Genomic DNA, 72089 nt, shown 5'->3' with positions numbered 1-72089 from the left:
AGAAGCGATTTTTTTTGAGGGTGTATAAATATAACTTATATGGATATTTATCTATTGATGACCATAATAGGTACATAGCTCAGTGGTTAGTGTGTTGGCTTACAAAGTGCGTGGTTCGATTCTCCGTCCAGGCGAAAGGTAAAAAAACTTTAAAAATTTATAAAATCGTATAATTTCTTCTACATTGTTGGTATTACAGGAAAAGGTGCTAAGAACTAAAAAACCTCGTGGATGTGAGAAAGATGTGAGGGAAAATACAATTAGCAAGAAAACAATGTTTTTTTGAGTTTGTCTTTATGAAATTGTTCTTACATCCTGGAAAAGAATAAACGTTTATCACAAAAAGTATATACTTTTCTTCCAAATACACTTCCTTACAGCGAAAAGCAAATGAGAAACGAACTTTGTTTGTCTAAAATTTTGTTTGGGAGGAAAGAATTATTTTTTTGCGTGTACACTCAAAAAAAAGTAAATCCTCTACTTCATTAAAGCCAATTTAACTATATTTTAGTTCATGGAATTATTATGTTTGGAGAAAGTTTCCCTTATTTTAATAACTTTTTGCGTCCAGTTATTAAATGAACTTCTCACAAAATAGGCCATTATTTTTTTAAATTTGTAAATTTTATTACAAATGCGCCTATCTTGAACTACGTTTGGCGCTAAAGACATTCTTGCAATTTTGAACTCCAATTTTTTCCTTCAAACCACAAATTTTTCTTTAACAAGTGAAAAATAAATTATGTCTAATAAATTTTCTTGAATTTTAATATTTACTTATTTTTGTGATATCGGCGTGATGTCAGCGTTTATAATAATGTTTAGTTTAAATTTTCTAAAAATAATCAAAATTTTCTAAAGTGAACCAAAATGTTTCTTCCTGGTGGGTTCACTGTTTTTTCAGCATTCAATATTTATGGTTTCACTCGTAATGTGAATCGACATTCGGACTCGTCTACAAAAAGAAGGTTCCTTGTTATTGAGCTAAAAATGAGAATCGGACAGCACTCATTTACAAGAGAGAAGTTCACAAGCTGTGGTATAACAATCATAATAACATGGCTACATTAGTATCATAACGTAAATAAGTTTGACCAATTTGTAACTTCAAATAAAAAAACTGCAATATTTTCTTTTGTGCACTGAAAAAAATATTGTCGTGAGGTTAAAGATTTCATGTCTTTAAAATACGAATGCAAATTTTGCTTAGCATAGAAGACGCATTTCTCTAATATAAAGTTTTTTCCTTGTCCAAAAGTCGATAAACTTTTCAATGAAGTCGTACTGTCCTTATAATTAAGTGATTTCACTTAAAAATGGGTATCATAACATGAAAGAAAATTTGTTTGGGCTAAAGTCAACTTGACTTTAATAATTGAGAAAAATTCTTTAAATTTAATGAAATTGTCATTAAATTTGTTGTCGTTTTGCATCTTGACTATAAAGCAAAAAATCGTTAAAACATAGGACATGTTTTTCAAAACTTTATTTTAAAGACATTTTTTACTTGAAACATAGAATAATTCCTACTGAAAGTCGAGTCTTAATTTGGAAAATAAAGTTGTCGTTAACTCGTTTTTAAAGGACTTTGATAGCATGTGAAGAAAAAAAGCTGAGAAACCGAAAAATTAAAATTTGCTTCCTAGAAGCAAGTACACAAAACCCAAATTTAAAAGAGAATTGTGTCTTAAAAGTATCCTTACTTGTATTCTCCGCTTCTTTGGCTCGGAATCAATACCAAATTTTTTAAAGTAAAGACAAAATCTTTGGTACCGGGCATGCTTTTTTTTCAGTGTGCTCCCAACATGAATTAATATTTGAAGGTATTTTTCTTTCGCAGTAGTAACACTTTTCACGATATTTTTTAATGAAAATGAATTTTAGTATTTAATTTTGAAACTTGAAGTGGAAGGCACAAGCTATTTCCTGTAGAGGAGCTCCCAGCTCCGAATCTCTGGTCATCTCTCGATTACCGTTTTATCTAATCCAACAGAATGATAACTCTTATACATTGGGGAATATACTATATTGCAAACATCAAATACTTACACAATTTTTTATTAAATCAGGAAATTCATTTTCATTCACTTATAAAATAAGCAAATATTTAAAGCTCGTTTTAGTGTCTATCAAATATTGTGCCGATTTATTTCCTTTGGAAGTTTTACACCTAGCCACCTACATATAGTATGAGGCGTTATGTGTAAGTACTCATATACCATACTGTATACATTAAGCGCATTGCTAAGGAAGCAACAAAACCAGTCAACCGTGTGGTGCCGGAATGAATTGAAATCTTTCACTGTATGAATGTCAAATAGGGATGCCAGTTTGGTATTAAAGTGTTTCGAGTAGCATAAGGTGAAATATTCTTCCGCGGCCAACGAATAGAATAACTTTTATACACTCAAAAAAAAGTGAACTCTCTATTTCACTAAAGCCAATTTAACTTTATTTTAGTTCTTGGAATTATTATGTTTGGAGAAAGTTTCCTTTACTCTAATAATTTTTTGTGTACGTTAGTTAAATTAACTAAAACCGAGGAAAAAAATATACTCGAATGAAGCATAAAGATTAACTAAATTCGTGTCTTCCACAAAATAGTTCAGAATTTCTTTAAATTGGTAAATTTTACTAAAAATGCGTCCATCATGAACTTCGTATGTCACTAAAGACATTCTTGCAATTTTGAACTCCAAGTTTTTCCTTGAAACTACAAAATTTTCTTTAACAAGTGAAAAAACTTAGTTATGTCTAATAAACTTTCTTGAATTTGTCGAAAAATATTTCCTAATTTTTATGACATCGGCATGATGCCAACGTTTGTAATACTGTTTAGTTAAAATTTTCTATAAATATTAAAAATTTTCTAAAATTAACCGAAAGTTTTCTCCCTGGTGGGTTCACTGTTTTTTCAGTGTACTAATTTCTTTTTTATTTATGATTTGATTGATGATATTTCCTTATGGTAAAGCAACAATTATGTCTTGTTGTGAGTGTAAAGAATGTATAATCAATTACAACACTATGCAATTTAGCTGCAAAGAGTTAGAATAGATTTTAATGTGGCAACACGATTATCCCTTGATTTAATAGTTTTCCTCAAGCTCTTCAAAATAGTCGATCATTTAATACCATATCATGCACTTTGGCTACAATTTCTGTTGTTGTTGCTGTTTTTGGACGTCCACTACGTGGTTCACCTTCAATGCTTGTACGACCACGTTTAAATTCAGCAACCCAATTTTTATACCCTTCACCACTACTGTGGTACAGGGTATAATAAGTTTGTGCATTTGTATGTAACGCCAAGAAGGAAATGTCTGAGACCCATCGTTTAGTATACCGATCGTCTTAGAATTAAATTCTGAGTCGATTTAGCGATGGCCGTCTGTCTGTCTGTCCGTCTGTCTGTCTGTCTGTCTGTCTGTTGATGTATTTTTGTGTGCAAAGTACAGCTCGCAGTTTTAGTCCGATTGTCCTAAAATTTGGTATAGGGTCCTGCTTCGGCTCAAAGACGATCCCTATTGATTTGATCGGTTCAGATTTAGATATAGCCGCCATATATATTTTTCACCGATCTGGTCATAATTGGCGTGTATATCAAACGATCTTCCTCAAATTCCGTACATCCGAATATTTTATGAGTCTCAAAAAACTTGCAAAATATCAGCCAAATCGGTTCAGATTTAGATATAGCTCCCATATATAGCTTTCGCCCGATTACACTCATTTGCCCACAGAGGCCAATTTGTTACTCCGATTTAGTTGAAATTTTGCACAGGGAGTAGAATTAGCATTGTAGCTATGTGTGCCAAATTTGGAAGAAATCGGTTCAGATTTAGATATAGCTCCCATATATAGCTTTCTCCCGATTACACTCATTTGCCCACAGAGGCCAATTTGTTACTTCGATTTAGTTGAAATTTTGCACAGGGAGTAGAATTAGCATTGTTGCTATGCGTGCCAAATTTGGTTGAAATCGGTTCAGATTTAGATACAGCTCCCATATATATGTTTTTCTGATTTCAACAAAAATGGTCAAAATACCAATATTTTCCTTGTCAAATCGCCACTGCTTAGTCGAAAAGTTGTATAAATGACTCTTATTTTCCTAAACTTCTAATACATATATATCGAGCGATAAATCATAAATAAACTTTTGCGAAGTTTCCTTAAAATTGCTTCAGATTTAAACGTTTCCCATATTTTTTACTAACATTGTGTTCCACCCTAGTGCATTAGCCGACTTAAATTTTGAGTCTATAGATTTTGTAGAAGTCTATCAAATTCTGTCCAGATCGAGTGATACTTAAATGTATGTATTTGAGACAAACCTTTATATATAGCCCCCAACACATTTGACGGATGTGATATGGTATCGAAAATTTAGATCTACAAAGTGGTGCAGGGTATAATATAGTCGGCCCCGCCCGACTTTAGACTTTCCTTACTTGTTTACTGTTGCATATGAAGGAGCACTTTCACCTAACACATTCACCATATCATTATGAATTTCTTGTCCCGATAAACCTTAAACCTTCCATTGGAAAAAAATTGCGGATGCGTCTTTTTTGAACATCTGTTTCTATATGAAGGAGTTGCCAGATCGAAACAAAATTTAACATGTGTTCATAACAGAGATGGACGTTTCCAAAACACTTAACTTTTTTCTGTTTATACCGCGCTTTTTGTGCTTGGTTAAGATTCCGAACTGCCCTCGTATATGGGATCTATATCTAAACTGATTTTGATCGGTTAAAAAAATAAGCACAGTTCGACGCCATTTGTTGAAATCGGGCGATACAATATTTTCAATAGCGTTCGTCCTTGTGCCAAAAAAATTGCACTGAACCAAGATTCATTAAAATTGGTTAATAATTGCGACTGGAATCCTGCACCCTCAAAAAAAATCGCTTCTGTAACATATACTCCCAAACATATTTTGCTTCAAGCATATAAATTTTTGGGTATTGCCCAAACATTTATATGTTTGATTTCTTCCAATATATAATATGTTTGAAAGCATATTGGTCTAAACAATATAATATGTTTGGGTAGTCTAAGTTCCAAACATTTTGTATTTTTCCATCCAAATTCAATAATGTTGTCTTCCAAAAAACTATATGTTCTTATGTGAACATATAATATGTTTGGAAACATTTTTAACCCAAAAATATTATATGCTTAGAAGAATTTCCTCCCAAAGAAGATTGTGCTCAAATTTTTTTAATTGTATATTCCCTCACATTTTTCTCACTTCCACGAGTTTTTTAGTTTTTAGCACCTTTTTCTGTAATACAAACATTTTAGAAGAAATTATTATATTTTATAATTTTTTTTTAATTTTACCTTTTGCCGGACGGGGATTCGAACAGCCGACCACACAGTTTGTAAGCCAGCACACTAACCACTGGCCTACGTAGCTGTTATGGTCATCAAGAGATAATTATCGTTATAAGTTATATTTATATAGCATAGCTTGCGGCGCCCACGAGCCGATGCAAACATAACATTGTTTAACAACATAACATTGTTAAACATACATTTGTTGGCAGCGTGGAGCAGTGGTTGGTCGTCCGCCTTGCGTGACAGGGGACCTGGGTTCGATCCCTGCTTCGACCAACACCATTTTTTTTTTTTAAATATATTTTTTAACATACATTCCAGATACGTTCGGAAGTTCCCGAAAAGGTGTTCAGCATTACATACTATTATATTAAATTTTTACTACGAAATTGTAAAGTGTGTTTTATAAAAGACTTAAGTCAGAAAAGAAAAGTGCTTGATATAAACGAAATGGACTGAGTTCAAATCAAATATTATTTTTTTATTGCAACAATAAATATTGTGTAACAAATAAAGGTTTTTGTATACAAGTTTAAAATTTTCGAAGAAATTCAAAAACTCTTACAAAAGAAGAACGTGAAGTCGAGTACATATAAATATTTTTCCATCGAATCCTAAGGTTAACGATAACCATTCAAAAGCACATTATATTTAAATTCTAACAGTAATTTTAAAACAGCACATACATTTAGTTTGGTGTGAACAATTGTTTGCTGGCATGTATCACCATTAATTTAGAAATACAAATAAATGTGAATTTTTATTAACGAATAATTTTGTACTTAATTTAATTCTTAAGGCCGGTATAAATTGGCATTATCACGTTAAAATGACCATGTTTACCCTTTTACTTTTCTTTAATAATTTCTTTTAAAGAAAATAAACTTATTCAATTGTTGCTTTGGATCTTTCCCCACCATGTTATAATACAATTTACCGGAAAAAGTTGTAATGTTATTCGGGTTTTGCCGCTAAAATGAGAAATAATTCGAAAAAATCCGTCAACTCCTCTTGGACTACTCATTAATAAAGAGGAACTAATCTTTGTTTTTATAGATCTTACTGTTTAATTTTTCACATTTTCCCCCTGTTTTCATTTTACTGTCATAACTCTAAAAAGAGTGCATTGAAAAAATATTGTCGTGAGGCCAAGAATACAACTTTTGCTTAGCTTAGAAGACGCATTTCTCTAATATAAAGTTTTTTCCATGTTCAAAGGTCGATACTTTCAATGAAGTCGTGCTGTCATTATAATTAAGTGATTTGACTTAAAAATGGGTATCATAACATGAAAGAACAAATTTTTGGGCTAAGGTCAACTTGACTTTAAAAATTCAGAAACATTCTTTAAAGTTGATGAAACTGTCTTTAAATTTGACTACAAGGCAAAAATCATTAAAAAATAGGATATGTTTTTCAATACTTTATTTTAAAGACATTTTTTACTTGAAACATAGCATAAGTTCTACTGGAAGTCTTCTTTTTAACGGACATTTTATAGCATATGAAAAAAAGCTTAAAAATTGAAATTCGTAGATTCAAGTACACAAAACCCCATTTAAAAGAGAATTGTGTCTTAAAAGCATCCTTACTTGTATTCTGCGCTTCTTTGGTTCGGAATCAATACAAAAATTTTTAAAGTGGATACACAATCTTTGGAACCGGACATGCTTTTTGTTCAGTGTATAGTGCCCTGTCGTTAGTTTTTATGAAGATCCCTTTAATTACCTTTGTTTGAATATTTTGACTTACTCGTCCTACGTTCCGATTTGTTTTGACGAAACAAAAAAAATGTGCTCGTAATGCGAAAATGATAAACAAAACTCATGCTCTTTTTTTCATGTATATTTTATCTTGGTTCCGAATGAATTTTCTCTCCGAATACTCATTTTAATATTTTACTTAACCATATACAATTTTTGGCGAAGTCTTATATCACAACATATATATGTTTACTCACAATATGTAAATTTATACTTGTTTATATTCACACATAGTATTTTTCCTATATTTACTGAAATTTTCTTTGTGTGTTTATGGGCTATTTCTAAATTAATATATGTTTGCATCCAAGCATATTTACAAACATATTATGCTAGTTTATGAACATTATATGTTTGCACTCAAAAATATTGTGTTTAAAAATTTGAGTTCCAAACATATAATGTTTATACCCAAACATATGAAAAACAGTCTTTTTCGTCCGTGTGTGATTAACGAATACATGGGCAGACAGGTGGAAGGGATAGATCGACTCAGGAGGTGATTCTGAGTCGGTCAGTATATATTTTAAAATCGATAATTCTGGTAGGCACATGTTTTTGCAGATCGAAGTTATTGTACCCTAACCACTACGTGGTTTAAGGTGCATTTATTGTTTTAGAAGCGGAAATTTTGAATATGCAAATAGTTACTGGTTGGCGCTCGATTACTTTTCGGCTATGACATACTCAGAACGCATAATACAAACATGTACTACACTGTTAGAAAAATATGTTTTTCATATGTTCCGATATAAACAAAATGTGTTTCGGGCACGATTTTAAACCACAATATATTTAAGTGCGAACATGTAATGTTCCTAAACTAAAACTAAATGTTTGGGACATCTATGTTAATATGTTAGAATATATTATGTTTGGGGCATGAATGTTTCATAAAAATAATATGTGTGAATGTAAACATATATAAATTAACAAATTTCGAGTAAACATATATATGTTGTGATATTTTATTCAGAGAGCGACAAAAAGAGAGTATAGAGAAAGAAATAGAGATGGAAACCGGGAGGGTTGACGAAAGATATCAACATAACAAAGCGAGAGAATGAAAAAAGAACAATTTCTGTGAAACCGCTTGTATGTTGTTTCGGAAAACTGTTTTATGATAAGGCTAAAAATTTGATATGCTTAAGTCTAAATATTATTTAATTTGAATAAAGAGAATAGACATTCGGAACCAAGAGAATAGACATTTGAAAAACAAACTGCATATGTTTTCGCCTTGAGAGCAGCATTTTATGCATGTGTGAACATGTGTTTTGTTTATTATTTTGGCATTATGGGCACAATTTTTCGTTAAAATAAATCAGGGGTCTTCATAAAAATAACGAAAGGGCACTATACTCTTTTTAGAGTTGGGACAGTAAAATGAAATAAGGAGGAAATAGTGAAAAATTACACAGTAAAATGTAAAAAAACAAACTTTAGTTGCTCTTTATTAAAAAGTAGTCCACGAGGAGTTGACGGACACCATCAAATATAAAAGCGGGCATTAAGTTCGAGTTTTACAGCTAAAACAATTTAAAAAGTTTGTTTTCTTTAAAACGAATTATTAAAGAAAAATAAAAGGAATTTTAGAGCGATGGTGTTAAATGCTAGTAAAAAACTGTTCACTCGTAAATAAATTTATGTTTATATTAAATTAAAAAAAAAAAAAAAAAAAAAAAATGTTCGGTCGGAACAGGGATTGAACCCACGACCCTTTGTATGCAAGGCAGACATGCTAACCACTGCTCCACGTGGCAAACAAATGTATGTTTCTGTTAAATAATGTTATGTTTGCATGGGCTCGTGGGCGCTGTAAACTATGCTATATAAATGTAACTTAAAACGATAATTATCTACTGGTGACTATAACAGCTACGTAGCCCAGTGGATAGTGTGTTGGCTTACAAACTGTATGGTCCTCGGTTCGATTCTCCGTGCAGGCGAAAGGTAAAATTTAAAAAATTTATAAAAGTGAATAATTTTTTCAACATTATTTGTATTACAGAAAAAGGTGTCAATAACTAAAAAATTTCGTGGAAGTGAAAATTACGAGTATGTTAGGGAATGAGCACAATCGTGTTTGGGAAAAATTCTTCCAAGCATATAATATTTTTGGCTCAAAATGCTTCCAAACATATAATATGTTCACATAAAACAAACATATTAATGTTTCGGCAGTATGCAATAATATATGTGCTTCCTGCAAAATATGTTTGGAACATATGTTAAAGAAGCGATTTTTTTTTTGAGGGTGTAGTTATAATAGAATTGTACAGTACAAAAATACACATACAGACATAACTATCTGATAAATAATTAAACAAATTTTTAAATAAAAATGTTACTGAATTTGTAGCTATTTTATAATATATTTTAAATTCCCGATTTTTGACGATTTTGAAAATTAATGTGGCGATTATGACGAATTTTTTTTTTGGAAAAAAGTGACGATTTTTTGGCTGAATCTTTAAAATGTGTCACATATGAAATTTTAATCAAATTAAGGCAAATTAATTAAACATAAGTACACCCTCAGAAAAAATTGCTTCTCTAACATATGTTCCAAACATATTTTGCAGGAAGCACATATATTATTGGATACTTCCGAAACATTAATATGTTTGTCTTATGTGAACATATTATATGTTTGGAAGCATTTTGAGCCCAAAAATATTATATGCTTGGAAGAATTTTCCCCAAAGAAGATTGTGCTCATTCCCTCACATAATTTTCACTTCCACCAATTTTTTTATTTCTTGGCACTTTTTTTCTGTAATACAAATAATGTTGAAGAAATTATTCAATTTTTTTAAATATTTTTTTTTAAATTTTACCTTTCGCCTGGACTGAGAATCGAACCGGGAACCATGCAATTTGTAAGCCAACACACTACCACTGGGCTACGTAGCTGTTATAGTTACTAATAGACAATTATCGTTATAAGTTACATTTATATAGCATAGTTTGCAGCGCCCACGAGCCGATGCAAACAAAACATTATTCAACGGAAACATATATTTGTTGGCCACGGGGAGCAGTGGTTAGCATGCCCGCCTTGCATGCAAAGGGTCCTGGGTTCAATCCCTACTCCGACCGAACACCATTTTTTTTTTTTAATTTTTGTATTTATATTTTTATATTATTAAATTAAATTTTTACAACGAAACTTCGAAATGTGTGTTATTAAAGATTTACAGTCAGAAAAGAACAGTGCTTGATATAAACGAAATGGACTGAGCTTTTGGATAAAATATTATTTTTTTATTGCAAAAATAAAAATTTTGTAACAAAAAACTGTTTTTGGTATAAAAGCTTGAAATTTTGGAACGAATTCAAAAACTCTAGCAAAAGAAGAACGTGGAGTCGAGTATAAACATACATAAACAATTTTATAATATATACATAAATTTAGTTAGGCGTGAACAGTTTTTTACTAGCATTTAACATCATTTTAATTGCATTTAAAACTTATCGTGTTTTGTACTTAATTTCATTTTTACCCTTATGTTAAAGCCGGTACTAAGTTGGCATTATTGTTCTAAAATGACCCTGTTTTGCCTTTTACATTTCTTTAATAATTCATTTTAAAGAAAATAAACTTTTTCAAACTCGAACTTAATGCCCGCTTCCGAATGTCTATTCTCTTTACATGAGTATTCAAATTAAATAATATTTAGACTTAAGCATATCAAATTTTTGGCCTTATTATAAAACAGTTTTCCGAAACAACATACAAGCAGTTTCACAGAAATTGCTCTCTTTTGATTCTCTCGCTGTGTTATGTTGATATCTTTCGTTAACCCTCCCGGTTTCCATCTCTGTCGCTCTCTGAATAAAATATCACAACATATATATGTTTACTGGAAATTTGTAAATTTATATATGTTTACATTTACACATTATATATTCTAACATATTAACATATGTGTCCCAAACAATTAGTGTTAGTTTAGGAACATTACATGTTTGCACTTAAATATATTGTGTTTAAAAATTGTGCCCGAAACACATTTAGTTTATATCGGAACATATGAAAAACATATTTTTCTAACAGTGTAATTATTTTCAGTTGTTTCCTGTTTTGAATTGGAGTTAAAATTTGTTAAAATGTCTCTAGTACCATACAAGACACGCACGCAGACAGGGAATATGATCCACCCAAACATATTTCAAGAGCAAGATGTTATTTTTGAACGGTGAACATGGAACATTTTTGTCACAAATGTTATTTTCTCGGTTGCCGAAATCAGATACATAATTTTCGAGAAAAATGCTAATCTAGAGCATGTAATAGTCACAAAAACCATGTATTTTGTCTGATGATGTTATAAACGCCAAGAATTTGCAACAATCTCCACGTTTTAAGTCAAATGTTTACCAATGCTAGTAAAAGGTTTCAATTTCGAACATGCCCATTTTAGATTTTTTTCATTTCAGCATACAACCATATGTTGACTAAACTAAATACAAAAATAGTTTAACCAACTTTGGTTTTAAAAAAGATATTAATTTTTGTATAATATTAATTAAAAATGAACGGAATAAAAAATTAAACTAAATTATGGTTCTAATTTTTGCTGATGATGCGATTCAAACCGCCTTGAAATAGACCGTAGTCAAAATGACGAAGGATGACGTTAGTGTACAAAAAATAAGGATGACTTTCCAGGGTTAAAGATTATTACTTTAAATCTAAAAATTTTTTCTTTACTTTAAGGAACTTTTGTCTCACTTAGAGACATGGAGATTTGCACACTGTTAGAAAAATATGTTTTTAATATGTTCCGATATAAACAAAATGTGTTTCGGGCACAATTTTAAAACACAACATATTTAAGTGCAAACATGTAATGTTCCTAAACGAACACTAAATGTTTGGGACATCTATGTTAATATGTTAGAATATATTATGTTTGTGGCATGAATGTTTCATAAAAATCATATGTGTGAATGCAAACATATATAAATTTACAAACTTCGACTAAACATACATATGTTGTGATATTTTATTCAAAACGACAGAGAGAGTATAGAGAAAGAAATAGAGATGGAAACCGGGAGAGTTCACGAAAGATATCAACATAACACAGCGAAAGAATCAAAAGAGAACAATTTCTGTGAAATCGCTTTTATGTTGTTTCGGAAAACTGTTTTATGATAAGGCGAATAATTGGATATGCTTAAGTCTAAATATTATTTAATTTGAATATTAGAATGAGAATTCGGAGTAACGAGAATAGACATTTGAAAAACAAACAGCATATGTTTTCGCCTTGAGAGCAGCATTTTATGTATGTGTGGACATGTGTTTTGTTTATCATTTTGGCATTATGGGTACAATTTTTTTCTTGGTTCGTTAAAAGAAATCAGGGGTCTTCATAAAAATAACGAAAGGGCACTATACTTTTTTTAGAATTGGGAAAGTAAAATTAAATAAAGAGAAATAGTGAAAAATTACACAGTAAAATGTATAAAAACAAAGTTTAGTTCCTCTTTATTAATAAGTAGTCCACGAGGAGTTGACGGACACCTTCAAATATAAAAGCGGGCATTAAGTTCGAGTTTTGCAGCTAAAACAATTCAAAAAGTTTATTTTATTTAAAATGAATTATTAAAGAAAAATAAAAGGCATTTTAGAGCGATGGTGTTAAATGCTAGTAAAAAACTGTTCACGCCTAAATAAATTTATGTTATTATTATAAAATGTTTTATGTATGTTTATACTCGACTCCACGTTCTTCTTTTGTTAGAGTTTTTGAATTCCTTCCAAATTTTAAAGTTTTGTACCAAAAACAGTTTTTTGTTACAAAATTGTTATTTTTGCAATAAAAAAAATAATATTTTATCCAAAAATCATATAAAATTTCGTTTATATCAGGCACTGTTACTGACTATAAATCTTTAATAACCCACATTTCGAAGTTTCATTATAAAAATTTGATATAGTATAAATATAAATGTGTAAGTTAAAAAAAAGTGTTCGATCGGAGCAGGGATTGAACCCACGACCCTTTGCATGCAAGGCAGACATGCTAACCACTGCTCCACGTGGCAAACAAATGTATGTTTCTGTTAAATAATGTTATGTTTGCATGGGCTCGTGGGCGCTGCAAACTATGCTATATAAATGTAACTTATAACGATAATTATCTACTGGTGACTATAACAGCTACGTAGTCCAGCGGATAGTGTGTTGGCTTACAAACTGTATGGTCCTCGGTTCGATTCTCCGTGCAGGCGAAAGGTAAAATTTAAAAAATTTATAAAAGTGAATAATTTCTTCCCAAGAACTAAAATATTTCGTGAAAGTGAAAATTACGAGTATGTTAGGCAATGAGTACAATCGTCTTTGGGAAAAATTCTTCCAAGCATATAATATTTTTGCTCAAAATGCTTCCAAACATATAATATGTTCACATAAAACAAACATATTAATGGTTCGGCAGTATCCAATAATATATGTGCTTCCTGCAAAATATGTTTGGAACATATGTTAAAGAAGCGATTTTTTTTGAGGGTGCAATGTTTCATGTTAGGTTAATATTTTTTCCAGTGTACTCCGAAAATATTTCTTCCCTTGAGTATACTGGATGTTTGAGTTTTTTGTTTTAATGTACATTCCTGTAGTATTGGTACTTGCGTACCTAAAGTTTTACTATTCCTATTTGTTTGAGAGAAGTAGTGATACGCGAAGTAGCAACAGCACGCGATCAAGTAGCCCATAAATTGCATGAACCTACACTGATGCAAGACTAATTAAAAATGTAGGCTCATTTACCTTGCACTTGAAGGAAGACGAGAAATGTTGGACGCTAAATCAACATGCAATTACCAGCACCTCTCCAAGGCACGATGGGCGATTAAACTCCATTATGGATGAGCTTCAAAACGAAACCAAAATAAAATTAATTGTTCTACTATTATGTTGAAATTGAGAGTGAAGTACACACACATGTATTTCTTTGGGATAAACACCATTGGAAGTAGGAAAGTAAACGATTAATCGAGTATTTTTCTTTCAATGGAATACTGCAAGATGTTATAAATATTGAAGTAGCTTGCACTGCAGTTGTAGTTCAATCTAAACGCCATTTCATTTCGAAGCAATACTAAGGATTACGGGCATACGGGATACGCACTCAATTTAAAACGCCAGCATTGTAATATCGTTCAAACAAGGATATCATGGCACTACTGGTGAGAAAAAAGATGGACTGAATTACAAATATACACGTCCCAGAATGTCCACCACAGTTTGAAACCGTTAATGTTACATAAAAGTACAATTTGTTTTAAATGTCTTAAAACACATTTAAAAAGTATACTGTGTGTGCGAAATAAACTAAACAAAACCGAAACCAAAAAAAAAAAAAACATTAAAGCTGTAAAAAACATTTCTAATATAGTTTTGTATTTATTACATTAGGATTTCAAGATATGTTGGGAAATTCAAAGTAGAGGCAGTTTTATCTTCGATAAAGACAATTTTTTGGATACTAAACTATTAAATCTTTGGTCATGCCAAATCTTTAATTTGTGTCCTTTTGGCTCTGAGTGTTTCAAAGCTTCTTTAAGTGGTGAATGATGAGTGTATGGTTACAGGTAGATACGAAAAAAATTTGAAAAATTTGCTATATTCTAAAAGTGTGTTTCTTAAGTTTTGAAACGGTTGAATACTTTTTAGTACGAGAGAACTACAATATTTTTCTGTGCTAAGTCTTAATCGTATATATGGTAAACGTTCTCTAATAAAGGAATTACCCTCTCATAAGACATTTTACTAAATTTTGAGGAAAACTGTTTTTAGTTACACTCTTAGAAAAATATGTTTTTCATATGTTCCGCTATAAACAAAATGTGTTTTGGGCACAATTTTAAAACACAATATATTTAAGTGCAAACATGTAATGTTCCTAAACTAACACTAAATGTTTGGGACATCTATGTTAATATGTTAGAATATATTATGTTTGGGGCATGAATGTTTCAAAAAATTATATGTGTGAATACAAACATATATAAATTTACAAATTTCAACTAAACATACATATGTTGTGATATTTTATTCAAAGCGACAGAGAGAGTATAGAGAGAAATAGAGATGGAAACCGGGAGAGTTGACGAAAGATATCAATATAACACAGCAAAAGAGTCAAAAGAGAACAATTTCTGTGAAACCGCTTGTATGTTGTTTCGGAAAACTGTTTTATGATAAGGCCAAAAATTTGATATGTTTAAGTCTAAATATTATTTAATTTGAATAAAGAGAATATACATTCTGAACCAAGAGAATAGACATTTGAAAAACAAACAGCTTATGTTTTCGCCTTGAGAGCAGCATTTTATGTATGTGTGGACATGTGTTTTGTTTATCATTTTGGCATTATTTTTTTCTTGGTTCGTTAATAGAAATCAGGGGTCTTCATAAAAATAACGAAAGGGCACTATACTCTTTTTAGAGTTGGGACGGTAAAATGAAATAAGGAGGAAATAGTGAAAAATTACACAGTAAAATGTAAAAAAACAAAGTTTAGTTTCTCTTTATTAAAAAGTAGTCCACGAGGAGTTGACGGACACCATCAAATATAAAAGCGGGCATTAAGTTCGACTTTTACAGCTAAAACAATTTAAAAAGTTTATTTTCTTTAAAATGAATTATTAAAGAAAAATAAAAGGAATTTTAGAGCGATGGTGTTAAATGCTAGTAAAAACCTGTTCACTCCTAAATACATTTATGTTTATATTATAAAATTATGTATGTATGTTTATACTCGACTCCACGTTCTTCTTTTGTTAGTTTTTGAATTCCTTCCAAATTTTAAAGTTTTGTACAAAAACAGTTTTTTATTACAAGATTGTTATTTTTGCAATAAAAAATAATATTTTATCCAAAAATCATTCAATTTCGTTTATATCAAGCACTGTTACTGACTATAAATCTTTAATAACGCACATTTCGATGTTTCATTTAAAAAAATTAATATAGTATAAATATAAATGTGTAAATTAAAAAAAAAAAAAAAAAAAAAAACAAAAAAAAAAATGTTCGGTCGGAGCAGGGATTGAACCCACGACCCTTTGCATGCAAGGCAGACATGCTAACCACTGCTCCACGTGGCAAACAAATGTATGTTTCTGTTAAATAATGTTATGTTTGCATGGGCTCGTGGGCGCTGCAAACTATGCTATATAAATGTAACTTAAAACGATAATTATCTACTGGTGACTATAACAGCTACGTAGCCCAGTGGATAGTGTGTTGGCTTACAAACTGTATGGTCCTCGGTTCGATTCTCCGTGCAGGCGAAAGGTAAAATTTTAAAAATTTATAAAAGTGAATAATTTCTTCAACATTATTTGTATTACAGAGAAAGGTGCCAATAATTAAAAAAAATCGTGGAAGTGAAAATTACGAGTATGTTAGGGAATGAGCACAATCGTGTTTGGGAAAAATTCTTCCAAGCATATAATATTTTTGGCTCAAAATGCTTCCAAACATATAATATGTTCACATAAAACGAACATATTAATGTTTCGGCAGTATGCAATAATATATGTGCTTCCTGCAAAATATGTTTGGAACATATGTTAAAGAAGCGATTTTTTTTGAGGGTGTAGGTTTTTGTTTATTATTATAAATACTTTATTAACCGTAAATAAAAAATTCTTTATTCTTACTCTCCGAGAAGTAAATTTTACTAAATCAAGTAAATTTTATTATTTTAAACAAAAATTTTACTTAATGGAAAACACTTTTTTGCTTTTTTCTCAGTGTGGGCGAATCCCGCATTATTTTGCTTTTTGACAACCATACTCAACCATTTTTACTTTTCATTAAAAAAAAAACGAAAAACTATAAAAGGGAGAATGTCTTTCAAGTGATATAGGCGTATACGCTTATGCCCCTATAGGGGATAGATCAACTTTTTTGTAAAAAAAAAAACAAATAGAGTGACTTCTTGTAGAGTATCGAAATTTCAATATTTTGTTCAATGTGTGGGAGCGAAAGTTCTGCGGATTCAAGTGCAACGACTGTCAGTGTTTCGATTCTATTGTCCGAAAGAAAAAATCTTTCAACAAAGCCCTTCTTCGAAGGCTAACGCCTTCGTGGTCGCAAGTTACAAGTTTTCAAAGTGCCATCAAAATTGTCAAAAGGCATAGTTTGAAAATTGTACAGTTTTTACAAATTCTATAAAAATAACGCTATTTTCTTAAAATCAGCAAAATCTCATTTTTTCAATAGAAAGTTAATAACAATTTTAAACAAGTTCGCAAACAGAAATTCAGATGAAATTCGAAAATCCAAATTGTGGAGATTTGTTTACTTTTATTAAATAATACTTTATTATTTTGTATATTGTAAATTCATACTCCCCGGACGAAATCTGTGTTAGTAAAATTTTATAATTTATTCTAGTTTAACTCACTCACATGTGAGTCACGCTAATAGCAACGGCGTGAGTATCCTTGAGCGCGATTTACAAGCCAATTATCGTGCGTGAGCGTGAGTCACGAAAAAAATATCGTCGTGAGTTTTCGGAAAAATACGCTCACGAACATAAAATGCTTACGAGTTGAATTCATGTACAATTTTTTAATAACGCTCTCGATGTCCCTTAGTTAAATTACTCACAAAATTATTCGTGAGTCACGATATTTTTGCGCGTGGGTGGTAGATCAATATCAACACCCACAAAAAAGTGACCCCTTCCTAAAGTTAAAATTAACTAAAAAGTAGATTAAATTAAGTTGAAGAAGATTAAAAGTTGAACTTCGTATAGCGCCAAAGACATTCTTATTTGTTCTAACGTGTGATTGTCGTAGAAATTAGGAATATTGCATTCTATAGAATAGTTAACATTTTCCTATATACACTGTTAGAAAAATATGTTTTTCACAATTTTAAAACACAATATATTTAAGTGCATACATGTAATGTTCCTAAACTAGCACTAAATGTTTGGGACATCTATGTTAATATGTTAGAATATATTGTGTTTGGGGCATGAATGTTTCATAAAAATCATATGTGTGAATGCAAACATATATAAATTTACAAATTTCGACTAAGCATACATATGTTGTGATATTTTATTCAAAGCGACAGAGAGAGTATAGAGAAAGAAATAGAGATGGAAACCGGGAGAGTTGACGAAAGATATCAACACAACACAGCGAAAAAATCAAAAGAGAAAATTTTCTGTGAAACCGCTTGTGTGTTGTTTCGGAAAACTGTTTTATGATAAGGCCAAAATTTGATTGTTATTTTTGCAATAAAAAATAATATTTTATACAAAAATCAGTCAATTTCGTTTATATCAAGCACTGTTACTGACTATAAATCTTTAATAACTCACATTTCGAAGTTTCATTATAAAAATTTAATATAGTATAAATATAAATGTGTAAATTACAAAAAAAAAATTGTTCGGTCGGAACAGGGATTGAACCCACGACCCTTTGCATGCAAGGCAGACATGCTAACCACTGCTCCACGTGGCAAACAAATGTATGTTTCTGTTAAATAATGTTATGTTTGCATGGGCTCGTGGGCGCTGCAAACTATGCTATATAAATGTAACTTATAACGATAATTGTCTACTGGTGACTATAACAGCTATGTAGCCCAGTGGATAGTGTGTTGGCTTGCAAACTGTATGGTCCTCGGTTCGATTCTCCGTGCAGGCGAAATGTAAAATTTAAAACAAGTATATACGGCCGTAAGTTCGGCCAGGCCGAAGCTTATGTACCCTCCATCATGGATTGCGTAGAAACTTCATCTAAACACTGCCATCCACAATCGAATTACTTAAGTTGCGGTAACGCTTGCCGATGGCAAGGTATCTTAAAACCTCCTAACACCATCTTCGAAATTGTATGTAAGTCCATACGTGGTATATATTAAATCAAAAAAGATCGATCCAATACGTATATAATTCAGTTTGACAAAGTAGACATAAAATTTTGACAAAATTTTCTACAGAAATAAAATTTTAACAAAATTTTCTATAGAAATAAAAATTTTGGCAAAATTTTCTATAGAAATAAACTTTTGACAAAATTTTCTATAGAAATAAAATCTTGGTAGATTATTTTTGGCTCGAGTGGCAACCATGATTATGAACCGATAAGGACCAATTTTTGTGTGATTGGGGATCAAAATACAGACCCCACTTTGTTCAAATTTTGCAAAAAATAAATTGTAAGGCCCTATCTCGCAAATATTAGATATATTCGCACATATACAAAATCTTTTTATGGTGGTTTATAAGTTCTATCCAGCAAATCATGAAAATCGGTGCATAATTGCGCGTTTGCCAAGTAAAACTAAATTTCATACATCCGAGTTGTCCAACTTCCAACGTCTATAGGCCAGCCCGTGAATCCACTAGGGACCTACAAACCTAAATATAGAGAAAACCATCTCAGCTTTGGCACAAAGAAAAAATTATGATGATATCGTAATCCATTAAAAAGTTACAGAATTATTTCCAAAAAAAAACGATTTGGAACTACTTTAGTTTGTAAAATTTGAAAACAAATAATTATTTTTGTCATGACATATCTACAACTTTTACTCGAAAGAATTTGTCGAGTAACTTGTAGTAAAAAAATTTTAAAAGAGACATGCATTTTGACATTGTTCTCTTAAAATTGTTTACTACTTTTACTATTTTTTGGGGTTGAGGAACGGTTTCTAGTAAAAACTAGTAAAAGTAGTAACTAGTAGTACGTAAAGGAACACAACTAAAATTTGAACAAAATTTTCTATAGAAATAAAATTTGACAAAATTTTTTATAGAAATAAAATGTTGACAATGATGAAAATTTTATTATGAAGCGAATAAAATTTTAACAAAATTTTCTCTAGAAATAAAATTTTGACAAAATTTTCTATAGAAATAAAATTTTGACAAAATTTTCTATAGAAATAAAATTTTGGTAGATTATTTCTGGCTCTAGTGGCAACCATGATTATGAACCGATATGGACCAATTTTTGTGTGATTGGACCAATTTTGGTATGGTTGTTAGCGACCATGCCTAATTTGAACCGGATCGGATGAATTTTGCTCCTCCAAGAGGCTCCGGAGGTCAAATCTGGAGAATGTTTTATATGGGGGCTATATATAATTATGGACCGATATGAACCAATTCTGGCACTGTTGTTAAAGATCATATACTAACACCATGTTCCAAATTACAACCGGATTGGATGAAATTTGCTTCTCTTGGAGACTTCGCAAACCAAATCTGGAGATCGGTTTATATGGGGTCTATATATAATTATGGACCGATGTGGACCAATTTTTGCATGGTTGTAAGAGACCATATACCAACACCATGTACCAAATTTCAGCCGGATCGGATGAAATTTGCTTCTCTTTTAGGCTCCGCAAGCCAAATCTGGGGATCGGTTTATATGGGGGCTATATGTAATTATGGACCGATGTGGACCAATTTTTGCATGGTCGTTAGAGACTATATACCAACACCATGTACCAAATTTCAGCCGGATCGGATGAAATTTGCTTCTCTTTTAGGCTCCGCAAGCCAAATCTGGGGATCGGTTTATATGGGGGCTATATATAATTATGGACCTATGTGGACCGATTTTTGCATGGTTGTTAGAGACCATATACCAACACCATATACCAAATTTCAGCCGGATCGGATGAAATATGCTTCTGTTAGAGGCTCCACAAGCCAAATCTGGGGGTCCCTTTATATGGGGGCTATACGTAAAAGTGGACCGATATGGCCCATTTTCAATACCATCCGACCTACATCGATAACAACTACTTGTGCCAAGTTTCAAGTCGATAGCTTGTTTCGTTCGGAAGTTAGCGTGATTTCAACAGACGGACGGACGGACGGACGGACGGACATGCTTAGATCGACTCAGAATTTCACCACGACCCAGAATATATATACTTTATGGGGTCTTAGAGCAATATTTCGATGTGTTACAAACGGAATGGCAAAGTTAATATACCCCCATCCTATGATGGAGGGTATAAAAAAAATATTTGTATTACAGAAAAAGATGCCAAGAACTAAAATATTTCGTGGAAGTGAAAATTACGAGTATGTTAGGCAATAGGCACAATCGTCTTTGGGAAAAATTCTTCCAAGCATATAATATTTTTGGGATCAAAATGCTTCCAAACATATAATATATTCAAATAAAACAAACATATTTATGTTTCGGCAATATCCAATAATATATGTGCTTCCTGCAAAATATGTTTGGAACATATGTTAAAGAAGCGATTTTTTTTTTTTGAGAATATTACTACAGAATAAAAAAATTAACTGAATTGAATTCATATACATATTGAACTTTTTCATTCATATGGACAAATGTTACATATTTGTGGTAACCCTTTTACTTCAAAATTAGAATTGCTTTCTTACATTTTAAATACAGCATATTTAGATTTTCTTCAATAAAAGACATGTTTTATTAATATGTGCATTAAATATATTTATTACGAATCAACAGCACACAGAAAAAAAATTCCGTAGTTAAACTAACGCTAATTTTAACTTATTTTTATTGGAAAAAAATTATTTATTGGTAGTTATGTTTTATTATTTCTTGCGAAATTTTCCACAGCCAAATGAAAATTTCCTCTTCTTAAGCATGTCTCAAACATTTTATGAACTAAACGTGGGTATAAAGTTCAATGACCGTACACATAAGTTCAATATGAACTAATGCAAAAGAAAATTTTCGTACGACTCCCAAAAATAGCAAGAATGAACTACCGTATGGTTAAAATGACCATGATTTGGCGCCAATGATTTTCTTCTTTATTTTTAGTTATTTTTTTCTTATATGAGAGGGTGTAATTTCGGGAATTGTAGTTAAAAAGTACAACAGGGCGTTAAATTTTCCTGGTTTTAACAACGTTTTGTGAAAATCTTAAAATGTGGAGTATAATTTAGTTCAATTTTCGTAGGAGGTAGTTCATTCTTCCTATAAAACAGTTTACTTTTTTCTGTGCATTGACTGGTCTTCAAATATTAGGTTATTAATACACTATTTCTAATTTACATGTAATGATATCTCTTCTCAACTAAAATTAATTTTTGGAACTTCTACCATCCAGTTTTAATAAGTTATTGCTTGCTATTTCACTAAAGCCATTTTAACTTTATTTTAGACCATGGAATTTTGATGTTTGGAGAAAGTTTCTTTACGCTAATCATTTTTTGTGTACATTAGTTAAATGAAATAAAAAACGGTAAAAAATTATACACAAATGAAGCATAAAGATATACTAAATTCGTATTTCTCACAAACTAGTTCATTATTTTTTTTAATTTGTAAATTTTACTACAAATGCGCCCACCTTGAACTTAGTATGATACTAAAGACATGCTCACAATTTTGAATTCCAATTATTTCCTTCAAACTACAAAATTTTCTTTAACAAGTGAAAAAAAATTAATTATGTCTAATAAATTTTCTTGAATCTGAATATTTACTTATTTTTGAGATATAGGCGTGATGTCAGCGTTTATAATACTGTTTAGTTAGAATTTTCTAAAAATAATCTAAGTTTTCTAAAATTAACCAAAATGTTTCTTCTTGGTGGGTTCACTGTTTTTTCAGTGCACATTGTACATTGTTTTGTTATTGATTTTCACAAATTTTAAAAAACAAAAAACGAAAAAATACTCACTAATTTAAATCAATAAATATTTCATATATTTTATTTGTATTTTTCCAAACAGTACCGACTATTATAGTATTTTTTAGAAATCGCTAGATTTTGTGACGCGATTCCATGAAAAAACATATCGGACATAACGATTACATGGATGACAGATATCGATTACAGATAGATAAAAGAAATATAGGGAAATTTCCTATATCCGAACAAGTGTTTCCTTAAAATTATTGTTGTTTTTCATCTCAGCTTAAAACCATGCATTAACTAAACTACAAGTGTAGCTTTACCAACAGAGGAAAAGTATGCTTGTCAAATTTATTTGGGTAAAGCCCTATAGACTGCAAGATGGTTGGATTTACATCTGTTTCGGAATTACCACATTCCTCATCCGCACCCTCTACTAGCAGCAAAACTATCAACAATTATCAGAATAAATTCGGATAATTCACTCAACCCAAAGTGAACTACACTTGAACCTTTCGAAAAAAGGTTTGATAGTCGGCTACTGCCTAAACAAATTTGAAAGCATATCTCTTTTCCTTAAAATTTTAAAGTATTGAATAAATCCTAGTACGAGTGAACTAAAATATTTTTCTATGCAAAGTCTTATTCATATATATGATAAGCTTTCTATAAAGAAGGAAGTTAGATTTATTATTTTATAAGAAATTTTACCAAATTTGAGGAATCTCGGTTGTAGTTCGGTTTTTGATCATTTCCGTGAACAAAAATTTTTTGTTCAGTTGTAAATTCTTATACCCCGAGAAGAAATCAGGGTTAGTAAAATTCCATACCTTATTCTAGTTAATGAACTATTGCTAACTGCTTTCTTTTTATGATTTTTTTTACTGAAACAAGCAAATTTTTTTACTTTAAGGTGGGTATTAAGTTCGAGTTTAGCCGCTAAAATCATTTTTCATTTTTCACGATTACTTTTCTTAATAATCCATTTTAAGGAATACCAACTTTGTTAACATTTGCTTTGGGCTCTTCCCCATCAAGTTATAATAACATTTGCAACAAATATGTATAATTGTATGCCTTTTTTACTGATTTAGTTTTCACTTTAGCGGCTAAACTCGAACTTAGTACTCACCTTTACACAGAAATATAACATAATGGAAATAAAATGGCTAAACTAAATTGATGAAAATTTTTTCCTTTAGTTTCGAAGGAACTTTTTTGTAGGTGTAGATGAATCATATTCATCTCTTCTATATTTGTAGGATATATTGTCCAAATGAGTCATGAACACTGATGAGGTGGTAGCATTTAGGCCCGAATCCACTGAAATAATTTCAACATTGAAGAAAAATGTTTAGCCAAGTTGTGTAAAATTATAAACTGGCGCTTGAGCCCCCAAAATAATAATAATCCTAATCGTAGGAAGGCCTCCGTGGTGCAATGGTTAGCATGCCCGCCTTGCATACACAAGGTCGTGGGTTCGATTCCTGGTTCGACTGAACACCAAAAAGTTTTTCAACGGTGAATTATCCCACCTCAGTAATGCTGGTGACATTTCTGAGGGTTTCAAAGCTTCTCTAAGTGGTTTCAGTGCAATTTGGAATGCCGTTCGGACTCGGCTATAAAAAGGAGGTCCCTTGTCATTGAACTTATCATGGAATCGGGCAGCACTCAGTGATAAGAGAGAAGTTCACCAATGTAGTATCACAATGGACTGAATAGTCTAAGTGAGCCTGATACATCGGGCTGCGACCTAACCTAACCTAAGCTAAGGCCTCCGGGGAGGGGGCTTCGACCCACAAATTTTAGCCCCCCCAGAAATTGAAAACCTATTTTCGATTTTCCATTTTTATAAAAATTAAACAAGTATATACAACCGCAAAAAGTTCCGCTAAAGACTTTCATGCACAATCGAATTACTTGGGTTGTGGTAGCAGTTGCCCAAGGCAATGTTTGAAATCTAATATTTATGAAATAAAGCTGTGGTTTAACAACTAAAGCTCCTTTATTATTTTGTTTAGTCTGGTTTAGTCAATTTAAGTAAAACAAGTAAGGAAAGTCTAAAGTCGGGCGGGGCCGACTATATTATACCCTGCACCACTTTGTAGATCTAAATTTTCGATACCATATCACATCCGTCAAATGTGTTCGGTGCTATATATAAAGGTTTGTCCCAAATACATACATTTAAATATCACTCGATTTTCACAGAATTTGATAGACTTTTACAAAATCTATAGACTCAAAATTTAAGTTGGCTAATGCACTAGGGTGGAATACAATTTTAGTAAAAAAATATGGGAAACATTTAAATCTGAAGCAATTTTAAGGAAACTTCGCAAAAGTTTATTTATGATTTATCGCTCGATATATATGTATTAGAAGTTTAAGAAATTAGAGTCATTTTTACAACTTTTCGACTAAGCAGTGGCGATTTAACAAGGAAAATGTTGGTATTTTGACCATTTTTGTCGAAATCAGAAAAACATATATATGGGAGCTATATCTAAATCTTAACCGATTTCAATCAAATTTGGCACACATGACTATATTACTAATTGTACTCCTAGTGCAAAATTTCAACCAAATTGGGCCAAAACTCTGGCTTCTGGGGCCATATAAGTCCATATCGGGCGAAAAATATATATGGAAGCTATATCTAAATCTGAACCGATTTCAAATTTGGCACACATGACTGTACTACCAATTGTACTCCTTGTGCAAAATTTCAAGCTAATCGGGATAAAACTCTGGCTTCTGGGTCCATATAAGTGCATAGCGGGCGAAAGATATATATGGGAGCTATATCTAAATCTGAATCGATTTCAACCAAATTTGGAACGCATTGCTACAATGCTAAATCTACTCCCTGTGCAAATTTCAACCAAATTGGGCCAAAACTCTGGCTTGTAGGACCATATTAGTCCATATCGGGCGAAAGATATATATGGGAGCTATATCTAAATCTGAACCGATTTCAATCAAATTTTGCACACTTGACTATACGACTAAGTGTTATGTTTGTACAAAATTTCAAGCAAATCGGTATAAAACTCTGGCTGCTGGGTCCATATTAGTGCATATCGGGCGAAAGATATATATGGTAGCTATATCTAAATCTGAACCGATTTCTTCCAAATTCAATAGGGTTCTATTCTGACCCAAATTAGGAACATGTGCCAAATTTGAAGGCGATTGGACTTAAATTGCGACCTAGACTTTGATCACAAAAATGTGTTCACAGACAGACGGACGGACGGAGGGACGGACTTGGTTATATTGACTCAGGGACCCACCCTGAGCATTATTTCCAAAGACACCATGTGTCTATCTCGTCTCCTTCTGGGTGTTACAAACATATGCACTAACATATAATACCCTGTTCCACAGTGTGGCGCAGGGTATAAAAATAGTAACCCTGTCAGCATTTCAAAGTTCCATTTCATAATCATCGCTACAACAGACTCGTAAGTGACACTACAACAAATTCAAACAAATTCAAAAATCGCCAACTGTGATGGATGAAACGTATCAAAAAGTACGTAATGTACGTGAAAGTATTTTGCCATCACTATTGTTACAAGAGCCATTTTATATTTTGTGAAACACCAAGCACATCTAGCTTATTATAATTTATTTAAATATAAACGAAAATGAAGAGCTGAAAACTTAGTTATTTCGCTAAAAATTGTGAAAGGTATATTGGTGAACAATTTTCGACTTTCCAAATAGAGTAAAGTGATAGATTTTCAGAAATTTTCCAGACACGCTGCCACCAATAATAAAAACACTATCTGATAGACGCTGCAACATGTAACTTGCTACTTGTAACTCAACATCATTCTTTTATTAATGCAAAAAATTATGTTAAATGTGATGTGATAGTTGTATAAATGTTATATTTTTTAACGATTTATAAATGTTTAACCAAATTAATAAACATCTAAACAATCGTGTTTTACTTGACCAAAATGATTCTTTTACAACTATCTTAAAATTCACTTTTTCTGATAGTTTGAAAGGGCTCTTATTGGCGCCGTCTAAATTTATCTAAAAAGGTACCTATAATTGCACTCATGCGATACTTTTTTGTAGTAACTTGGCGTGGTACAACTTCTCAATAGTCACGACGCTTTTGCGAGGATTTGTGGATATCGTCTACGTCTGTTTTCGACGTGGTGAGGATTCTCAGAAGCGCCGTCAAATTCAGAATGTGTTGGCAGGGAATTGATATTAAAACTATTCTTTTATAAATTAATATATTAATAATGCTACAAAAAAGCGTCGCCAAAAAGAAGTGAAAATGTTCTTCTTGTGTCCGGAAGTGGTGCAAAATTGTCGGAGAAGCGATGAATGTAATATGAACTTGTCATAAGACGAATGTCCACCGAACTCAGTGTTTTGAATGTGAATTAAAAAAATTTGTGATATTTTCCCAAATAAATAATTTTTAGATTTGTTTTATGATTTTTAATGCATTCTAACGCTTGTTTGAAACGTTTTCCCTCGAATATTTTCAAAAACTATTGATTTTTCTATAATGGTTTTATCATTTTTGTAGCAACATTTGAATAATTTGTACCATTTTTTTGTATTCTTACTCTTTTTTCAAACTATTTGAAAAAAAAAGAAAACAAAAAATTACCCATTAAAATATGAAAAAAATGAAGTATAAAAACTTCCTGTGTCGTTTAAATAATTAACTTCTTTGTGAGGATATTTTTGGAAATGCTTTTAAAGTTGTGCCTTTAGAACACTTGCTTCATTTTAAATTAATTGTCGAGTTACTCGTATTTGGATAAATAGGTGCTTTTAGCATAAAATCAAATTGATTCATACTAAAAGCATACATTATTCTCTTAAGGCTGTATTTAGTTGGCATTATTTCGCTAAAATAGCAACGTAGTAATGTTATCCTGGTTCCAATAGTCACATTTAAGGTGAACTTTGCCAATTGTGATACATCGAGTACAGTTTAGGTTAGCTATAGGCTAACTTTGACTATTTAGTCCATTAGGACACTGCAGTGCTGAACATCTCTCTTGTCCCTGAGAGCTGCCCGATTCCATGTTTAGCTCAAAGACAAGGAATGTCCTTTTTATAGACGAGTCTTAACATCATTTCCCATTACGATGAAAATTTTAGAATAGTTTTGAAACACTCAGAAATGTCACCAGTATTACACACTGAAAAAACAGTGAACCCTTTTCCATTGCAAAATGAACTAAACTGTAGTAATATTGACCATGATTTAACCCTTAAGATTTTTTTCAGTAGTTTATAATTCTCTTAAATTTTAGTTCATCTATAACATTGTAGTTTAGTTCATTGTTACAACACCATAAGATTTATATACCCCTACCAAGTTAAAAAGTCAGTATTATTTTGGTTTACTTGCTTATTTTGTGGGAAACCCGATAATAAAAATTGGTTAACAGTCTCTTTAAAATGTCGACGACTAAACTATTTTTAAATCAATCATTCCACAATACAGATAAATTAAATAATTAAAGGAACAACAAACCGTTTTACTATTATGAAAATTTTCATACATTAAAATTAAACTTTCTTTAAGCAAAAGTACTTTATTATAAAAACTTATGATGAAAGTTCTTAATACAATGTTTTTTGTGAATAAAAATTATGACCACGTGGAACAGAGAATATTTAGTTCATTTGAACCCGCTCTTTGGACATTTTGACTTATCCTTTTTTTATTCATCGTAGGTAATTTTTTCACATATCTTGCTGGAAAAAATGGAAACAAAAATGAAAATTGTTAAAAATGAACACCATGTAATGAAATATAATTTTTAGTTCTTCATTTTAGCTTGTAACTTACCATATTTGGGGGCATTTTATCAAATGGTGTAAGGAATTCAATTTTTCTTTGGAAAACGTATCTCATAAAATTTGTACCTGAAACAATTAGTGAAATAATGAAGTATTCTAAATAAACTCATAAAACTGTGTTGTTATCGATGTGAAGGATATAATAAAATAAATATTCTAGTTGAAAGAAAGCCAAAGTTTTAATATAAAACTTACCAATTCTCTATTAAATTGTACGCTGAGAGGAAATATAAAAATTGTCCAAATTTATTTGGGTTACTCTGAAATTAAATATTTATTTTTTACATTAAATAAAATTATTAAATAGCTTTTCAAAAAATCTAATGAAAAAATAATAATATGCTTAAAAAACCAAATATTCTTGATAACCCTAGACAGTCATTATTCGTCAAAATGACGACACGTAATTTAATTTTCGATTTAAAATGCATTTTAGTCTATTGGGAAATGGTAAATTTAAGTTATTCTAATTCGACCGTTTTATGAATTTTTGTTTTATACTAAAAACCAAATTGAATAAGAAAATAAATTCAAGTTTGGTTCACTTTTTCGCTCACGATGAAAATTATAGCGTCTTGAAATCAGCCGTAGTCAAAATGACGAAGGATGACGTTAATGTACAAAAAAAAATAAGGATGACTGTCGAGGGTTAAAAGAAAGTTAAAGAATCCTTACCAATTCACTATTAAATTACAGGCAAAGGAGTACTAAAACTTTGTCCAAATTTTTAAGGGGTTATTCTGAAATTAAATAGTTGTTTTTACATTAAAAATATTACATTGGTTTCCAAAAAATTTGATTAAAGAAATACTAAAATAAGGCATTAAAATCCTGTAATTTTGATGATAAAAAGGTCACAAAAACGTAAATATTCTATTTGAAATAAAGCCAATTTTTAAAAGAAAACTTACCAATTCTCTATTTTTTATTTGTTCGAATCCATCTGGAGTTGCTCTGAAATTAAATATTGTTTTAACAACAAAGAAAAACATTAAACTGGTTTCCAAAAAAAAAAATTAATTAACAAATAATAATATACATAAATAATATTCTTTTTAAAAGAAAGTCATATTAAAAAAATACTTACCAATTTATGAATAAACTATACGCTGAGATATAACAAAAATTTTCCAAATTAATCTGGAATTGAATATTAATTTTTTACATTGAATAATAAAAATTTCAATACACTTTCAATTTCAACATATTTTCCTAAATATTCTTAATAACTTTTTTCTAAATTACCGTTAAAATATTAATAACTGTCATTTAAAAGGTTTAATAAACAAACACCAATATATGTCTCAAAAATACAAAATATTCCATGCCCTTATATTTCCTTGTCGCATACCTGCTTAAAAGATGCAACAACCCACGCCAACGAACACTATACAACTGAAGCATGCCAAACAAAATCAAGCAAAGCCAAAACATTCCTACAACAACAAAAACACATGTGCCTTTATTGAAAACAACACCTCATCCAGCCAAATAAACCATCGCGAATAACAAACCCACACACACAAACCACTAAATGAACAAAAATAAAAACAACCCCACGATCATGTATACACAACAAAACTCAAGTAACATCATCTTTACATTAATCACATTCCACTATGCCGATAAAGGTCTTTGTACTATGCATTAGTTCATCGCATCTGCTGACAATTTACTCTAAGAATAATATTCGTAAAGGCACACCAGTTTATGAACAATGAAACATTTAACTTAAAATTTGCAAATTTTTCAAGAAATATTATCTACCATTTTTGACGAAAATGTCTATAAATTTAATTACATGTGAACTAAAAATATTTCATTGGGTAATTTTGTACCAACAATTATTAACTATAGGAATTGTCAGTAAGAAATTGCTATCCACTTTCAAGTTAATTTTTCGTAAAAAAATATTTTTTCATACAAAAAAATCTTATAGTAAATTGCACTTATTATTTAGAAAATACTTTACATTTCACAAGTAGTTTTATAGCATGACAAACGAATTTTTAACTACCAGTTAAGAAATTTTTTAAGGAAATTTCCATCGTATTTTGTAGGCCATGAACTAAACGATTGCTACTTAGAATTTGTAAAATTTCCTTCCGAGTAGTTAATTTTCGTTGAAGATACGAAAAATGAACTAAAATTCTGGAAAATTCTTGTAATAAATTATTGTAAAAATCTTCTTAAATTTACGAGACACTTTTTTTTCTGTGCAGAGGGAGTAATCCACTAATCCACCGTTGCTTTACTTTACTTTATGGTGTTTGGTCGAAACTGGATTGAAGTCATAACTGTTTGTATATAAAGCGGGCATGAACCATTGCACGACGGTTGCTCCCATGTATCAATGTATAATAGCAATTTTCCAATCTAAAAATTATTAAAACAAAGTATTAAAAACAAAAGGACTACAAAAGGAATGGCAAATTTCTTTAATGACAAATACAATACTTACCAAATATAATAAAATAAATTTTGGAAAATTTATTCCAAAACAACACAAAATAATTTTAACCAATTTTTCCATTTTCCCGGCTCGTCTCGTGTTAAATTCGTTTAAAAGTGATGCTTTGACGGCGTTTGACATATCGACGTTGACATTTGTCAAAGCTGATGCGTCCATTTCACCAACAATAGGTCTGTTTGCGTACTTTTCTGGCAATAATTATAAAAACTAGCAAGAGAGTAAAAACTAGCAAGAGAGTAAATGTGCATTTTATTAGCAAAAACTGCTAACACAGCAGCATTTTGTTTGCTGAAAAACAGCAGAGAGCGTTTGCTGTAAACAACAGACATTTTTCTATGAGTGTAGTAAAGTTCATGATTTTCTTATAACTTGGTTCATGTGTTGTATCGTATTTTAGTTCATTATTACTATACTGTGGGATGAATATTCCTGTTATTCAAAATATTCCTGTTATTCGGAAAAATTAACAATTTTTTGGTTCAAATAAACTATTTGTTAGTATACTTTTCTACAAAGTAGAGAAAGTATACTAACAAATACTCTCACCCTCACTTAAATTTCTAGTAACATATAAACATATATTTATTGATTTATCTCCAGGAAAAGGTAAAAGATAACACAACTTTGTATACTTTCACCTTTCAGAGAATGAAGCCGACCCATTTTTTTCGGCTGCGGTTGACACTCATTTTTTGTCTCCGGAGGCGGCGGATTGACTGCTAAGCCGATATAAATTTGTCTATTCGGCGGCAGACAATTATCCATTATAAAATCAATTTGGAGTTATCCGAATGGTAATGAGATTAGTTGTACAACGAATCCTACAATCCCATTTACATTTCATTCAAATTTTCTGAGCTATATTTTTGCAAAATTATTATAGCAACTTGATAAAGATGGATTTTGGGTGGAAAGTTAAACATTTCGACAAAAAATACAACAATTATAAATAATTTGTTATGATTTAAATTAATATTTTTGATTAATTGGCGGCTAATTTTGAGTCGAGATGAGTCGACATATTCGGCGGCGGCTTCAACTGGTGAAAAATGGTCGGCTGCGGCTTCATTCTCTGTTACTAAGTAATTCATGTCAATAATGCCACAGTTGAATAGATTAGATTTAGATTAGAAAAGGTTTTCTTTATGATTAATTTACATCAGATAACCCTGCCAACATTTTTTGAATTTGACGGCGCTTCTGCGAATCCCCACACGTCGAAAACAATCGTATACGACACTCAAAACTCGTCGGAAAAGCGCCGTCACTATTGAGAAGTTGTACCACGCCAAGTTACTACAAAAAGTATCGCATGAGTGCAATGATTAGGTGCCTCTTTTAATAGATTTAGAACGAAGCCAATAAGAGCCCCTTCAAACAATCAGAAAAAGTGAATTTTAAGATAGTTGTTAACGAATCATTGTGGTCAAGTAAAACACAATTGTTTAGGTGTTTATTAATTTGATTAAACATGTATAAATTCTTATAAATATAACATTTATATAACTATCACAACACATTTAACATAATTTTTTCATTAAGAATAGAATGATGTTGATTTACAAGTGGCAAGTTACATGTTGCAGCGTCTGAAAAACAATAACTTTATTCTATTTGGAAAGTCAAAAATTGTTCACCAATATACCTTTTACAATTTTAACTATGTTTTCAGCACTTCATTATCGATTTTATTGAAATAAATTATAAGAAGCTAGTTGCGCTTGGTGTTTCACAATATATAAAATGGCTCTTGCAACTATAGTGATGGCAAAATACTTTCATGTACATTTCATACTTTTTCATACGCTTCCCCCACCACAGTTGGCGATTGTTGCAGTGTCACTTACGAGTCTGTGGTAGCGATGAGGATGAAATGGAACTTTGAAATGCTGGCAGGAAATTGCTTAACTATTATTAAAGAAAATCTTATATGACGTAACAATTTCGTTGTGTCAGATCGGCATTATCAGATTAACTATGTGAAACAGTTTGATTGAAAGGTATTCCTACACTGAAGAGAAGTTTGCGCAAACTAAATTTTAGGGTGCGCAATTTACAATATATTAAGGACAAATTTCTTTAAAATAATGAAATTGTAACTAAAATAAAGTTTATCTTTGCTGCAAAAATTTTGTTCATTAAATTTAGGATTTTTGTCCTTGTAAATGTGCGTCCCTCCGATAAAGTAGCAAGAACTAAAGCAAAATTTCCTTATAGTAAAGAAACATAGTTTTGATTTAAAGAAATCGTTATTTAAATTAATTGAAATATTGGATCTTTATATTTAAGATAAAAAAGTGACCACTTCTTTAAGTTAAAATGAACTCATTGTGAAGAAAGTTGAACTTCGTATAGCGCCAAAGACATTTTTATTTGTTTGAACGATGTTTGATTTTCGTAGAAATTAGGTAGAATGCATTCCATATTTTAGTTAATATTTTCCTATATTTATGTACCACTATACTACATAATGAAAAAAATTTTTCATTAATTTGGACAAATCTTACATATTTGTTGTAAACCTCTTACTTCAAAATTAGAACTGCTTATCTTCGTTTTTAAATACAATTTTATTTATTTATATAGACAATTTTTTCTTCAATAAAATACATGTTTTAATAATATATTAAATATTATTAAATTTAATATATTAAATATTATTACTGAACGGACCTTTGTCCTTCATCTGTTTTTAAAAATGGTTTGAATTGTTGGTAATTTGTTTTTTTTTTAAGACTAATATCTTATAACCAAATCTTCGTTTATGAGATCGAAAGACATTTAATTCCATCTGTAGATAACAAATAAACATTAGTTCTGCGGTGGTAATATGCTTCTTTTGCAGTGTTTTTTGATACTGTGAATTTGCATATCGCCATGGTCATGGAGAGAGTGCATTCCCAATTTTGTTTTTTTTTTAATTTTAGGGTACTTCATAGAACCCTTTCAAAATGTTTTCAAGTTTTTGAGTTCATTGCTACAGGTGTGCACGTGAGTAATATTTTACGGTCAAGTACACTCACGAAAAGAAAATTTGTACGAAAATATTTTAAATGTCGTGACTCACGAAAAATATCGTAACTCACGAATAATTTTATGAGTAATTTACCTATAGAACCTGACTGAAAACATGAGTATGATCAAAATCGAGAGCGTTATACACTCTCTCTCTCTCTCTCTCTTAACACCTAGGATGTCACTAAAATTAAAATTGAATTGAACTCGTAAGGGTGAGCGTGTTTTTCCGAAATTCGTTACTCACGCACACTCACGAAGATATTATTTTCGTGACTCGCGCTCACGCACAACATTTGGTTGGTTAATCACGCACACTCACGCCGTTGTCATCAGCGTGCTCACGAAAATTTTCGTGAGTCACGGCAATTTCGTGTCACGTGCATACCTCTATTCATTACACAACACAGTTGGTGATTGTTACAGTATCACTTAAGAATCTATGGTAGTGATTGGGATAAAATCAAACTTGGAAATTTTGACAGGGAATGAAGATTTGAATAGAACTGGACAATTACCGTACCAGTTCTATTCATTGATATAATGAAACAATGACAATATTCGTTAATAGTACGAAACATTCCTTGATTAACATAAAATTCATGGTACTAACAAAAAATTTCGTTATAAAGGCGGGTACTACGAGGGCGGTTCGGAAACTTCTTAGCCTATCAATGAAATAGAATAGTTAGTTTTTCAAAAATATTTTTATTTTTCAATATAATCTTCTGAAACTTCAATACACTTAGACCAACGCTTTTCTAGCAATTCTATCCCTTGATTAAAATAGTTTTCCTCAATGTCTTCAGAATAGTGGTTTACAACTGTAATTGCATCTTCATTTGAGGTAAAACGCTTGCCAGCATAGAATTTTTCTCGATTTGGGAACAAGTAAAAGTCACTGGGAGCTAAATCAGGAGAATAAGGTGGGTGGTCAAGCAACTCGTGCTTTAATTCGTTGATTTTAGCCATTGATAAAACACTCTGGTTCGTTGTCTTCATGAAAAATTATTGTTTTGTGTTGTAAGCCAGGACGTTTTTCTCGAATTTGTATATTTAATTGATCAAAAAGGTTGCAATAGTACTCTGAATTTATTGTTTTACCCTTTTGCAGATAGTCAATCAATAAAATACCTTTGAAGTCCCAAAAAACCGTTGCCATAAACTTACCAGCCATTTGTTTTTGCCTTCTTTGGGACACTTCCTCCAGCTTCAGTCCATTATTTGGATTGCTCTTTTGTCTCTGGAGTATAGTGGTGGATCCAAGTCTCATCAACAGTTATGGACCGACGCTTAAAATCCATTTTATTTCGCCTAAAACGATCCAAACAAGCTTGAGAAATGTTCATTGTTCATGCGTTTTTGATCGACTGTTAACAAATGCGGCATCCATCTTGCAGAAAGCTTTTTCATCTGTAGTTCTTCATACAAATTTAAATGGACTCGATCATTTGAAATGCCCATGATATTAGCAATTTCACGCACTTTTATTCGTCGATTTAACACCATATCATGCACTTTGGCTACAATTTCTGTTGTTGCTGTTTTTGCATATGAAGAAGCACTTTCAAGTAACACATTTACCATATCATTATGAATTTCTTGTCCCGATAAACCTTTTTTATGTAAATATTTAATGACAGCACGCATTTCTAATTTTTCCATTGTAAAAAAATTGCGAATGCGTCTTTTTGGAACACCTGTTTCTATATGAAGGAGTTGCCAGATCGAAACAAAATTTAACATGTGTTCATAACAGAGATGGACGTTTCCAAACCACTTAACTTTTTTCTGTTTATAACATATCGTGCTTTTTGTGCTAGGCTAAGAAGTTTCCGAACTGCCCTCGTATGTTCGATTTTCGCGTTGAAAATATTACTTAATTAAAACAGTTCAATATAAAGCGGATAAATTGACTGAGTTGATGAGCAGTTTCTTGTTCCTCTAGATGTTGACAAGACTTTACAGGAGTATGTTTGTTTTATTTATAATTTCGTTTATTTATGGAAAAGTAATCGCGAAAATAAAATGATTTTCAACTCGAAAACCGAACATAGTACCTTCCTTAACAACGAATTTGTTTCATTGGCACCATTTCAATGGCACATTTCGTAAATATAACGAAGTTTTTCCATCAGTGGAGCATGCCTGCCTTGCATACAAAGTTTCATGAGTTCAATTCCAGTTTCGACTAAATACCAAAAAGTTTTTCAGCGGTGAATTATATTATTTCTCAGTGCTTCTCAAAGTGGTTTTATCGCAATGTGGAACGTGATTCGGACTCGGCTAAAGCAAGGAGATCCCTTGTCATTCAGCTAAATATAGAAACTAGCAATATCGGTGATAAGAGGGAAGTTCCCCTCTGTGGTATTACAATGTACTGAATAGTTTAACGGAGCCACCGTGGTGCAATGGTTAGCATGCCCACCTTACATACACAGTTTCGTGGGTTCTAACCCAGTTTCGACCAAACACCAAAAAGTTTTTCAGCGGTGGATAACCCCACCTCAGTAATGCTTGTGACATTTCTAAGTGTTTCAAAGCTTCTCTAAGTGGTTTCACTGCAATGTGGAACGCCGTTCGGACTCGGCTATAAAAAGGAGGTCACTTGTTATCGAGCTTAACCTAACCTAACCTACCGTGAACTGACGCTTCGAAAAACAGTGATGTTAAAGTAACAAACTCATAACTGTCTGCGAATTAGTATCTACAAAATAAGGAGGAAATCGTATCTAAGATTCGGATAGTTTTCATGGAATTGAGAAGCCAGTGTTCCTGGATAGATCTCTCTCTTATCCTACGACACATTCGAGTAATATGTCTTGCAACATGCCTAGTTCACTATTCCTAGTGTTGAAATCGAAATCAATGTTAAACTCGGTGCTTATATCAACCCAACTTTCAGCCCGGAACACACCCAATTCGATTGTCCTCTCAGCTAATATTTTATACTAGGCATTGACAGAACTTTCGTAATATAGGTAAAATGCAATTTTAGGGTTTCCGTAAATAAAGTAGGGAGACATGTTTCGATGTTTAACATATAATTTGATGTGTTGTCGGGTAAGAAAAGTTTCTTCTTGATAAAGAATCTCAAAAGCTTATCCCTTCCTCGTGCCGACAGAACTCCCAGACTTGTTTAAAGTTTACTGATATGCTTCTTAAATGAGAGGTTATAAGTGAGGTTTAACCCTAGATAGCTGTATTCATTGATAGATGGTTGTATTCATATGAGTTAGAACCATTAAACCAAATCTGCTGTCAAATCTATACCCTTTCCTGAACACACAAAAAAAATTTCTTGATTCAATCATGAAATTAATTGATCCAATTAATTTTTTAATTGAAATGACTTTAATCACTAAAACGAGAGTATCAATCACAGTTTTTTCTTTGGTCATTAAAAAAATACTTGATAAAAAAATTAATTGATTTCATTGGCAAATTTCAATTAATTATTTAATTGATGTTTATTGAAAAACTCAATTAATTTTTTCATTAAAAACGAAACTATTTTCAATTACTTTCTTAACTGACTTATGGTCAGTTTCTCATCTTCCGATTAATACATAACCGGAGGATAGACCACCGGTTAGAAATATTTTTGTATGGGATCAGCTTTTTTATCGACACGATAAACAATAACAAGACATAGAGAAACCGGCCATTAGAGTTTTTAGTTTGATAATCTTTCTTTTGAAACTCCGTTCGTGAATCGGATAGAATGACAATATCATCCTCGTACATTAGCAATTTAATTTCAACACCCCCAATGTGTAGTATGGTAGAATGTCATGTAGATCGTTTAGATACAAACAGAATAGCAATGGACTCAACAAACAGCCCTGACGCACTCTCTTCGTAACCGCAAACGGATCTGATAATGAAGTATCGTGCCATATTTGGCTGACTCTGTCGCCATAAATCATTTAAAGTGTATTTATCACTTTGGTGGAGAGTCCCATTCTGGCTAGTTTGAAGAATAGAGAATTGCGTTGAATCATATCAAAGTCCACGAAGAACGCATAAGTTTTCTTATTATATTTCCGGTTTAAGAGGGTTTTAAATATTTTATAAAAAGTGCCCAAAAGTGACAGCCCACGATAATACGACACTTCGTTAACATCACCCTTTTTGTATTGTGCTGTATAATAATTGAACTACTGAAAGAAGAAGGAATATGTCCACGCAAATAAATTAAATTTTTTATGAGTAGGACTTCCCCGCAAGAATGAAAAATGAGCATGTCTATAAAATTAAAAAAAGGAATTCGTCCAGTCTAGCAGCTTTATTATTCTTAGTATTCTTTAAGTAGAAACTTTAGCACACGCTTCTTAAAGGGTCTATCTAGGAGCGGATAAGGTATACACCAATCTATATTACACGTACCTAAATTGGCAGATAGTAGTTCACTAAAATATTCACCGAAGGACGTTGCATCTAAGACATTACCTATACCGGGAGGTCTGTTCCTTAGTCTATTCGCCAATTTCCACCAATCAGCAGAGTTCCTAATGTTGTTCGGGCAATCAATATCGGCATTGTATAATGTAAGCTTTTTGCTACTAAAGGGTGATACGGTCAAAATTTGGTCAAGGGAAAACGCGTGTAAATCGGTGAAATCGTTTATTTAAAAAATCAAATTAAATTTCTTTTTCAAGTTCAATTAGTATAAAATTCAGGAAAAATATTCAGTTAGGCTTTCGCTTTTCCATATCCGAATTGCCGGGCCTCACGCTTGACACCTGCCATCAGATTTTGTACAGCCACCTTGTCCACCTTCTTCGCCGCAGAAAGCCAGTTTGCCTTGAACTGCTGCTCGTCCTTAGCAGTTTTTTTGTCTTCTTTAGTTTCCGCTTGACAATAGCCCAGTATTTCTCAATTGGGCGGAGCTCTGGCGTGTTGGCAGGGTTCTTGTCCTTGGGAACCACCTGCACGTTGTTGGCGGCGTACCACACCATGGCCAAAACAGTACGGAACAACCGTGTTTCTTCAGGAAAGGCAGCAGACGTTTATTCAAACACTCTTTCACGTAAATTTCTAGGTTGACAGTCCCGGAAACTATGAAAATGCTGCTTTTCAAACCACAGGTACAGATGACTTGCCAAACCAGATATTTCATTGCGAACTTTGACAGTTTTATGTGCTTGAAAATATCTGCTGCCTTTCCCCTTCCTTTTGCCGTATAAAACTCCTGTCCCGGAAGCTGCTTGTAGTCGGCTTTGACGTAGGTTTCGTCGTCCATTACCACGCAGTCAAACTTCGTCAGCATCGTCGTGTACAGCCTCCGGGATCGCGCTTTGGCCGTCGTATTTTGTTTATCATCGCGATTTGGAGTCACTACCTTCTTGTAAGTCGATAGTCCGGCTCGTTTTTTGGCTTGATGCACGGTTGTAGACGATACACCCAGCTTATTTGCGGCATCTCGGAGAGAGAGGTTAGGGTTTCGCTTGAAACTACCAGCAACTCTCTTTGTCGTCTCAGCGGCTTCCGGTTTTCGATTTCTCCCCGATCCAGACTTCCTGGCAGTCGACAAACGTTCCCCAAACACTTTAATTACATTTGTAACTGTTGATTTGGCAACTTTTAGCGATTTTGCCAGCTTTGCGTGCGAGTAGCTCGGATTTTCGCGATGCGCGAGCAAAATTTTGATACGCTGCTCTTGGACGACATTTTGACAACTGAAGAGTGAATTCCAAATTCAAAATAGGAGCAACATTCTACACACACACCTTCAAAATGAGGGGTGTTCAGGTTTTTTAATTGCAAAATTGAAAGAAATACGTCAAGTTTATATTGACCAAATTTTGACCGTATCACCTTTTACACTGTTAGAAAAATATGTTTTTCATATGTTTCGACATAAACAAAATGTATTTCGGGCACAATTTTTTAACCACAATATATTTAAGAGCAAACATTTAATGTTCCTAAACTAGCACTAAATGTTTGGGGCACATATGTTAATATGTTAGAATATATTATGTTTGGGGCATGAATGTTTCATAAAAATAATATGTGTGAATGTAAACATATATATGTTGTGATATTTTATTCGAGAGATTATATAGAAAGAAATAGAGATGAAAATCGAGAGGGTTGACGCATAGACCTTATAATACATAGATTGGCCATGGGTGTCAAACTATGTTTGACAGTTCCGAAGATTAAGAATAAACGAGAAAAATAAGAGCACGCTTACAATCTCTTTCGTTTTCCTTTTTGTACACCCTCAAAAAAATCGCTTTTCTAACATATGTTCCAAACATATTTTGCAGGAAGCACATATATTATTGGATATTGCCGAAACATTATTATGTTTGTTTTATGTGAACATATTATATGTTTGGAAGCATTTTGTGCCCAAAAATATTATATGCTTGGAAGAATTTTCTCCCCAAGAAGATTGTGCTCATTCCCTCACCTAATTTTCACTTCCACGAAATTTTTAGTTCTTGGCACCTTTTTCTGTAATATAAATAATGTTGGAGAAATTATTCAATTTTATAATTTTTTTAAAATTTTACCTTTCGCCTGGACGGAGAATCGAACCGGGAACTATGCAATTTGTAAGCCAACACACTACCACTGGGCTACGTAGCTGTTATAGTCACCAATAGACAATTATCGTTATAAGTTACATTTATATAGCATCCCAACAAAAAAAGCTTCGCCAGAAAAGTAGTGAAAATTTTCTTTTTGGATTCGGAAGTGGCGCAAAATTGGCGCAGAAGCGATGATTTTAACATGGGCTTGTCATAGGATGGAAGTCCTCTATTTCAACTGCCGTTGCACTGAATTTGCATCACTTCCACTTTTCCACTTTTTTCTAGAAAGGATTTAGCATTTTTTTCGACAAAATTTAAATAATATGCACTATTTTATTAATTTTTAATCTGTTTCTAACCCATTTGAAACAATAAAATTTTAAATTTCCCATTAAAAATATCAAAAAATCGAGTTATAAAAAAGTGACTCAAATGAACTTCCGTGCAGTTAAAATAAAGAACATCTTTGGGAGGACATTTTTGGAAGTGCTTTTAAAGTTGTGCCTTAAGAAGAACTTCCAAATTTTTTTGCTAGGATAGTTTGCAGCGCCCACCAGCCCATGCAAACATAACATTATTTAACATTATATTATTAGCACACGTTCCGATTTCCTTTAACGAACCAAGAAAAAAAAAATTGTGCCCATAATGCCAAAATGATAAACAAAACACATGTCCACACATACATAAAATGCTGCTCTCAAGACGAAAACACACGCTGTTTCTTTTTCAAATGTCCATTCTCTTGGTTCCGAATGTCTATTCTCTTTACTCCGAATACTCATTCTAATATTCAAATTAAATAATATTTATACTTAAGCATATCAAATTTTTGGCCTTATAAAACAGTTTTCCGAAACAACATACAAGCGGTTTCACAGAAATTGCTCTCTTTTCATTCTCTCGCTGTGTTATGTTGATATCTTTCGTCAACCCTCCCGGTTTCCATCTCTATTTCTTTCTCTATACTCTCTCTCTCTCTGTCGCTCTCTGAATAAAATATCACAACATATAGATGTTTACTCGAAATTTGTAAATTTATATATGTTTACATTACCACATATTATTTTTATAAAACATTCAAGCCCCAAACATAATATATTCTAACATATTAACATATGTGTCCCAAACATTTAGTGTTAGTTTAGGAACATTACATGTTTGCACTTAAATATATTGTGTTTAAAAATTGTGCCCGAAACACATTTTGTTTATATCGGAACATATGAAAAACATATTTTTTTAACAGTGTAGTTTGCCAATTTTACACAAAATTAGAACGTTTATGATGCAGGATTTATAAATAAATTAATATATTAAAAGTTCATATTTGAACAAAAAATTGTGACCAAAACCGCGAAAATACGAAATTCAATTTTGAGCAGCATTGCTCTTTACGAACAACACAAAAGCAAATGCACGAAAATTAATATTTGGCACTGACTCTTTACGAAAAAATCAAAACGAAATGTCAGAAAATTAATTTTTGGAACTGACACATTTTTTTAAAGAGACACATGGCCTATCTATATAACATCTATTGTCTATGGGTTGACGAAAGATATCAACATAACACAGCGAGAGAATCAAAAGAGCAATTTCTGTGAAACTCCTTGTACGAGTATGTTGTTTCGGAAAACTTTTTTATGAGTTCATTTGTTTTGGCTATGCGCCTGGCATGTTAATAAGGCCAAAAATATTGATCTGCTTAAGTCTAAAAATTATTTAATTTGAATATTAGAATGAGTATTCGGAGTAAAGAGAATAGACATTCGGAACCAAGAGAGTAGACATTTGGAAACATGTATATAAAGCAATAAGTTCGGCCGGGCCGAATCTTAAATACCCACCACCATGAATCAAATATTAGGGTTTCCTTTGAAATTGATGACAGATCAAGCAGAGCAGTTCAACCAGTACACTTCCCGGAGATAAACTTAAAGATTTTATCTATGAAGACTATATCAGATACTGGATTTATACGAACCATTTTTGTTTGAGTTTTATAGGAATCATTAACATTTCTTGTAAGTGTGCAGGAAAATTATAAAATAACGTCTTGATTTGAAATCATAAGGTGGGTATTAAGTTCGAGTTTAGATAAAAACTACGGTTTCTATAAGCCCAAGACCCCAAATCGGGAGTTCGGTTTATATGGAGACCATACCAAATCATGGACCGATGCTCACCACTTTTGGCACACCTCTTTGTGGTTCTAAAATACATCTGAAATTGGATTTCAGGTAAATTGAATAAAAACTGCGGATTCTAGAATTCTAGGATTCTTCCAAAATTTAAAATTTTTATAACAAAAACAGTTTTTTGTTACAAAATTGTTGTTTTTGTAAAAAACAAAATAATATTTTATCCAAAAGCTCAGTCCATTTCGTTTATATCAAGCACTGTTCTTTTCTGACTGTAAATCATAAATAACCCACATTTCGAAGTTTTATTATAAAAAATTAATATAGTATAAATATAAACGTGTAAATAAAAAAATAATTTTGGTGTTCGGCCGGAGCAAAGACCCCTTGCTAGCAAGGCGGACTTGCTTATCATCGCTCCACGTGGCAAACAAATGTATGTTTCTGTTAAATAATGTTTTGTTTGCATCGGCTCGTGGGCGCCGCAGACTATGCTATATAGATATAACTTATAACGATAATTGTCTATTGATAACCATAACAGCTACGTAGCCCAGTGGATAGCGTGTTGGCTTACAAACTGTATGGTCCTCGGTTCGATTCTCCGTCCAGGCGAAAGGTAAAATTTAAAAAATTTATAAAATTGAATAATTTCTTCAACATTATTTGTATTACAGAAGAAGGTGCCAAGAACTAAAAAATTTCGTGGAAGTGAAAAGTATGTGAGGGAATGAGCACAGTCTTTTTTGGGAGAAAATTCTTCCAATCATATAATATTTTTGGGCTCAAAATGCTTCCAAACAAATAATATGTTCACATAAAACAAGCATAATAATGTTTGGGAAGTATCCAATAATATATGTGCATCCTGCAAAATATGTTTGGAACATATGTTAAACAAGCGATTTTTTGAGGTGTACACAATCTTGAATACTGATATCTACTCCTTATATAATACTTCCTACAAATTGTGCATCAAACCATCTGTTCCTTCCTTCGAAAAATCGTTTACGTTCTTCAATTTCTGTGACAAAGTGCATGTCATGTTCGTATAGAAATCTCTAGAGGCATGCGATCCGAATATGGCTTGCAGGGTATAATAAAGTTACTCAAAAGTTGCAAAACATAATAATAATCAATAACAGATGAGCCCCGTAACCCACAAAAAGTAAACTCTGCCTATGTACCGCCCTCATTCAAGATTACTCTGCCCAAATCATCAATTAAATTTAAAATCTTCCTACCCCTTGAATCAGTAGACTTATGTTTTGATATACACTCCACCTTGCAATTCTGACATAAGTCGGGAAATGGTTGAATATAATTTTTGAATATAATTTCAGCGTCGTTTCCTCTTCCTAGAAGAAAAGAAAACACATTAAGTGTTTGTGAAACATAAAAAAATATCCAACTTACTTGGGGCATTTCTACGTAGTTTTGTACTCTCCACTCTAAATTCCTTCCGTCCAGCCAAACTGACAAAAAGGGATAATATTGAGTGTTCGCAAAGGTAATCTTAACAAGTGTATACAGCAGTAAGTTCAGCCGGGCCGAATCTTAAATACCCACCACCATGAATCAAATCTTATAGTTTCATTTGAAATTTCAGGGGGGTTTGATGACAGATATTCTCGGAAATAGAGCAGTTCAACTAGTACACTTTCCGAAGATAAATCTAAAGATTTTACCTATGAAGACTATATCAGAATCTGGGTTTATAAGAACCATTTATTTCCATTTATTTAAGCAATTCAAAGCCTTTAAAAGGCCAAATTAACGAATTACAATGTACTTGTGTTTTAGAGGAATCATTAACATCTCTTGTAGGTGTGCAAGAAAATGATGAAAGAACGCCTTGTTTTGAAATTTAAAATCTGTAGATTTTCATACCCATTATTTAAATGATTACGAGAAGTCTGGAAATTTTACATTCAGTTTCAAGCAATTTTCATGACCAGTGCGCCTTCTATACCCTCAAGAAGTGAAATCGGTCTATATGGAGGCCTTATCAAATGGACCGATAAAAACTAACTCCGATACACATTTTTGTGAGTCTAAAATACCAGCATATTTATAATTTCAGGCAAATCTGATAAAAACTACGGTTTCTAGAAACCCAATGAGTGAAATCGGGAGATTGGTCTTATGGGGGCTATACTAAAACATGGACTGATACTCACAGTTTTCGGCACACCTCTTTATGGTCCGAAAATAATTCTAGATTTCGAATTTCATGCAAATTGGATAAAAACTACGGTTTCTAGAATCCCAAACAATAAAATAATTTCTTGCACCCTATTTATAGTCCTAAACAACCACCTGATTTCCAATTTCATGCAAATTGGACAACAACCACGGTTTCTATAAACCCAAAAAGTAAAATCGGGTTCTATACTAAAACATTGACCGATACTCACCTATTTCGGCGCACCTCTTTATGGTCCTAAAATCATTCTAGATTTCCAATTTCAGGCAAATTGGATAAAAACATCGGTTTCTATAAGCTCAAGAAGTAAAGTCGGGAGATCGGTCTATATGGGGAATATACCAAAACATGGACCTATACACGCCATTTTCGGCACACGTATTTTTAGTCCTAGAAAACCTATAGATTTAAAATTTCAGGCAATTTGGATAAAAACTACAGTTTTTATAAGCCCAAGAAGTAAAATTTGGAGAACGGTCTATATGAGGGCTATATCAATATATGGATCTATACTCACCATTTTCGGCATACATTTTTTTGGCCCTAAAATACTTCTAGATTTCCACTTTCAGGCAAATAAGATAAAAAATACGTTATCTATAAGCCCGAGAAATAAAATCTGGAGATCGGTCTATATGGGGGCTATATACAAACATGGACCGATACTCACCATTTTCGGCACACCTCTTTGTGGTCCTAAAATACTTCTAGATTTCCAATTTCAGGCAAATTGGATAAAAACTAAGGTTCATATAAGCCCAAGAAGTAAAATCAGGAGATCGGTCTATATAGGGGCTATACCAAAACATAGGCCGATACTCATAATTTATGGCACACCCCTTTGTGGTCCTAAAATACCACCAAATTTCCAATTTCAGGCAAATTGGAGAGAAACTATGGTTTTTATAAGCCCAAGACCCCAAATCGGGAGGTCGGTTTATATGGGGACTACATCAAAACCTGGACCGATATAGTCCATCTTCGAACTTGACCTGCCTGCAGACAAAAGACGAGCTTGTGTGAAATTTCAGCATGATTGCTTCATTATTGAAGACTGTAGCGTGATTACAACAGACAGACAGCCAGACAGACGGACTGATCAAGAATATACATACTTTATATAGTCGGAAATCGATATTTCGATGTGTTAAAAACGGAATGACAAACTTAACATATTATAACCCCGTCTCCATTCTATGGTGGTGAGTATAAAAAGAGTCCGGAATTATGAGTCGACAATTGTTTTGTGTTAACACCACGTAATGCGCCGTCGCATATCGCGATGATACTTCCTGACTTTTTCGCCAAAAATTAAACCAATATTGTTTTGCTATCTAGAAGAATAGAGTAGACATTAGTTTTGTAAAATAAGAAAAAATATTAAACTTACCTCGTCACTTGATGTATTTCTATCACGGTTGCCATTTGATTAAAAAATATTCTACCAAAATTTCGTGAAAATTCTACCAAAAACCTACCAAATATAAAAAATCAAATTATAACATATCGGAAGTAGAGGTTGCTTGTAGCTCCAAAAATCTTCTTTTAAAGGGGAATAGTCTGTATAATCTGTTTTGAATTCGTCAAATAAAATGCCAACAATTCTACCAATCTACAAACAGAAAAAAATCTAACATTTTTGGTAGTATTCTATCAACTGTGCAACCGTGGTTTCTATATCTTTTTATCCTCTCCCTTTAACAAGATTGCAAGAACATCCAAGGCGTAGGATTTTAATTCGGGGGGGTTCAACTTAAAAAAAAAATATTCATATAATCTCATGTGTAGAAAATTTTATTTATGCATAGGTATGTATACAATATTTTTATACCCACCACCATAGAATGGTGACGGGGGTATAATAAGTTTGTCATTCCGTTTGTAACATATCGAAATATCGATTTCCGACTATATAATGTATATATATTCTCGATCAGGGAGAAATTCTAAGACGATATAACGATGTCCGTCTGTCTGTCTGCCTGTCTGTTGTAATCACGCTACAGTCTTCAATAATGAAGCAATCGTGCTGAAATTTTGCACAAACTCGTCTTTTGTCTGCAGGCAGGTCAAGTTCGAAGATGGGCTATATCGGTCCAGGTTTTCATATAGTCCCCATATAAACCGACCTCCCGATTTGGGGTCTTGGGCTTATAGAAATCGTAGCCTGAAATTTGAAACCTAGAGGTATTTTATGACCATAAAGAGGTATGCCAAAAATGGTTATTATCGGTCCATATTTTGGTATAGCCCCCATATAGACCGATCTCCCGATTTTACTTCTTGGGCTTATAGAAACCGCAGTTTTTATTCAATTTACCTGAAATTGGAAATCTAGAGGTATCGTAGGACCACAAATACGTGTGCCGAAAATTGTGAGTATCGATCCATATTTTGGTATAGCCGCCATATATACCGATCTCCCGATTTTACTTCTTGGGATTATAGAAACCGCAGTTTTTATTCAATTTACCTGACATTGGAAATCTAGAGGTATTGTAGGATCACAAATACGTGTGCCAAAAATTGTGAGTATCGGTCCATGTTTTGGTATGGTCCCCATATAAAACGACCTCCCGATTTGGGGTCTTGGGCTTATAGAAACCGTAGTTTTTATCCAATTTGTCTGAAATTGGAAATCTAGAGGTATTATAGGACCATAAAGAGGTGTGCCGAAAATGGTGAGTATCGGTCCATATTTTGGTATAGCCCCCATATAGACCGATTTCAAGATTTTACTTCTTGGGCTTCTAGAATCCGAAGTTTTTATCCTATTTGCCTGAAATTGGAAATCTAGAGGTATTTTCGGGTCATAAAGAGGTGTGCCGAAAACGGTGAGTATCGGTCCATATTTTAGTATAGCCCCCATAAGAACGATATCCCGATTGAACTCCTAGGGTTTCTAGAAACCGTAGTTTTTATCTGATTTGCCTGAAATTGTAAATATTCTGGTATTTTAGGCTCACAAAAACGTGTATCGGATTAAGTTTTTATCGATCCATTTGGTAATGCCTCCATATAGACCGACTTCACTTCTTGAGGGTGTAGAAGGCGCACTGATCATGAAAATTGCTTGAAACTCAATGTAAAATTTCCAGATTTTAAGAGACTTTATTTTCAAGACTTTATTTTATAATTTTCTTGCACACTTACAAGAGATGTTAATGATTCCTCTAAAATGGTTCAAAAATGGTTCTTATAAATCCAGAATCTGATATACTTGTTGTAATATTAAATTGAGCCGACGGGCTTTTTGGGCAGCAAATAAATCAATGACTTCTTCAGTCGGCACATTTATTCGGCGATGAACCGACATTAATGCCAATCCTTTGAGTCTACTCTCGCTAGTCGAATTTCTAAGATACGTCTTTAATCTCTTCATTGTTGAAAATGAACGTTCGGATGAGCACGTAATAACTGCAGGGATAGAAAATGCAGTACTATAGTACTTTTTTCAAACCTTTTTCACCCCGGTCAGTACCGTAGTACCCCCGCGAATTATTTAGTACCTTTTGTGTAGACATTTTTGAGTCGATATCAGATTTATGGTACAATAGCTTTGACAAAATATTTTAATAATTTGAGAAAGTCTTTATCAACCTTATTTGCTAATAGTCTTTTACAAATATGGCAAAACAGACATGTTCATGTGGGAAGAAAATCTCGATTTTGTAAAAGACATAGTCAAAAACAGGATTTTATTGAACTTCAAGAAAGTTTTAGTCGAAAAAAGAATGCGATTCTATATTATCGATTTTTTATTTCGATAGAAATAGTTGTCAACATTTTATTTCTATATAGAGTTTTTGAAAAATTTTATTTTTATAGAAAATTTTGTAAAAATTTTATTTCTATAGGAAATTTTGGAAAATTTTATTTCTATAGAAAATTTTGTCAAAATTTTATTTTCTTTAAAATTCAGTCTCTTGACTATAATCTTCCAGTGAAATTTTTGTTGAAATTTAGTAAAAAGTACCTTTCCGCTCAAAAAATACCTTTTTTGTACTTTCTTAAAAATTGTATTTTCCATCCCTAAGTAACTGGCAAAGTGACCAAAATTTTTAAAAGAATATGCACGTTTGGAAAAATCTCTTTATTGCTTCCATCGCTGAATTAGGCAGGTTCTTTTCGCAGGTTTTGCGCCATTTCATTTACACATGTGTGTTTGGCTGTTTCGTTGTTGTTGCTATGGCCAAACAAAGCGAGTCATGTTCACAAAAAGAACAACAAACACACATAAAAAGCAGAAATACATTTTCCAAAAATAAAATTTGTGGTGCGAGAACAAAAAAAATTTGTTTTTTTTTCGACCGTCGTTTGACGGGCTTTTCAACTAGTATTCTATGATTTGTGCAAGTTTTATAGGTAAGCGTTTTTCAAAATAAAACCTCCAGCTTTTCTTCAACATCTTCGATAAGATTTTTCTATGCAGCTAAAAATATATATTTATTTATATAAAAATATTCATTAATTTGGGGGGGGGGGGGTTGATCCCCCTCATCCACCCCCCTGAATACGACCTTGAGAACATCCCAGAAGAAAATTTCTAATGTGTGGGAAGCAATACGAAATTATTTTAGCATACTAATGCACATTTAGAATGTGTTCTTTGGTACGCAACTTTCAAAAATTTTATACATATTTCCAAAATTTCTTCACGACAATTGAATGAAAATTAATAAACAAACACCGTTGCTAATTGTGATAGCTCAGAAATTTGTCAAAAAATTCCTTAAACAAACAAACATTGGTCCCCAAAAAAGGAATATGTTTGTGCTTAAAGGTAAGTTCTATGATCAGTTTTGGAGCTGAAAACAGCTTATTTTCACGGTTACTTTTTTTAATCAATGAATAAAATCAATTAAAAGTATACGAAAAGATGATGCAGAGTGGGTGTGAAAATTTTTATTCAATTTGGGAAGAATAATTCTCGTATGTAATTTTCATAGGGAATTAACATAAAACACAAATTGAATCATCCCATCCGGCCAGATCTCACTAAAGACTATGGAAATGTGTACTAGCTGAAGCATATATAGGATTAGATCTTACTAGATGTAATTAATATAATTAGGTATAACAACATATATGATGAGATTTGGAATAAGATCTAATTATACACCCTCAAAAAAAATCGCTTCTCTAACATATGTTCCAAACATATTTTGCAGGAAGCACATATATTATTGGATACTACCGAAACATTAATATGTTTGTTTTATGTGAACATATTATATGTTTGGAAGCGATTTGAGCCAAAAATATTATATGCTTGGAAGAATTTTCCCCAAAGAAATTTTTTAGTTCTTGGCACCTTTTTCTGTAATACAAATAATGTTGAAGAAATTATTAATTTTATAAATTTTACCTTTCCCCAGGACGGAGAATCGAACCGAGGACCATACAGTTTGTAAGCCAACACATTATCCACTGGGCTACGTAGCTGTTATAGTCACCAGTAGGCAATTATCGTTATAAGTTACATTTATATAGCATAGTTTGCAGCGCACGAGCCCATGCAAACATAACATTATTTAACAGACACATACATTTGTTGGCCACGTGGAGCAGTGGTTAGCATGTCAGCCTTGCATACAATTCAATGGGTTCAATTCCTGCTCTGACCGAACCATTTTTTTTAAATGTGTTTAAAAACACATTTATATCTATACTATATTAAATTTTTATAATGAATCTTCGAAATGTGGGTTATTAAAGATGTACAGTCAGAAACAGTGCTTGATATAAACGAAATGGATAAAATATTATTTTTTATTGCAAAAATAACAATTTTGTAACAAAAAACTGTTTCTGGTATAAAAGTTTGAAATTTTAGATGGGATTCAAAAACTCTAATAAAAGAAGAACGTGGAGTCGAATATAAACATACATAAATAATTTTATAATATGCTCATAAATTTATTTAGGCATGAGCAGTTGTTTACTGGCATTTAACACCATTTTAAATTCATTTAAAACTTATCGTGTTTTGTACTTAATTTCATTTTTACCTTTAAGGCCGGTATGAAGTTGGCATTATCGCTCTACAATGACCCTGTTTTGCCTTTTAGTTTTCTTTCATAATTCATTTTAAAGAAAATAAACTTTTTCAATTGTTTTATCTGCAAAACTCGAACATAATGCCCGCTTTTATATTTGAAGATGTCCATTAACTCTCTTTGACTACTTATTAATAAAGAGGAATTAAAATTTGTTTAGTATATTTTACTTTTTAATTGTTCACTATTTCCTCCTTTTTTCATGCATGTCCACACATACATAAACTGCTGCTCTTAAGGCGAAAACATATGCTGTTTTTTTTCAAATGTCTATTCTCTTGGTTCCGAATGTCTATTCTCTTTACTCCGAATACTAATTCTACGAGTAATATTCAAATTAAATAATATTTAGACTTAAGCATATCAAATTTTTGGCCTTATCATAAAACAGTTTTCCGAAACAACATACAAGCGGTTTCACAGAAATTGCTCTCTTTTGATTCTCTCGCTGTGTTATGTTGATATCTTTCGTCAACCCTCCCGGTTTCCATCTCTATTTCTTTCTTTATACTCTCTCTCTCTCTCTGTCGCTCTCTGTATAAAATATCACAACATATATTTGTTTACTCGAAATTTGTAAATTTATATATGTTTACATTTATACATATTATTTTTATGAAACATTCATGCCCCAAACATAATATATCCTAACATATTAACATATGTGTCCCAAACATTTAGTGTTAGTTTAGGAACATTATATGTTTGCACTTAAATATATTGTGTTTAAAAATTGTGCCCGAAACACATTTTGTTTATATCGGAACATATGAAAAACATATTTTTCCAGAAGTGTATATAACACAATATATAGCCTATCTCCATTGATCTATTTATATCTGCCATAATATCTGAGCAGATAGACTTTTATATGATTCATTTTTATACCCTCCACCATAGGATGGGGGTATATTAACTTTGTCATTCCGTTTGTAACACATCGAAATATTGCTCTAAGACCCCATAAAGTATATATATTCTGGGTCGTGGTGAAATTCTGAGTCGATCTAAGCATGTCCGTCCGTCCGTCCGTCTGTCCGTCTGTCCGTCCGTCCGTCTGTCCGTCTGTCCGGCTGTCCGTCCGTCTGTGGAAATCACGCTAACTTCCGAACGAAACAAGCTATCGACTTGAAACTTGGCACAAGTAGTTGTTATTGATGTAGGTCGGATGGTATTTAAAATGGGCCATATCGGACCACGTTTACGTATAGCCCCCATATAAACCGATCCACAAATTTGGCTTGGGGAGACTCCCGGAGCAGCAAAATTCATCCGTTCCGGTTGAAATTTGGTACGTGGTCTTAGTATACGGTCTCTAACAACCATGCAAAAATTGGTCCATATCGGTCCATAATTATATATAGCCCCCATATAAACCGATCCCCAGATTTGACCTCCGGAGACTTTTGGAGGGGCAAAATTCATCCGATACGGTTGAAATTTGGTACCTGATGTTAGTATACGGCCTCCAACAACCATGCAAAAATTGGTCCATATCGGTCCATAATTATATATAGCCCCCATATAAACCGATCCCCAGATTTGACCTCCGGAGCCTCTTGGAGGGACAAAATTCATCCGATCCGGTTGAAATTTGGTACCTGATGTTAGTTTACGGCCTCTAATAACCATGCAAAACTTGGTCCATATCGGTCCATAATTATATATAGCCCCCATATAAACCGATCCCCAGATTTGACCTCCGGAGCCTCTTGGAGGGACAAAATTCATCCGATCCGGTTGAAATTTGGTACCTGATGTTAGTTTACGGCCTCTAATAACCATGCAAAACTTGGTCCATATCGGTCCATAATTATATATAGCCCCCATATAAACCGATCCCCAGATTTGACCTCCGGAGCCTCTTGGAGGAGCAAAAGTCATCCGATACGGTTGAAATTTGGTACATGGTGTTAGTATATGGTCTCTAACAACCATGCAAAAATTGGTCCATATCGGTCCATAATTATATATAGTTCCCATATAAACCGTCCCCAGATTTGACGTCCGGAACCTCTTGGAGGAGCAAAAGTCATCCGATACGGTTGAAATTTGGTACATTTTGCCTCTAACAGCCATGTAAAAATTGGTCCATATCGGTCTTTAGTTATATATAGCCGATGACTTATTACACAAAAATTGGTCCATATCGCCAAAAATAATCTACCAAAACTTTATTTCCATAGAAAATTTTGTCAAATTTTATTACTATAGAAAGTTTTGTCAAAATTTCATTTCTATAGAAAGTTTTGTCAAAAGTTTATTTCTATACAAATGTTTGTCAAAATTTTATTTCCATAGAAAATTTTGTCAAAATTTTATTTCTATAGAAAATTTTGTAATCTACCAAAACTTTATTTCCATAGAAAATTTTGTCAAATTTTATTACTATAGAAAGTTTTGTTAAAATTTCATTTCTATAGAAAGTTTTATCAAAAGTTTATTTCTATAGAAATGTTTGTCAAAATTTTATTTCTATACAAAATTTTGTCAACATTTTATTTCTATAGAAATTTTTGTCAAAATTGTATTGCTATAGAAAATTTTGTCAACATTTTACTTCCATAGAAAATTTTGTCAACATTTTATTTCTATAGAAAATTTTGTCAAGTTTTTATTTCTATAGAAAAATTTGTCAAATTTTTATTTCTATAGAAAATTTTGTCAAAATTTTATTTCTATAGAAAATTTTGTCAAGGTTTCATTTCTATACAAAATTTTGTCAAAATTTTATTTCTATAGAAAATTTTGTCAAACTAGATTATATACGTATTTAATCGGCCTTTTTTTGTTTAATATATACCCCGTATGGGCTAACTTACAATTTAGAAGACAGTGTTAAAAAGTTTTACGATACCTTGCCATCGGCAAGTGTTATCGCAACCCAAGTAATTCGATTGTGGATGACAGCCTTTAGTAGAAGTTCCTACGCAATCCATGGTGGAGGGTACATAAGATTCGGCCTGGCCGAACTTACGGCCGTATATACTTGTCATTTTTCGAAAACAAAACACATTCTACTATATGTAAATGTAATATATTACAAAATTAACCCCGTAAGGAAAGTCTAAAGACGGGTGGGAACGATTATATTATACCCTTCACCACTTTGTAGAACTACATTTTCGATACCATCTAAAATCCTTCAAATTTGATGGGTGCTCTTTATCTTGGTATATATTCCGATGAGCCGATTCGGAAATTTTCTCTAGACTTAAAATTTAAACTTTAAACCTAATGCGCGGGATGATGTACAATGTTAGTAAAAACCGATAAGGAACGTTTAAGGTTGAACGGAGCCGACTATATTATTACACCATTCTGTAAACCAAAATTTTGCACACAGAAAACAAATTTGTTGTGACAACCAATTTTTTTGCCAACCAATTTAATTGGTTCCATCTACAATCGGAATCTAACCGATAGAATTTGGTGCCTCAACCAATTGACAGTAAAATTTGCAATCACAACCAGTATAATTGTATTTGTTTGTTATGACAACCAACTATTGTCTGAAGTAACTGCCTTTTGAATTATCAGGGCAACCAATAATATTGCTATCGGTACCATATTTTTGCAAAATTATGCAAAAAAATCATTATTTATTTTTAATAATTTATTGTTTAATAATATAAAGACATAAATAATACAAATTTAGATATAAAACTGTTTGTAAGACTAATCCGATTTTGTTGTTCCCTTCAAATCGTAATGTACTGGTCGAGTTATCTCCGAATCTATTTTGCGCTGGCTGTGCGCCGGTGTGTATGGGAAAATAATCGAAAAGCTCGTTTCCTCCTGTAGCTACCGCCAAGTACTTTTTGTTCAATGAGTTTCTACGTTTGGTTTTTGATGGGTAACGTCCAGATGTCCCGAAACGGCTACCACTGCGCATACATTTAGACAAATCCATTACTTAAGATTGACGGACTGCTTTAATAGTGCATGAGATACAAGAAACATTTGAAAATACCTCTAAGGCTAACGAAACGTAGATCCATTGGTACACAGAGAATACGAATTGGTTGTGACAATCGAATTTTTTGCCAACCTCCTTTTGGCAGTTGTAGCAACTACCAGTTGACAGTATTGCCACCCGACTGATTCGGTCGACACAACTAATATCTCATATGGTGTTGGTTGGGTCTGCCGACGACATCGGTTGTTGCTACCTTCATCATTCGGTTGTGCTGACCGACCTTCATAGTGCTCATGACCAAATTAAAACCCAATTTCTTCTCAAGTAAATACTCGTATTATATTTTATTTAAATGTATATATAGTATAAATCGAAAAACAATGTATTTGATCAAATGTCTTTTGTAATCACGCTACAGCCTTCAATAATGAAGTTATCGTGTTGAAATTCTCTTGTCTGCAGACAGGTCATGTTTGAAAATGGGTTATATCGGTCCATGTTTTGCTTTCTTTATCATCGAGACATTGCAATTTCTATCCGTTCTGCTTGAAAATTTAAATCTACAGTTAGTATAGGTTCACAAATATGTGTGTGGTATATGAAGTGTATTTGTTTTGTCTAACCTCAATAAGGGCCGATCTTCCGATTTGAATCCTTGAATCGTGAAAACCGACATTTTTATCGGATTCGATTGAAATTTGAAATCTACATGTAATTTATTTTTCCTGAAATTTTAAATCTAGAACCATGAATTGATATGCCAAATTTGCTTTATACCGGTATGGGTTTGATATAATCCTCATTTACACCGCTCTCCCGAATTAATTTCAGGGAAAAAAGTGCACTGATCACGCAAATTGCACGTGACTAGAAGTAAAATTTCCCGAGTTTAGTTATGGTACTCATTCGATGAATGCGGGTAAAGATCTGTAGAATTTAGATTTGAAATCATATGATAGACAAATACTCTTGCACGTTTAGAAAAGAAGTTAAAAATTCCTCTAAAACTCAACTAAAAACTCTTATTATAAGTCCAGAATCATATGTAGTCTCAATATGTATAAACTTTATATTTATCTTCGGGAAGCATACCATTTGAACCAATATCTTTGGGAGAGTATCGGAACCAGCAGGATTCAAGTTAAACCACTCTTCCATGTTTGTTTGCCATACATGCTAGAAATTCGGTACGCGGAGTTTTTTTTTTGAGTTATCTAAAAAAATATTTTCAATACAAACCAAAATTTTGATTTTTTTTTGTCCACAGGTAACATCCCTTTCTTAGATGATTCATTATGTGTTGCGATCCCATCCATGGTGTAGATTCCATAATTTTGCCACATTCCTCGATTTAAAAGTTCTATATTAAATATGAAAATTTTTCTTCTTCAATTAATTTTAATATCATCAAATGACATTTAAAAAGTATTTAAAATATTATTCGGCTGTAACTACTATATGAAAATGGTGGATACTAGCTGATAGTTAAGAAATGTTTTTACGGTTGGTCGTATCAACCAATTTGAATCAAAATTATTAAAATGAGGTAGATTTGGTTGCCACAACCATTTATCTTGTGACACGACAGAAAATCTCACCAAATGGTTATAAGTACGAAATACTGAAAATTGATATGAACAACTTATATATATTTCTAAATATAGAATGCTCCTACACGGACGAAAAAGACTGTTTTTCATATGTTTGGGTGTAAAAATTATATGTTTGGAACACAAATTTGTAAACACAATATTTTTAAGTGCAAGCATATAATGTTCATAAACTAGCATAATATGTTTGGGACATATATGCTAAGAACATATTATGTTTGGGACATAAAATGTTTGTAAATATAATATGCTTGGATGCAAACATATATTAATTTAGAAATACACTATAAACATATATGTGTTTAGAAAGAGAGACATAAAGTGTATGCTGGAATTAAAATAATGAAAGTAACCAATTGGCGCCTTAAAAATATATATACACAAAGAAAATTCCATTAATGATTGGAAAAATACTATGTGTGAATATAAACAAGTATAAATTTACAAATTTGTAGTAAACATATATATGTTGTGATATAAGACCGCCAAAAATTGTATATGCTTAAGTAAAAAGATTAAAATGAGTATTCGGAGAGAAAATTCATTCGGAACCAAGAGAAAATACATTTAAAAAAAAAGCATGAGTTTTGTTTATCATTTTCGCATTACGGGCACTTTTTTTTTGTTTCGGTTAATTTTAGAAAATTTTTAATATTTGTAGAAAATTTTAACTAAACAGTATTACAAACGATGGCATCACGCCGATGTCATAAAAATAAGTAAATATTTTTCGACAAATACAAGAAAATTTATTAGACATAACTAAGTTTTTTCACTTGTTAAAGAAAATTTTGTAGTTTGAAGAAAAAACTTGGAGTTCAAAATTGCAAGAATGTCTTTAGTGATATACGAAGTTCACGATGGACGCATTTTCGGTAAAATTTACAAATTTAAAGAAATTCTGAACTATTTTGTGGAAGACACGGACTTAGTTAATCTTTATGCTTCATTTGAGTATATTTTTTCCTCGGGTTTAGTTAATTTAACTAACGCACACAAAAAAGTATTAGAGTAAAGAAAACTTTCTCCAAACATAATATTTCTATGAACTAAAATAAAGTTAAATTGGCTTTAGTGAAATAGAGAGTTCACTTTTTTTGAGTGTAGAACGAGAAAGTCAAAATATTCAAACAAAGGTAATTAAAGGGATGTTCATAAAAACTAACGAAAGGGCACTATACACTGACAAATAGCATGCCCGGTTCCAAAGATTGTGTCTCTATTTTAAAAATTTTGGTATTGATTCCGAGCCAATGAAGCCGAGAATTCAAGTAAGGATACTTTTAAGACACAATTCTCTTTTAAATGTGGGTTTTGTGTATTTGTTTCTATGAAGCAAATTTTATTTTTTCGCTTTTTCAGCTTTTTTCATATGCTATAAAAAGTCCGTTAAAAACAAGACAGTAGAAATTGTGCTATGTTTCAAGTAAAAACATCTTTAAAATAAAGTGTTGAAAAACATGTCCTATTTTTTAACGATTTTTGCTTTGTAGTCAAGATGCAAAAATGCAACAAATTTAAAGACAATTTCATTAGTTTTAAAGATTTTTTCTGAATTATTAAAGTCAAGTTGACCTTAGTTCAAAATTTTTTCTTTCATGTTATGATACCCATTTTCAAGTCAAATCACTTAATTATAAGGACAACACGACTTCATTGAAAAGTTTATCGACTTTTGAACATGGAAAAAACTTTATATTAGAGAAATGCATCGTAAAATTTGTATTCTTATTTTAAGGACATGAAATCTTTGGCCACACGACAATATTTTTTTCAGTGTACTCTTTTTAGAGTTGTTACAGTAAAATGAAAACCCAGCCATGTGAATTCAAATCAATGATTTGACAGTGGCATAGGAAAAGAGATGTGTTTGTTTCGAATTTATTTCGGCATAAGCCGGCTATCAATGTAAAACCTTTTTTCGGAGGGTTCAAGTGTGGTTTCTGTTGGGTTTAATAAACTGCCTGAATTTATTCTGATAATTGGTTGATAGTTTTGCTGCAAGTAGAGGATGCTGATGAGGAATGTGGTAATTCCGAAACGTGCGTCCATCCAACCATCTTGCAGTCTATAGGGCTTTGCCCAAATAAATTTGACAAACATTCTTTTCCTCTGTTGGTTAAGCTACACTTGTAGTTTAGTCAATGTATGGTTTTAAGCTGCAATAAAAAACAACAACAATGCGTAAAATGAAAACATTAGGAAACAGTGAAAAATTAAACAGTAAGATCTATAAAAACAAAGTTTAGTTCCTCTTTATTAATAAGTAGTCCAAGAGGAGATGACGGACACTTTCGAAAATAAAAGCGGACATTGAGTTTGAGTTTTGCCACTAAAATTATTTCTCATTTTAACGGCAAAACTCGCATCGCTAAAACCAGAATAACATTATAACTTTTTTAGGCAAATTGTATTATAACTTGGTGGGGAATGATCCAAATCAACAATTGAATAAGTTTATTTTCTTTAGAATAAATTATTAAAGAAAGCAAACAATTGTTCACACCTAAATAAATTTACACTGGCGATCAAAACCGAGTGCATGTTTACGATATTTTTATTTAGGGTGTCAAAAAATTTTGAATAATAGACGGATAATTTTGAAAATTTCAGGAAATGCTATTTAGTATGTTAGTAATAAAATTTAGAAAGCAGAAAAAATAAACTTAACTAGAATTAACAAATTCACAGGAAAAAATAAGGCAGCAGTATTCACTCAGTTTTGAACGTATTATTAGTAAGACAGTATATGTTTGGTATCAGTACGGAATCCACAATCCTTAGTTTTTAATCACTTTTTTCATACGTCTAGGCATGCTTTCAACTATATTTTGTATGATTTCACTTGGAATATTTTGCCACTCTAATTGTACTCGGCTCCAAAGTTCTTCCATGTTACTTGGCGCTCGTTCATACTGCGCCAATCGCCTCTTGACCACAGCCCATAAATTTTCGATAGGGTTGAGGTCTGCACCCAGAGAAGGAATATGATCACCTCAAACATGTTTCAAGAGCAAAATGTTATTTTTGAATGGTGACCATGTAACATGATTGTCGCAACCATGTTATTTTCTCGGAGATTATGTGTCTAATATCGGCAAGCATATTATTTTTGGCGAGAAAAGAACATTTTTGCCAAAAACATGTTACATGGTCACCATCCAAAAATAACATTTTGCTCTTGAAACATGGTTGAGGTGATCATATTCCTTCTCTGCGTGTGGGCTTTGTGCTGGCCACTGCATTAACTCAAAATTTTGTTCCAAGAGCCAGCGTTGCACAATTTTCGCTGTATGCTTTGGGTCTCCGTCTTGCTGGAAAACCACTTCCTCTTCAGGGTAGGCGCTTCTATCCACAAACTCCTGTAAATTTGTTTGGAGGATACGGAGATAGCTCTCCTTGTTCATTATCCCTTCAATTTTTACCAGTGGTCCCAAACGCCACCATGTGAAACACCCCCAAACCATTAAGCTGCCACCAACATGTTTGACGGTTTGTTTTACATGGTGTTTTTGAATACGCTCATGAGGTCTATGCCAAAAATATTCTTTCCCATCACTCTGGAAACGATTAATTTTTGTTTCGTCGGACCAAATTACCCGTTTCCAATCTTCCTCCGTCCAATTCTTGTGACTTTTACAGAACTTGAGTCTGGATTTTATGTTTTTATCAGATAGAGCTGGTTTTTTCTTCTTAACTGCTGAAACGTATCCAAGTCTGTGAAGCGCTCTACGAGCAGTTGGTGCACTTACGTTCTTTCTTATTGCTAAAGCAGCCTGTTTAGGTGTTTTGCAGCTTTTGTTTCGTATTTGACGTAACATCAAACGGGCATCTGAGTCTTTTAACAGCCTTGGGCGACCACCAGAATTCGGCACAGGAGCAACATTTCTTCGTTTCTGTACAGATATTACGGTGCGTTGACTCACGTTCAGTTCTTTAGCAATAACACGTGACGATTTTCCACTATTAGTCAAGGTGACTATATTATTTTCCACATCTAATGCGATTTTTCTCATTTTTTTAATTACTTTATTTTAACGCACCTAAATCTCCAAAATGAACGAACACAATAATACCGAAATTCACTGAAGAATACTACAAGCATACAAAATGCCCTACATTTACCTAACGGTACATTTCCATATCTTTGGAAATGCGTAGCCTACTTAGCTTTCAATTGAACAAAGCGTTCAAAACTGAGTGCATAGGGTTTCCATATATTTTTGCTGCAATTCGCTGGTGTTCCCACGTTTATTTTTTTTTCTTCGTACATTATTATGTTGCACATGTAATGAAGTATAAGCGCTGAAAATTTCAACGAAATCCGACAATTATTTAAAAATATATGACACTAGAAGTAAAAATGTTTAAAATATGCACTCGGTTTTGATCGCCAGTGTATGTGTTGGTTGTAAAATTATTGTTTCGAATTGAAATATAATGTGCTTTTGAATGGTTATCGTTAACTTTAGGATTCGATGGAAAAATATTTATATATTACTCGACTTCACATTCTTCCTTTGTAAGAGTTTTTTGAATTTCTTCGAAAATTTCAAACTTGTGTACAAAACCCTTTTTTGTTACAATTTTTTTATTTTTGCAATAAAAAATAATATATGATTTGAAATCAGTCCATTTCGTTTATATCAAGCACTGTTCTTTTCTGAATTTAAGTCTTTTATAAGACACACTTTACAGTTTCGTAGTAAAAATATATATAGTAGTATGTAATGTTGAACACCTTTTCGGGATATTCCGAACGTATTTGGAATATACGTAAAAAATATATGTAAAAAAAAAATAAAATAAAAACAAGTATATACGGCCGTAAGTTCGGCCAGGCCGAATCTTATGTACCCTCCACCATGGATTGCGTAGGAACTTCTACTAAAGGCTGTCATCCACAATCGAATTACTTGGGTTGCGATAACACTTGCCGATGGCAAGGTATCGTAAAACTTTTTAACACTGTCTTCTAAATTGTAAGTTAGCCCATACGGGGTATATATTAAACAAAAAAAGGCCGATTAAATACGTATATAATCTAGTTTGACAAAATTTTCTATAGAAATAAAATTTTGACAAAATTTTGTATAGAAATGAAACCTTGACAAAATTTTCTATAGAAATAAAATTTTGACAAAATTTTCTATAGAAATAAAAATTTGACAAATTTTTCTATAGAAATAAAAACTTGACAAAATTATCTATAGAAATAAAATGTTGACAAAATTTTCTATGGAAGTAAAATGTTGACAAAATTTTCTATAACAATACAATTTTGACAAAAATTTCTATAGAAATAAAATGTTGACAAAATTTTGTATAGAAATAAAATTTTGACAAACATTTCTATAGAAATAAACTTTTGATAAAACTTTCTATAGAAATGAAATTTTAACAAAACTTTCTATAGTAATAAAATTTGACAAAATTTTCTATGGAAATAAAGTTTTGGTAGATTACAAAATTTTCTATAGAAATAAAATTTTGACAAAATTTTCTATGGAAATAAAATTTTGACAAACATTTGTATAGAAATAAACTTTTGACAAAACTTTCTATAGAAATGAAATTTTGACAAAACTTTCTATAGTAATAAAATTTGACAAAATTTTCTATGGAAATAAAGTTTTGGTAGATTATTTTTGGCGATATGGACCAATTTTTGTGTAATAAGTCATCGGCTATATATAACTAAAGACCGATATGGACCAATTTTTACATGGCTGTTAGAGGCAAAATGTACCAAATTTCAACCGTATCGGATGACTTTTGCTCCTCCAAGAGGTTCCGGACGTCAAATCTGGGGACGGTTTATATGGGAACTATATATAATTATGGACCGATATGGACCAATTTTTGCATGGTTGTTAGAGACCATATACTAACACCATGTACCAAATTTCAACCGTATCGGATGACTTTTGCTCCTCCAAGAGGCTCCGGAGGTCAAATCTGGGGATCGGTTTATATGGGGGCTATATATAATTATGGACCGATATGGACCAAGTTTTGCATGGTTATTAGAGGCCGTAAACTAACATCAGGTACCAAATTTCAACCGGATCGGATGAATTTTGTCCCTCCAAGAGGCTCCGGAGGTCAAATCTGGGGATCGGTTTATATGGGGGCTATATATAATTATGGACCGATATGGACCAATTTTTGCATGGTTGTTGGAGGCCGTATACTAACATCAGGTACCAAATTTCAACCGTATCGGATGAATTTTGCCCCTCCAAAAGTCTCCGGAGGTCAAATCTGGGGATCGGTTTATATGGGGGCTATATATAATTATGGACCGATATGGACCAATTTTTGCATGGTTGTTAGAGACCGTATACTAAGACCACGTACCAAATTTCAACCGGAACGGATGAATTTTGCTGCTCCGGGAGTCTCCCCAAGCCAAATTTGTGGATCGGTTTATATGGGGGCTATACGTAAACGTGGTCCGATATGGCCCATTTTCAATACCATCCGACCTACATCAATAACAACTACTTGTGCCAAGTTTCAAGTCGATAGCTTGTTTCGTTCGGAAGTTAGCGTGATTTCCACAGACGGACGGACAGCCGGACAGACGGACGGACGGACAGACGGACAGACGGACGGACGGACGGACATGCTTAGATCGACTCAAAATTTCACCACGACCCAGAATATATATACTTTATGGGGTCTTAGAGCAATATTTCGATGTGTTACAAACGGAATGACAAAGTTAATATACCCCCATCCTATGGTGGAGGGTATAAAAATGGTGTCGGTCGAAGCAGGGATCGAACCCAGGACCCTTGGTATGCAAGGCGGACGTACCAACCACTGCTCCACGTCGCCAACAAATGTATGTTTAACAATGTTATGTTGTTAAACAATGTTATGTTCGCATCGGCTCGTGGGCGCCGCAAGCTATGCTATATAAATATGACTTATAACGATAATTATATCTTGATGACCATAACAGCTACGTAGCCCAGTGGTTGGTGTGCTGGCTTACAAACTGTGTGGTCCGCTGTTCGAATCCCCGTCCGTCGAAAGGTAAAATTTAAAAAAAATTATAAAATTTAATAATTTCTTCTACAACGTTTGTATTACAGAAAAAGGTGCTAAGAACTAAAAAAACTCGTGGAAGTGAGACAAATGTGAGGGAATATACAATTAGGCAGAAAAAAATTGAGCACAATCTTCTTTGGGAGAAAATTCTTCTAAGAATATAATATTTTTGGGTTCAAAATGTTTCCAAACATATTATATGTTCACATAAAAACATATAGTTTTTTGGAAGACAACATTATTGAATTTGGATGGAAAAATACATAATGTTTGGAACTTAGACTACCCAAACATATTATATTGTTTAGACCAATATGCTTTCAAACATATTATATATTGGAAGAAATCAAATATATAAATGTTAGGGCAATACCCAAAAATTTATATGCTTGAAGCAAAATGTGCTTTTGAGGGTGTAGCTACAACCGAATTCCAACCAATCTCTTCTCTGTGTGTACGCATCTGAGATCAAGGAGCAATCGAAACAATGAACTTACTTCTTTTTATTTCGTTTTGGCCATGGATGGATTAGCAGAATTCACATTTTATTCGTATATAGTATACATATTTAAACTGAAATGTAAATTTTCAAAATATTATCGAATTTTTAACATTTAATATTCTACTTACTTTCTATAAACTATTTTACTCAGCAAAAATCAGTTTTTAAATCCGAATTGTCTGCTGTACAGACTTTCTGTTAGTTTTGAGGACACTTAGAAAAATAAATCAATCAACACAACAGAGCGGAACACAATGAAATTTGTTTTTAACCCAGATATGCCGACCGTACTACATGTAGTACACCTGTTATGTTCAGGTTTCTGCGTTTACAGTGCTTTACATTTTCTAATCTACTTGTTGGTGTGCTACATAATATAACAGCCGACGGGCATATCTGGGTTAATGAATTGAGTTACAACAACCAATATTTGGTCGTTAGTAATAGCATTTGATCGCATTGATATTTTATTGGTTATATCAACCACCAAACGAAAGAAATAACCAACATATGACCCACACAACTAAAAATAATGTATCTCAAATATCTTTCTGTTATCCTGCTCGAATTCCAACCAACCATTTCTTTGGGTGTGGTTACCATCTCAACTCCTTAAAATTTGTTGCGAGAAATACATAAAAGTTCATATTCCAACTACATGTATTTAAAACCGAGCCGATTTGGAAAACAATTACACTTCTAAAAAATCTCTATGTTTTAAATTTAAACCGGACAATGACCAGGGACGGAGCAAAATTTTGGTAAAAATATGTGAAATATTAAAATCTAAATCTTTTTTATGCAATTTTGCAAAAACGCATTTATTGAATTAGAGGTAAGGTAAATTTGAGGCATTTTTACAATTTTTCCGCCTTAGTCGTGAACATTTTTATAGAATTCGGAGGCTTAACTTAATCTTAGCCGATTCTGCGAAATTATTGCAATTTGTGGGTATTCCGACCATATTTTTCCATATCGAAAGACATATATATATATGGGGGCATTATCTAAATCGGAGTTTGATCGAACTCGGCACACTTAACGAGAATATTAAGTCTACTCCCTATTTCAAATATCAAGTCAATTGGATTAAGTCTCTGGGGTAAAATGTGGGTATCTTATCCATATTTCCGCCATCTAACCGATTTTAACCAAATTTGACACCCATTGCTAAAATATTATTTGTACTCTCAGTGCAAAATGTCAGAATATTATGAGTGAAACTTTAGCCTCCGTGGTCATATGAATCTAAATCGGGCGAAAGAGGCATCAAACAATTATGACCAAATTTGGTATACATACACCCAGCGAAGGAATGTGATCACCTCAAACATGTTTTATGAACGGTGAACATGGAGCATGTTTGTCTCAAAAATGTTATTTCCTCGAAAATTATGTATCTGATTTCGGCCCATGTATATGTTTGCGGAGAAAAGAACATTTTAGAGACAAAAATGTTCCATGTTCACCGTCCAAAAAAAACATTTTGCTCTTAAAACATGTTTGGGGTGATCATATTCCTCCTCTGCGTGTAGTAAGAATGACAATTCTTCTAAACTCATAGAAAAAAGTCTGCTAAAAACAGCAGTCGATGCTGTTATATTTTTGTACTTCAGGGTCTAACGAGCAACAAATTATAAAATGTTTAGGTTATAAATTTCCCCCAAAGCATATTTAAGAACCCGCTCCGGCCAAAAATGGGTTCGGTCCGCTCTGCTTCTCGCTCCTCTCCGCTCCAAATCCTTGCCTGTTACATTAATCATATGTAATGGTATTGTATTGATTGAAGAAACCATAAAAACGGGAAGCACACTTTTCACACAATAAATATTCACGGCCTTTTTACAGTCTTTCATTAATTCCAATTAATCATTCTTTGAGTACGTTTAAAAAAGACTGCAAATTCTGAAGTTAATTCTTGTCTGTTACCAATAAATAAAGGAGTATATTTCTATACACACGGCTAATCGATAATTTTCTTTCATCCACAGCAATTGGGTATTCCTGTACTGTTTATTCTACTTCTATTTGGTAATAATGCGTTTGCTCGATCGAGGCATCCTGATAATATAGAAGATAACGAATACACGATTCATCAACATAACTACGAGGAAGAACGTCTGCAATCGCCAAGTGGAGATTTGCATGCTCAGGAGTCAAATAAGGTTGAGTTCAAAGTTCACCCGGAAAAAATAGACGGAAATAGGGGATCCAATAAATATGGACGTACAGCCATTTTAAAGCCAATAAATCGTCGTAAGAAACACATAATGCTGAAGGTCCGGCCAAGAACAAAAATAAACTCCCATATACCACAACAGCCGGTTAATCAAAATTTACCTCAGGACGAAGTCAAAGTTTTTCATACCTTTGAAGAAACGCATGAACATATTATCGAAAAGGATGATGAGCCTACCAGTGAGACCGGGTCTGCCGATAGAAATGTTTCAGACAACACAGAACAATTGGAAGTACAAGCCGAACAACAGTATTCCGAACCACTGACTCAAGAGACCCAACACTTTCACTCCGAAGAAGATAAACATGAAAAACATAAAAAAATTAAAGTCAAACATCATCATCACCACCATCATCATAATCATATCAAAGAGGTAATCAAGAAAGTCCCAGAGCCATATCCAGTGGAGAGAATAGTTCATGTGCCAGTAGAGAAGATTGTAGAAAAAATTGTTCATGTTCCGAAACCGTATCCTGTGGAGAAAATCGTAAAGGTTCCTGTCGAAAAATTGGTTCATGTTCCCAAACCGTACCCTGTTGAAAAGATCGTGGAGAAAAAAGTACCTTACGCGGTGGAAAAGGTCGTTGAAAAAATTGTGCATGTTCCCGTAGAAAAGGTTGTGGAGAAAATAATTCACATACCAAAACCTTATCCGGTAGAAAAAATTGTGGAGAAAATTGTTCACGTACCCGTTGAAAAAGTGGTGGAGAAAAAGGTCCCGTATCCAGTGGAAAAAATTGTGCATGTGCCGGTTGAAAAAATAGTCGAGAAGATTGTACATGTTCCAAAACCTTTTCCCGTTGAGAAAATTGTCAATAAACTAGTTGCAGTGCCAAAACCATATGCAGTTGTGAAACCAGTTCCGTACCCAGTTGAAGTCAAAGTTCCAATTCATGTAGAAAAACCAGTTCCCTATGAAGTACAGAAATATGTGCCGGCCCCTTATAGAGTAGAAGTGGAAAAAAAGGTTCCTGTATATATTCACTCAAAGGAACCATACAAGTTTGAGCATGTCAATAACCAGGGGCATATAAAATACAGTTCCGATGACTTCATCGATCACGACCACAAAGCTTTAGAACACAGTCATCAACATAGTGAATCATATGAACACCAAGGTCATGATTTGTCCGTTTTTCCGTCGAATCATAAGCCACGATTATCCAAACTACAACAGGACATAGCCCATGAATCACAAACTAGGCAAGTACAATCCTTCCGAACAGAGCAGTCTCATCAACATATCAGTAACGCAGTCATTAAGAACATACAACAGGAAAAACATCAGTTACAACATCAATTACAACAGCAGCTTCAAAATCAGCAACATTCAACCGCTGTTTCTCAAGAGCCCGCCATTCAAGAAAGTAGGAATCTCGAAGTGTCCATACCACCAAAAACAAATCCAACATTTCGCATAAACGTTGAAGACGAAGCTGCACCATTAAAAGACATGCAAACGCAGGCATCAACGAATTCCTTACAAATGGTGACGCGTATTCAACCTATCGCCCTTCCCATTCACTTCCTCCAGTACCATCACATGCCCTTTCAACAACCTCTTGGATTCTCATTGGCCTCAAATGACAATTGATATTACTTTCAGTTCTTTAAATGATGCGTTTAGTTTGAAGCATTCGACAACATAATGATAATTTAGTAATAGTTATATTTAGACATAAATATGTATCTTAAATTAAATTAGGTTTCAGACCTCTATCGCAAAAACAACACTAATAGTTTTATCATAAAGTGACGTGCAATAATAAAATGGCTGAAAATTTTTTAATATTTGAATATACTACATTTATTTTATTTATTCATTCATTCAAAATACAAAGGCCTAAAGGCCTACATGGTGTATTACACAGTGACAATATATCCTAAGCTTAGGCTTAAAAATAAAAAAATTAAAACTAAATTCCTTAAAAATAAATAAATACACACACCCAGAAAACTAATTCGTTGCCTCAACCGAATTATTCCATCAGCTATCAATGGTATCTGTCAGCACAACTAACATTTTGCAATTGTAACTGCATGGTAGTATGGTGTCGCAATCTCATATTATTTGTTTGGTATGTTGGTGCAACCGTCCTCGATGTTATTTATTATTAAAAAACAAAAGCTCGCTTTCCGTAAAAAGTATTTGTGTTTGTTGGTTTATGAAGCCTGCAAATTTTATGGAAACTTTTATAATAAAGGGTGGTTAAATTGTAAGGGCCGATGTTGAATGTGAACCACACCTAAACGCCAAGTTTTTTCCGAATTTTATTTGACATTTCTCTATTTCACGCTTACTCAATTTGAACCATGGAGAGATACACAATCCAACAATGTGTTAAATGGTTCCAAGAAATGGCAACAGTGGATGATCAATTTTCGAAGAAAATCATCTTCAGTGATGAGGCACATTTTCACCTCAGTGGATTCGTCAATAAACAGAATTGCCGCATTTGGGCGAATGAGAATCCAAGAGTGATTGTCGAAAAACCAATGCACCCACAAAGAGTGACTGTTTGGTGCGGTTTATGGGCTGGCGGCATCATCGGGCCGTATTTTTTCCAAAATGAGGCCAGTCAGGTAGTTACTGTGAATGGTATTCGCTATCGTGAGATGATAACGAACTTTTTATGGCCCGAATTGGAAGATATGGATGTGGACGATATGTGGTTTCAGCAGGACGGTGCCACTTACCACACAGCTAACGAAACAATGGCTCTTTTGTGCAACAAATTCAATGGCCGTGTTATCTCACGTAATGGCGATGTCAATTGGCCGTCAAGATCATGTGATTTGACACCGTTGGACTTTTTTCTTTGGGGTTATTTGAAAGAAAAGGTGTACGTCGATAAGCCAGCAGCAATTCAAGAGCTAATGGAAGAGATAATTCGGCACATTAACGGTATAGAACCTCCATTATGCCTCAGTGTCATCGAATATTTGGACCATCGGATGAAGGCGTGCCACCGAGGTCGCGGCGCCCATTTGGCCGATATTTTGTTCCATAGATAATTGAATAATACCAATATATCATAATAAAATAAAATTACAATAATTTCCTAAATAGTTTGTGTTTTATTCAAAATAAACATCGGCCCTTGAAATTTTAACCACCCTTTATTATATTTTTACTAAATCGGTATGATACTTATCTTGGCTTAAGGCTTCTATGTTAACTTGGTAATGCGAAAAATTTTACTCAATTTACTGCGGACTATTAAAAAATAAATTTAGTGACGCAATTCCTCGTTTTGCAAATTTTGTACCATCATACCATCTAAATTGTCAATATTGATATTAATATTTACTTGTTGCAACAACTACCTTATGTGCGTCCCATGATTGAACTAAAATTATTTGAGTATACTCAACTTTTGGTTATACTAACCATTTGTTGATTCACATACTGTAAGTCTCACTATACTGGTTGATTGATCGGCATTGGTTATTGTAACCAATAGATTGGTAATTGGAATTCCTATTTGATTTTGTGAACCTTTTTACAGTTCTATAATGGGGGAAATAATCAAAACATTGTTCTTGTAACAAAAAATAGGTTACTGTCATTATCTCCTTATTGTAATGATCGAATTACAACCAACCATTTATCTAACACACACCGAGTTAGCAACAAAAAACTTAACGAAAGCACTGAATAGAAATAGGCCAGTCTTCACAAAATATTGCAGAAGAAATAGACATTTGAAAAATCAAACAATCAAAAATAATAAATTCAACATCAAGCAGTGAAATAGTCATATAGTTTAAGTCGATAACCATTACAACATTGAGAGAAAATGCGTAAAGAATAGGGCAATACATTCCAATACATATAAAAAAAATTCCTCACAGGAGGAATGAATATTTGTGAAATCCTTTTCAAAAGAGCAACCCAAAAATAGTTTCAGATAACCTGAATTTATACCAAGAATATATTTGTTATGTCCCTGTAGGAAATATCAGTAGTGAAACTGTAGTGAATCACTACACCCTCAAAAAAAATCGCTTCTTTAACATATGTTCCAAACATATTTTGCAGGAAGCACATATATTATTGCATACTGCCGAAACATTAATATGTTTGTTTTATGTGAACATATTATATGTTTGGAAGCATTTTGAGCCAAAAATATTATATGCTTGGAAGAGTTTTTCCCAAACACGATTGTGCTCATTCCCTAACATACTCGTAATTTTCACTTCCACGAAATTTTTTAGTTATTGGCACCTTTTTCTGTAATACAAATAATGTTTAAGAAATTATTCACTTTTATAATTTTTTTAAATTTTACCTTTCGCCTGCACGGAGAATCGAACCGAGGACCATACAGTTTGTAAGCCAACACACTATCCACTGGGCTACGTAGCTGTTATAGTCACCAGTAGATAATTAACGTTTTAAGTTACATTTATATAGCATAGTTTGCAGCGCCCACGAGCCCATGCAAACATAACATTATTTAACAGAAACATACATTTGTTTGCCACGTGGTGCAGTGGTTAGCATGTCTGCCTTGCATACAAAGGGTCGTGGGTTCAATCCCTGCTCCGACAGAACATTTTTTTTTTTTTGTTTTTTAATTTACACATTTATATTTATACTATATAAAATTTTTTTTAAATGAAACTTCGAAATGTGTGTTATTAAAGATTTATAGTCAGTAACAGTGCTTGATATAAACGAAATTGACTGATTTTTGGATAAAATATTATTTTTTATTGGAAAAATAACAATTTTGTAACAAAAAACTGTTTTTGGTACAAAACTTTAAAATTTGGAAGGAATTCAAAAACTCTAACAAAAGAAGAACGTGGAGTCGAATATAAACATACATAAATAATTTTATAATATAAACATAAATTTAGTTAGGCGTGAACAGTTTTTTACTAGCATTTAACACCGTCGCTCTAAAATGCCTTTTATTATACCCTCCACCATAGGATGGGGGTATATTAACTTTGTCATTCCGTTTGTAACACATCGAAATATTGCTCTAAGACCCCATAAAGTATATATATTCTGGGTCGTGGTGAAATTCTGAGTCGATCTAAGCATGTCCGTCCGTCCGTCTGTCCGTCTGTCCGTCCGTCCGTCTGTCCGTCTGTCCGGCTGTCCGTCCGTCTGTGGAAATCACGCTAACTTCCGAACGAAACAAGCTATCGACTTGAAACTTGGCACAAGTAGTTGTTATTGATGTAGGTCGGATGGTATTGAAAATGGGCCATATCGGACCACGTTTACGTATAGCCCCCATATAAACCGATCCACAAATTTGGCTTGGGGAGACTCCCGGAGCAGCAAAATTCATCCGTTCCGGTTGAAATTTGGTACGTGGTCTTAGTATACGGTCTCTAACAACCATGCAAAAATTGGTCCATATCGGTCCATAATTATATATAGCCCCCATATAAACCGATCCCCAGATTTGACCTCCGGAGACTTTTGGAGGGGCAAAATTCATCCGATACGGTTGAAATTTGGTACCTGATGTTAGTATACGGCCTCCAACAACCATGCAAAAATTGGTCCATATCGGTCCATAATTATATATAGCCCCCATATAAACCGATCCCCAGATTTGACCTCCGGAGCCTCTTGGAGGGACAAAATTCATCCGATCCGGTTGAAATTTGGTACCTGATGTTAGTTTACGGCCTCTAATAACCATGCAAAACTTGGTCCATATCGGTCCAT

At 32.8% G+C, this 72089-nt stretch overlaps 1 protein-coding gene across 1 annotated transcript; it reads left to right on the top strand.

The window, feature by feature from the left end:
• Positions 1–14203: 14203 nt before the first annotated feature.
• Positions 14204–68192, top strand: LOC142225668 (uncharacterized). The gene is made up of 2 exons (XM_075295479.1): positions 14204–14315; positions 66144–68192. Exons 1-2 carry the CDS (start codon positions 14304–14306, stop codon positions 67983–67985), a joined length of 1854 nt encoding a protein of 617 aa, XP_075151594.1. The 5' UTR covers positions 14204–14303; the 3' UTR covers positions 67986–68192.
• The last annotated feature ends 3897 nt before the right edge of the window (positions 68193–72089 follow it).

Source organism: Haematobia irritans, chromosome 2, assembly GCF_050003625.1.
Source record: "Haematobia irritans isolate KBUSLIRL chromosome 2, ASM5000362v1, whole genome shotgun sequence".
In the NCBI taxonomy this organism is placed as follows: domain Eukaryota; kingdom Metazoa; phylum Arthropoda; class Insecta; order Diptera; family Muscidae; genus Haematobia; species Haematobia irritans.
The sequence above is the reverse complement of the archived record's forward strand: the minus strand, read 5'-3'. Positions and strand labels throughout refer to the sequence as shown.